Source organism: Macrotis lagotis, chromosome X, assembly GCF_037893015.1.
Source record: "Macrotis lagotis isolate mMagLag1 chromosome X, bilby.v1.9.chrom.fasta, whole genome shotgun sequence".
Lineage (NCBI taxonomy): Eukaryota > Metazoa > Chordata > Mammalia > Peramelemorphia > Peramelidae > Macrotis > Macrotis lagotis.
Window position 1 is genome coordinate 681,500,401 of NC_133666.1, and position 72,089 is coordinate 681,572,489.

The 72,089-nt window shown below is 40.4% G+C and overlaps 2 protein-coding genes across 3 annotated transcripts in view; both read left to right on the top strand.

Annotated features, from left to right (window-relative positions):
- The first annotated feature begins 11,274 nt into the window (after nt 1–11,274).
- Nucleotides 11,275–53,110, top strand: TMEM233 (transmembrane protein 233). Its single transcript, XM_074200892.1, has 3 exons — nt 11,275–11,460; nt 38,704–38,843; nt 51,611–53,110. The coding sequence occupies exons 1-3, from the start codon at nt 11,275–11,277 to the stop codon at nt 51,615–51,617; spliced, it is 333 nt and encodes a 110-aa protein (XP_074056993.1). The 3' UTR covers nt 51,618–53,110.
- An 18,625-nt stretch (nt 53,111–71,735) lies between these two features.
- The window catches only part of PRKAB1 (protein kinase AMP-activated non-catalytic subunit beta 1), a 9,151-nt gene continuing 8,797 nt past the window's right edge, over nt 71,736–72,089 (top strand). Inside the window, exon 1 of one of the 2 annotated variants that reach the window (XM_074205970.1) lies at nt 71,736–71,819. The gene's annotated coding sequence lies outside the window, so the exon portion shown is untranslated. Of the gene's footprint in view, nt 71,820–71,885; nt 71,903–72,089 lie in introns of those variants that run through there. The other variant, XM_074205971.1, reaches the window with a different exon arrangement.

Consider the following 72,089-nt stretch of genomic DNA (forward strand, 5'->3'; position numbering starts at 1 on the left):
CTGGCCCTGGAGTCAGGAGTACCTGAGTTCAAATACGACCTCAGACTTAATCATTACCTAGCTGTGTGGCCTTGGGCAAGTCACTTAACCCCATTTCCTTGCACAAACCTAAAAAAAAAAAAGCAGGATCTAAGGTCCTGTCCATCAAGGGTGAAAGTTGCCATTAGTCACTGCCCCACCTCACAACCATTTTTTGTCCCAACTGAAAATAATCCTAAGGACAATTCTGATTTCCTCCTTTGTAAAAATGAGATAGTTGAACAAAAGTTTTCTAACATCCCTTCCACCAATGGCATTTCATGAGCCCCTCCAGTTGCCCAGATCATATCTGACCACTAGACCCAGATGGCTCAAGAGGAAAAAATGGGGTGGTGATTTAACACAGCACCCCCACATTCAAATCCAATTCATGTGCTTGTCATGGCATCACTTGCTAATGTCATGGTCTTCTTTGAAAATGAAGGACAGGGACAGCTAGGTGGCACAGTGGATAAAGCACCGGCCCTGGAGTCAGGAGTACCTGGGTTCAAATCCAGGCTCAGACACTTAATAATTACCTAGCTGTGGGGCCTTGGGCAAGTCACTTAACCCCATTTGCCTTGGAAAAAAACTAAATTAAAAAAAAAGAAAAAGAAAAGAAAATGAAGGACAAACATTATGATCCCAACCAAAACAAGTTATCTTAGCTTTAGGTTCCTGGCTTCCTGGCAAATAGAAGTGGCTTAGAAAATGTTTATGGACTTGATCACAATTACCTCCAAAAAAAAAGGAAAAAAGAAAATGTTTATGGATTGATTAACATTAAATATGTTTTTTATCTTACTTTATGTCTTTTAGAAACCTGAAAATGATAAATACATCAATGGGGTGTTGTAAGCTCCAATTTTAAATGGGACCTTAACCTACAGAGTCTCTTGATCTCAGGGTAGATTTTTGAGTGTTATGGAGGAGGGGATCAACTCATGATACCATAAAAAAAAGTGCCAGATGTAGAGGTAGGAAATTGCTGATTCTTGAATCCTGGTTCAAATCTTCTCTCATTTGTTAGAAACTAGACCAGTCACTTCATCTCTCATGGGTTTCACCATGTGGAAATGTGAAGGGTTAGACTAGAGAATATCTAGGATCCCTTCCAATGCCAATCTACAATTCTACTCCCTCTACTGCAATTATTTCTTCTTCTGGGGACCTGGGGGAGGGAGGAAGTAGAATGGCAAGATTAGAAAAGAATAATGCAGAGAGACCATTGGATTGGATTTGGAGTTTTTTGCATTTGAGTAAATTTTTAATAAAATGTTATTATCTTTCATTTTTACACCATCTTCATTTCTTTATGGATTTCTCCTAATAGAGAGCTGTCCCTAATAATAAAGAATCTAAAAGAAGGAGAAAATGACATTTAATTAAAATTAACCAACATATCAGAAAAGATCTGGCAGTATAGATGGTGTTCCATATCCAAAATCCTCCACCTCTAAAGATTGGAAGTGAAGGTGTGGGGGGGTAACTTTTATTATCTCCCTGGCCTGAAACTGGTTAAAGAGATTTCTGAAGAAACATCATCACTAACTCTGTCCCTCCCTCTCCACTCCTAACTTCTTTTCTTGTGAGCAGATCAAAGTCACTGGACACTGGAAAGGTAAATCGTCTTCTAATAATATTAGCCAAAAAGCTACTCTTCTCTGCAGCAACCCCCTGAGACCACAGTAGTTCCTTTGTGACTGCAAGAGTCTGATGCCAGAAACTAATGGTGAAATTGGCAGCAAATGAACTGGGCTTTTTCTTGCCATTTCCTAAAAGTCTGGAATCCTTTCACTAATATTTGTTAAGATCAGCAGAATTGCTCCCCTAATTCTGACCTTCTTCCCCTTTACCCCCTCTACTAAGATTTTCTTTCTTCTATTTCAAAATCCTAGAACTCAACTGCATAGGCAAGATTTTAAACCACAGATGTGCAACAAAGGCAAATTTTGCTCAACTATGGATTCCATAGAGGTGACAGTGAATCCTAATAGTTAGAGCAGAGGTATTAAAGCATGAAAAGATGGATAGAGCATTGCCTCTGGAGTCAGAACCTAGATTCAAATGCTGTATTTGATGCCAAATTGTTACCTAAAACAAAACCCTCAACCTCTCTGGATTTCAGTTTCCTTATTTGTAAAATGAAGAAATTGGATTAAATGGCTTTGGAGGCCATTTTTAGCCCTAAATTGTATGATTCTGGATCCTCTACCCAGAATTCTACAGATTCATGTAGAAGTGATCTGATTGCCCTCCAATCTCCAATGTAGTTTTTATTACTAATAAAAGCTATTAATGATCATAACCTTATGCTTCTCCAAGAGAATGTCAGTTCCTTGAAGACAGGATCTAATATCTTGGAGTCATGGTTCCAGAGCCTAAAAGAGCCTTAGGGGTCGGTTCTCCTAAATCCTCCTTTTCCAAATGAAGAAATAAAGCCAAGACTGAATACAGATTTGAATTCAGATCTTTTCACTCCAAGTTCAAAACTGTTTCATGGTCAGTCAGGAAGAACTGGGGTCAAATCTTGCCTCAATTTGAATTGTATCATTCAAAATCTGAGACTCTCAGTCACCTTCCAAGGACAGATCTACTAGGAGTCATGTAGTGTGCTCAGGATTTCGTTCTCCATTTCTAGAGAGAGTTCCCTGATCATTCCAGAAAACAGTCTTACATATTTGCTTATGGACTCACTATTACACCACCACTCCCCATGGAGGGCTGAAGATGTTTGGAGTCCTTTCAGTTTGGAGGGAATTGCATTTGGAAATGATTTCACTTTGGGCCACCTCATTACCTTACTTACATATATTCGTCTCCTGGCTCTTCAACCAACATTCCACTCAAGACTGGAACTCATTTTATGCCAGCTGACATTCTTTGTGGCCCTTTACAATATTCATCTGCATCCTCCCTGAGCCTCAGTTTCCTTATCTGTAAAATGAAGAATTTAGAGTAGATAGTTTTTGAGGTGCCTTCCAACATCTAAAAGCTTATTGGATCCTAGAGGCATCCTAAAATGACTCAAACCGGCAGAGCACATATGCTAGCAGTCCCATTTTAAAGATGAGGAAACTGAAATACAGAAAAAAATGGACTTAAGAACCAATATTTTTCAGTGAAATAAAGTGAGATCTTTCACAGAGGACAATGTAGACAGGTCAAACTAGGGTCTGAATCCAGCTCTGCTGACACTCTCTCTCCATTAACACCCTGCTTTCCAATTTGATTTTGTTTGTGAAAACACTTCCCAAACAACTGAGCTAAGAGTTGGATCTCCATTATTCCCTCAGAGATCAGTAGTGAGTTAGAGTGGAAAGACCATCCTGGTTCAAATCATTTTTCAGCCATCTAGTTACCTTTAGAACCTTGGACAACTCACTTCTCTGGATCTCAGCTTCCTCAATTGTGAAATAAGGGAGATTACTCTAGATGACCCCTAAGTCTCCTGAATCTCTGATTCTCCAACCCTAAGACCTCGACTATTTCAGAGAGCTTAACCTCTATGTAATATTTAAAGGTTTACAAAGCACTTTACTATGTCATTTGAGTCTCACAAAAACCTTGAGTGGTGGTTGATAATATTGCCCCCATTTTTAGATAAAGAAACTGAGGCAGACAGAGGTTGAGTCACAGAGGTTGTGGTTAAGTCTCTTAAGCCCTGCCTCTATGGGTTTCTTCACCTATAAAATGAGGATAATAATACTACCTACTTTGTAGGGCTAAGGGTAAACTTGAACTCCAGTCTTGCTAACTCCATATCCAGTCTTGCTAACTCTACACTACACCATCTGTCCTTGTTCAATAGTTTCAGTCATGTTGTGATTCCATTTGGAGTTGTCTTGGCAAAGATAATAGAGTGGTTTGTCATTTCCTTCTCCATCTCATTTTATAAATGAGGAAACTAAGGTAAACAGGATTAAGTGACTTGCCCAGGATCAGACTGTTAGTAAATACCTAAGACTGGATTTGAACTCAGGTCTTCCTGACTCCATCTATCCATTATGTTGCCACCTAGCCACCTCCAAGACCATTAGTCTTCTAGGTTGAAAAGTTCTGAGGAGTCATGTCTTCCAAAAGCCATTTTTTTGGCTGCCACTGGAAGAGTGGGAAGACACTTTCTCCCAAGTCTATGATTGTCTCCCATTTACTCTGCATAGAGCACGGATGTACATGTATATTATCTTCCAAACTGGAATGTGAGCTCCTTGAGGGCAGAGAAGGTGCTTTTCTTTCTTTGTATCCCATGTTTAGTACGGTGCCTGATATATAGCAATTGCTTAATAAATGCAGAGATAGCTGATGAAGCAGTGGATACGATGTCATCTCTGGAGTCAGGAAAACATGAGTTCAAATCCAACCTTAGACAACTTAGTCACTGTGCGGTTAAATCACTTACCCCCTGCCTCCCTCAGTTCCTTCACCTGTAAAATGGGAATGATAATAATACTTCTTACTTTCAGGATTGTGGTGAGGCTCAAATATTTGTAACTATTGTGAGACTGTAGAATTGTGTCTAACTCATAAGCAGAATATAGATGTTTATTCTCTTCTCTTCCCTTTCCTTTGACTGCCTGCCTTCTTTGTCTAGAAGATAGAAGGCTTTTAAAATTTTCAAGTCTTTGTAACCTGGCTCCTTTCCACCTTTCCAGTATTCTTGAACCTTCTCCACCCCCATCAAACATTCTCTCTCTCTCTCTCTCTCTCTCTCTCTCTCTCTCTCTCTCTCTCTCTCCCTCTCTCTGTCTCTTTGTCTCTCTCTTTTTCTCTGTCTCTGTCTGTCTGTCTCTGTCTCTCTGTCTTTGCCTCTCTCTCTCTCATCCAGTGATACCAATCTCTTCACTGTTCTTATACAAGATACTCAATCTCCCAACACTGAATTTTCATTAGACATCTCCCATCCTGGCTTCACCAGTTTTTTCCCTGCTCTGAACTAGTCTCATTTTCTGCAAAAAGCCATTCTTGATCTCCCTGGAAGCTACTGCCTTCCCTCTGAGATTATCTTGCATATACCCCTTTGTCTTCATCTAATCATTTGTCTGTCGTCTCCCCTCCTCCATTAGACTGTGAGTTCTCTGAGAGTAAGAATTGGTTTTTCCTTTCTTCACATGTCTAGCTTCTGACAGTAGGCTCATAAATGTTTTTTGACTTGATTTGACTTGTTTTCTAGTTTGCTTTCAAAGTTCAACTCAGGCTCACCCCAGAATGATGAACTGACCCCTCCAGAGAATATCAACAAAGGCCTGGAAATTGGATCTGAAAAAGCCCAGCCTAGGAATCTAATACATCCCTCTGGGAGCATGGCAATATACATTAGGTTTTCTGGTGGTGGACTTTTTCTTTTCAATTTAATTGCAAATGTTTCAAGTGATGGGAGTTTTACGGAAGCCTTTTAGTCCAGGCCAGAAGCTATTAATCCATTCACCCTGTTAAAATATGGAAACAGGATGTGAGTTTGACATATTCCAGAGATGAGTCCCCTCTCCTTTCCCCACCCCCATACCTCTACTAAATAAGACAGTCTCCCACCCAACTAGTGTAACTTGGAGTCTTCTTTCTCTGGTCCTGAAAAAAGAGATCCAACTTGGAATGAGATACAGATAACTCATAGGAGGGAGAGAGGTTCTTATGGTCAGAATCCCACTCCATCATTCAGTGAACTGTACTGAGTCACTACTCCGGTTCCTTACTCATTCTTCTTCTTGTAACTGTTTGTCCTTCATTTTTCAAAGAGGATCAATAACATGTGATATCTTGGCTTACAAATGATTTGAATTTAAGAGAAACAGGACTGCATAAAATCACCAGCCTCTCTATCTCATCTGGAGTCATCGGGGTCCAGTGGCATAATGTAGATCAGGACAAGTAGAGATGGCCTCAGATACAACGAGAGACCTTGAGCTTTTTAAGCTAAGGTCTCTCCCAGGTCTTTGTTTGTCTGAGGCAATATAAATTAGAATCAGAGAATCACATCATTTGAGGGTGGGAAAGCCCATCTAAGCCCAACCCACATGAGAAAAGAATCTTCACTACAAAATACCTGAGAAGCGGTTAGTAAATATTTTTGGTCAAGGGTTCATGGACCTCATCTCTGACCCCCAAGAGTTCAGGGAATGGATTTTGGGGATATGAATTTATAGGTGGAAATTAATTATATCTTTCTTTTTTAGTATCTCAATTGATATTTTACCATTTCCTTCAATGAGAAATGTAGTCAGCAAAAATGATTTGAAAAGGCCTTCATCGTGGCCTTCATCAGACTCCAGAGGGGTCCATGACACATAAAAGATTAAGGATCCCTACTCTAAGGTTAAATGCAAAACTCCTGGTTGTCATGGAAAACCCTTTGCAGCCTGGCTTCTCCAACTTACTTTTCTAGTCTATGATACAATTGCTTTATGGGTGGTCTTCCACTGTTTTTCACTCATCTCCATCTCCATGACTTCCATACCTGTTTGGTAGCATTTAAAAACATTAAAAAAAAAAAAACTAGATTGACAGTTTTTTCTCCCTTATCTCCCTGATTCTTTTGAAGGAAACCAATTTCAAAACATGCTTTCTTCCTTCTGAAGTCTCAGCAGTGTCACCTTTGGATTACCAGGATAAGAATCATTCACATTGAGATTGTTCTTGAGGATTTAGAGTGCTTTCCACATTTTGTCTTTAATAGATAGGAGTGCAAGGAGTCTTAAGTCCATGTTTAAAATAAAGAAACTTTAGTTTAGAGAGAAGTAGCTTGTTCCAGGTCACACAATGAATTAGTGTGAGGGATGGGATTTGAATTTAGTTCTTTCCTTATTCCAAATTTAGAGCTCTTTCTACCCTATCTCTACAGCTTCCAACAGTATTATGGTATTCTTTCCTATTTCTTATTAATCATAGCTAATATCGAACTAGGACTTGAAGGTTTGTGAGTCATTTTACTCACATGATCTCATTCAATCCCCAAGATGTCTCTTTGAGGTGAGCACTTTGAAACCGATGGATTGGTGAGTTCATCATTGTGATCACTCCCTTCAATTGTCTAGAAAGGTGCTTTTTGTCATTCTAGGATTCTGCTGTTCTTAAATGTATCCTTTCCCTCTTCTCTGAACCAGTGAGATACAAGACTTTGATCAATGAATCAATCAATCAGGAGTTATCACTAAGTACCTACTATGTTCCCAGATCTATGTTAGGTCCGGAACATACAATCCCTACCTTCAAAGAGCTTACATTCTTTAGGGGTAAACAACATCCCCACATCTCTCTTGATTCCATATCTAATTCTCCTTCTATCATACATCATAGTCTATCTCTGCCTCCATTCACTATCCCAGGTGTTTACAACTATAATTAAATGCTACCAAACATAGACCTAGAGTTAGAGGAGACCTCAGAAACAATCTAGTCCAATCTGCTCATTTTATAAAGAAATGGAGGCCCAGAGGGGTAAGGTAACTTTATAGGATCGTAGGTCTTTAATCTAGAGTTGAAAGGGATCCTCAGGTCATAGGACCATTGATCTTAAGCTTAGAACTTCTAGGATCTAAAAACCTTCATTTTATAAATGAAGAAACCCAGATAGATTAAGGGACATACTCAAAGCCACACAGGTAGCAAACATCAGAAACAGGATCTGAACTCACTGCATTACATGGCCTGCAGGTATTTCATTTCCATGTTCATGAACTCTGAAATTTCTTTAATCTAATCATCATCATTTTCCCTTTGTTTTATAATGCCCAACCCTGTCTATCCCTGACTATTGATGATGATATTGTCCTTCATTCTCAAAGAAGACCATGCCATCATCGGAGGTGATGTCATCACAAGCAAATGAATTGGATTTGAGTGAGGGGTGCTGTGCTAAGTCATCAGTCTCCTCCAGAGACATTTGGATCGGTCAGATATCAGGATAACTGGAGAAGGTCTTGGATATGAGACAACCATTAAGTGACTTGCCCAAGGTCACATAGCTAGTAAGTGTCAAATGTCTGAGGTTGGATTTGAACTCCTGTCTCCTGATTCCAAGACCAGTGCTCTATCCACTGCAATACCTAGCTGCCCTGGTTATTACCCTTGCACTGGCTACTTTCTTCCCTTCCCTTTCCCTTGTTGAATTATTTCCACTCTACTGGAATCCCTTGTCCTTTGATCTAATTGCAAATGATGCCAAACCTCAAACTTGTGTTACTCCTACCATCCACCTTCTTTGCTCCTATTCAGTATTGTTGAACAAGGCTGGAGAAAGTCATGAAACCATATTGAATCTACTACAAATTGAATGTTACATGATCTCAACTGAGCCCTCACTGCTGTAGGGCAATCCTTTTATGCCTCCCTGATTAATTCAATAGTCAACTCACTAGAGAATCTTTTCTCATCTTTGTTATCTTTCCTCACACCTTCCACGGTGCCCCTTCCCCCACTCAGTTGAAGATCTTACCTCAGACTCCCTTTCTCATCTCTTCCACATTTCAAATCATCTAAACAATGCCATCAACTCCTTCTTCATCCATGTCTCATGCTAAAGAGTATCATTCCTTCCAATGCCTAGCAAAAAGACTGTTACATAGTAAGCATTAAATAAATGTTTATTGATTAGGTGATCCTGTCTTCTCTAGCAAATTACTTCCTCTTTCATTCCATCACTTTCACTAATCTTTCATTTCTTGTCATCTATTGACCCCCTCTTGCTGCTTACAAAAAGCATCCAGATAAGGAGCTACTAGGTAATGCAATGAATAGAGCACCAACCCTGGATCAAGAAGACCTGAGTTCAAATCCAGTCTCAGATACTTGATACTTTCTAGCTATATGACCTTGAGCAAGTCACTTAACCCCATTGCCTTAGAAAAACATCCAGGTTGGTACTTCCCTTTTAAAAAAATCATCATTATCCATCCATTTCCTAAAACTATCATTAAATACCTCTCCTTCTTTTCTTAGTTAAATTCCTTGAGAAAACCATCTACATTCAGTCTCTCCACTTGTTCTCTCCTTCTGCCCTCCTCTAAACTCTCTGCAGTCTGCTTTCTGACCTTATCATTCTACTGAAGCGACCTTCTCCAAAGCTACCAGTGATCTCTTAATAACCACATCTAAAGATCTTTTCTCAGTCTTGCTTCTGATCACTCTGTTGCCTTTGACTAGGTTGATCACCATCTTCTGGATACTCTCTCAGCTTTAGGCTTTCATGACTCTGCTCTATCCTGCTTCTCCTCCACAGTGTCCTTGACTGTATCTTCATGCAGATCACATCCACACACCACAGTTACTCTCCAAGGCACTGTCCTGTCAGTTCTAACTTCACAATATCTACCATAGACCTTTCCTTGCCGCTCACCTGACCATCATCCTAATACAAGTTCTAATCACCTTTATGTGTAGCCTATTAGGTGCCTCAAGCTACCTCCTCTGCAATCCATCCCCTCTGCTCTTAAAGCATGAATCTGACCATGTGATCTTTTGAAAGCCTGGACCTGGCCGTATCATCCCCTCTCCCACTCACAGGCTCTGCTCACAAACCCCAACATCAAACATAAGGTCCTCTGAGCTTCATAGTACTTCAACAACATTGCCCTCTCCGCCTTTTAAATCTTCTCTCCTACAAAACTCTACAACCTTCTCCACAAAAGTCTGCCATCCAGTGACACTGGTGACATTCTGCATGCACAGTGCTCCATCTCCCAACCCCACAAGTTTGCACCAACTGTCTCCCATGCCTGGAATTCTCTCCTTCCTCATCTCCCCATCCTGACTTCCTAGCCTTCTTCAAGGCTCTGATTCAGTTCAATTGCCTCTTTCTTCAGGAATCCCACTCCTCCCTGCCCCCCAAATCCCACCCAGGATATCTCCTCTGAAATTTAAAATGCACATATTTTATAGGTACAAAGTTCTGTATAGTGCCTTTCTCATTCAAATGTTAGCTCCTTGAAAAGAGGGACTTTTCAATTTTATTTTGTATTTTTTGTGTCTTTCTTAGCATCTAATATGCATTCAACAAATGTGCGTTGATTGACGATGTCACAGTTAGGTTTGGGTTAGATGTGCAGTCCACAGGGCTCCTCTGGTACCTTGATAGAGGGCTGGAGTCAGTTGAGTTGATCAACCTCTGAACATAAAGAGACCCCAGGCCACATCTGCTAAGCCTTTCTGTAACCTGGGGAATATTAATTGATCTCTCTCTCTCTCTCTCTCTCTCTCTCTCTCTCTCTCTGAAGCCTTTGTCTCTGGGTTTATCACTCTCTCCTCCAGCTCCCTTTCTTAGTGTTCTTCTTTTGCCCTTTCCTTGTCCTTCTTTTTCTCCCTCTCTTCCTCTCCCCCCACCACCTCCCAAACTTTGATCAAGTATTTCTATTTCTGTCTGTCTGTCTGTCTGTCTCTCTCTCTCTCTCTCTCTCCTCTGTCTCTCCTCTCTGTCTCGTTCTCTCCCTTTGTCTCTGTCTCTCTCTCTCCCTCCCTCTCTCCTCTCAGTGACTGTTTCTTTGTCTTTCCTTTTCTCCCTCTCTTCCCTTCCCCACCACACCTCCCAAACTTTGATCATGGATTTCTATTTGTCTCTCTCCTCTACCTCTCAACTCTCTGTCTCTGTCTCTCTGTCTCTCTCTCTCTCTCTCTCTCTCTCTCTCTCTCTCTCTCTCTCTCTCTCTCCTCTCTCTCCCCTGTCTCTCTCTGTCTCTCCCTCCTCCCAGTGACTCTGTTCTCTCTCTCTCCTTACCTCTCCTCTCCCCCCTCTCTTCCTCTCCCCCTCCCAAACTCTAGCCAAGCACCGCTCTTGCTCTTGGCACGTCTGCTTCCCCTGTGCCTCCTCTCGCCCCCTCCCTCCCTCCCTGTCTCCGGGTCATTTTCTCTCCTCTGTCTCAGTTTCTTTCTCCCGTCGTCTCTGCTCCCTGTCTCTCTCTGTCCCAGAGCGTCTTTGAGCTCCTGCCTCTGCAGCCCTCCCGCCAGCTCCCTGGGTTTCCCTCTGTCTCGGGGGCAGGGAGCTGCCCCCTCCCCGCTCCCCTCCCGCCCCGCCCCCTCCCCCCTTCCCCAGGGCCGCTGCGCCCTTGACTCTGGCTCCCGGAGGAGCCGGGCCCAGCCGGGACAGGAGAGGAGCGGCAGCGGCGGCAGCGGGAGCCTCGGCAGCGGCGGGCGGAGGAGGGATGCGAGGTGAGGTCACGTCTCCCCTGAGCCCAGCGCCGGCGGTTCAAAGCTTCTCCCCGAGCCCCCGGCCAGAGTCGGCCGCCGCCGCGGACCTCCCGTGCTGCCCCCGCCTCCCAGGCCTCCCCCATGTCTCAGCACCGCCCCAAGTCGGACTCCAAGCGCTCCTTGGACGGCAGTTCCGAGGCCCACATCGAGGATGATGTCCCGGAGGAGGAGATCCAGATGCCCCCCAACTACCTGATGCTCACCATCCTCTCCTGCTTTTGCCCCGCGTACCCCATCAACATAGTGGCCTTCGTCTTCTCCATCATGGTGAGTCCGGGCACGTCTGGGGCCAGCGCCCCCCGCCCCGAAGGGCGGATCTGCCCCGGGCCGCCGCCACGGCAGCCCTTCCAACCCACGGACGGACGGACTGACGGACGGCAGTGCTCCGCGGCTCATTATTGACCAGAGCAGCTGGCCACGAGGCGACGGGTGGCAGCGGGGTGAGGCGCTGCCAAGCCTTGTCCCGGGACAACCCTACTACCTTGGCCGGAGCCTCCGGCTTCTCTCCGCCTCCCCGGGTCTGCCCTGCAAAGCCACGATCCCCGATCGCCCTCGCCGGCAGGCCGGTCCCTAGCCCCGGCAGGTAGGGCTCCTCAGCCGGGCAGCTCGCCCCAACCCCTGGTTGGCCCTGCAGGGCCAGCTGTCCCAAACCTGGTTAAATAATGTCCGTAGCCGATTCCCAGAGCGCTTTACTCCCTGTAAGGGAGAGTATTAGAAGGAGTAGGGGGGTTTGGTTTGGTTTTTTTTTACATTGCAGATAAGTCAGCCGAAACTCAGAGAAACTAAATAATTTGCCAAAGGAATATCATGGTGAATTGGAACCCAAGATTTTTGATTCCAAGAACCATGCGTTTCCTATCCTCTGCATCTCAACAGCTAAAAGGTTTTTTTTTTATTGTATATCTACTTTTGGCAGAGGGAAGTTGCTGGGTCTCCCTCTAACACACCTGCCACCCCAAATCTGAAGTGTCTGCCTATTCCCCATCAGTAACAGTGGCAAACTGAAGGCTCTTGCTAATGGACTCCTGGGAGGGGGAAATTAAGCCAGATTTGCCAGACTCCTCTTTGAGCCCCCTGTTTAATTGCAACCTTTTCCCAGGACTCTGTCTGAAGGTTTGGGAAGTCAGCCAGTCCCTGCCCTTGCCAGAGCTACCCAAAATCTTTGTGCATATTACAGCTTAAAAAGAAAGCTAAGATGCTACTTTTGGTCTCTCTGAGTGGGAGACTTCTGGAGAGGCACAGATAACACCAAACCAGGAGATCAGAGATGAGAACCACAGTGATAAACCTGGCAGGGTCCTCTTCCTGACTCTGAGGTGTACAATTACAATATCAGAGTATTTCTCAGAATCTCAGAGTTGGAGAAGACCTTAGGGGCCATATAGTACAGCCCATGCCTAGGCAAAAAGCCCCCCTACAACATGCCTTGCAAACAGTCATCCATCCTTGGAAAATCCAAAAGTTGCCCCCTATTGAATCCTTTTGTAGCATTTTTTTTTGGTGAGGCAAAGGAGTTAAGTGACTTGCCTAAGATCTCACAGCTAGTATAAAGTATCTGACAGCAGATTTGAAAGCAAGTCTCCTTGACTTCAGGGCCAGTGCTCTATTCACTGTGCCACCTAGCTACCCCTACCTTTTAAAATCTATACCACCAAACATAGGTGCTACTTTCTTCAAACCATCTTCCATACAGCTACTGAATTCCTAAATACGCATCTCAACATAAATCAATCATAGAATTTAAGTTAGAAGGAACCTTAGAAGCAATCAAGTTCATCTCTGTCATTGTCAGATAAGGGAACTGAGGCTCAAAAAAGTTAAGTGACTTGCCCAGAGTCTCGAAGTAAATATCTGAGGCAGGATTTGAAATCAAATCCTTCCTAACTCCAAACACAGCGTTCTAACCATTTTGTCACCTGTTTTATCCTGTCTCTAAGATTAAAAAATATGATAGGTCTGACTCAAATAGCCTTTCACAATAAGGTTCACATATACCTTTCCAGTCTTTGTGACTGCTGCTGTTACTTCCCTTTATGTGTCCTAGCAAAAATGATATGGTAATTATTCCCCTTATAAAACTCCCATTTCCCACCAATTCTTTCCCTCAGAACTGGATTGCACTCCTTCCCCATCTCTATCTCCTGGGGTTCCTAGCTTTCAGTTCCTTCTGTTTCTAAAAAAAAAAAACAATTCAAGTAATAGACCCTATACATCCCTTTTCCTGATTGTCACCCCCCCATTGTCAGTACCCTTTCTCTCTTGATAATACTTTCTATAAATCTGAGTATTCCGTGTATTATGCTCAGTCATCTCCCTTTAGTAAAACAAACTCTGTGAGAGCAGGCTCATTCCCTGTTGACTTTGTACAGCCAGTTCCCAGCCCAATACAAAATATACCTTAATTTTATATATATATATATATATATATATATATATATATATATATATATATATATATACACCTCAAGTGCTTAATAGATGTGTATTGAATTAGATCTTTTGCTTCTGCTTAAAACTGGAGCTTGCCTGTGGAGGGAGCATACAACTGAAGCATATTGACAGGCCAGAAGAGTGTAGAGGGGGAAAAAAAAGGAGAGAACATCATAAATATGAAGTGGTTGTGAAATCTCCCGACACTTTTCTCTTGTTTTTCTCTTATTTTATTATAATATGGGATAACTAAGTGTGTATCCAGTCTCAGACACTTACTATGTGACTCCAGGCAAGTAATCTAACTTCTGTTTGCTTCAGGTTCCTCATCTATAAAAAGGAGCTAGAGAAGGGAAATGGCAAACTACTCTAGTATCTTTGTCAAAAACACTTTGTGACCCTGGGCGAGTCATTAGACCCTGTTTGCCTCAGTTTCCTCATCTGTATAAATGATCTAGAGAAGGAAATGCCAAACCACTCTAGTATCTTTGTCAAGAAAACTCCAAAATGAGGTCAGGAAGACTTGGCCAGGACTGAACAAAAACAAGCATTATAAACACCTGGGCTGATCGATCCGAATTCATTGGGAATTTGTAATGAGTTGAGCTCAACTTGCTCTCTAGTTAGTTTCACAGGGTTTGAAATCATTAAACAGAGTACAAAAGGATATTCTAAACCATATTTCCCGAAGAAAGTTTAAAATATTGAAAACAACAAACTATGCATTATTTTCAATAATATGTGAAAGATCATGGAAAATTGGATAGGTGCCACAATACTGGAGAAGGGTAGATGTCCTGATTTCCATAAAAGGAAAGAGAATGGGTTGCAAACTAGTGAGCTTGACTTTTGTTCCTGAGGAAATTCCGGAATGAATACCTCAAGACATGGTTGGCACACATGCAGAGAGGGAATTACAAGGTCAACATGGTTTCATCAAGAATAGGTCATGCCAGACTAACCTCATTTCTTTTTTTGACAGATTACTAAACTAATATATGAAGAGAGTACTGTTGACTATAGTTTATCTAGATTTTTGGCAAAGCCTTGATAAGTTATCTCGTTCTATTTTAACATGCTTGATTCTGGCCACACTACCTTAGAGCCAAGTCCATCACATTTTACCCCTTCAGGGTTATCTGGTAAGGGAAAGGATTCCCTGTCATCTACTCAAGCCCCCATTAGCTATGTTCCTGGCATTCTTGGAGGATCATTAACTATCACCTCAGTTCCATTTAACCCCTACTCATTAGATTTTTTTTAGAAAGGGATGTTTATCTTAAAGATATAGTAAGAACAAATATTAAAATATTTTCCCCAAAAATTCTTTGGGGCATAGTCCCCCCCAGTACTGCAGAATACTGGGTTGGAAAGGAAGAAGGGGTGATGACTAGTATCACAGTTTCATTCAATTTCTACATAGCATTAGTTCCACTCATTTAAATACAAAGACAACAGGGTTGGCTTCTGATGGGTTGGCATCTCCATACCATGCTCCTTAGGGCAACACAGTGGGCTTTCTGCAATGTCCTGCCTGGACTCCAGTTCCCCAGACTCCATTCCTTTTGCCTAGAAAGGAAAAGGATTTAAAAGTCCAAAGACAAAGGTCTGCTTCTCTGAGCCATGTAGCCCAAAGGTTAAGGAAGGAGGTTACCACTGCATGGTGTGAATGAAGGAGTCCTTCACCTTCAAACTTCAAATAGAAATGCCACAAAAGCTTCTCCAGGTGCTTAGTCAATTTGTTTCAAAAATGCCCAAAGTTCCCACAAGGCAGACAGTAGGAAAAAGTTTCCCACATGGTGGGTTAACACAAAATGTTACTCATCTTTCAGTCTCCAGTGTCTCAGAAACAAATAGCCAGTGTCTTTCATGTGAATGAGGCTATCTTAGCAAACTGGTGGTTTCTACATATGGGCTCTTCCCCCATTCTTGTGAAGAGGATGAAATATAAATGCAGAGAGTTGAAAAACTGGTTGGATGGCTAGACCAATAGGCAGTTGTTAATGATTCCATGTCAAAATGTAAAGAAGTCTCCAGTAGAGTACCTTAGGGATCTATGCTTGACCCCATGTCGTTTAATTTTTTTTAACGTGATGAATTAGTCCAAAATGCTATGTTCATAAAATTGTCAGGTAATCCCAAACTATGTATAGCTAACAATACATGGGGAGTAATAATAAGCATACAAAAGAATTTTACCAGGCTAGAGCATTGGATTGGATGCAATAACATGAAATTCAACGGGAAGACATGTAAATTCTTGTAGTTGAGTACAAAGAAGCACCTTCACAAGTATAAGTGAGGCATATTTATTTTGTTTTGGGGAGGCAATTGGGGGTTAAGTAATATACCCAGGGTCACACAACTAGTGAATGTCTGAGGCTGGACTAGAATCCAGGTTCTCCTGTTTCCAGGGCTGGTATTCTTTCCACTGCACCACTTAGATGCCTCAGGTAGGGCATATTTAGAGAACAACTGTTCAGATGAAGATCCAGGGATTTCAGTGGACGACAATCTCAATATGAGACAGCAGTGTGATGTGGCAGTCATAAGAATTAATGCGATCTTGAGCTACATTGAGAGAAAACTATGAAGGTGATGATCTCTCTGTACTCTACCCTGGTCAGATTGCATATGGAGAATTGTGACCAGTTCCTGAACTAGTTGAAGGAAGAAGGTGGAAGGAAGAAGTTGATAAAGTAATTGTTTCTTAACAAACAAGATGGCAAAGGGGTTTGAGTGTACATCATATGAGGGTCACTTGAAGGAACCGGAACATGTTTAGTCTAGAGAAGGGAAGGGCTGAAGGGGATAGAATAACTCTTCAAGTCTTTGAAAACTTGTTGTATAGAGGAAGGATTATCCTTGTTCTGCTTGTTCCCACGGGGAAGATGTAGTAGCAATGAGTAGCTATTGCAAAGAGATAAATTTAGGATCGCTGTCAAGAAAAACAGTCTAAGAATTTGAACCATCCAAGCCTCTTTGGAAGTAAGGTACATCATCTGTAAAACAAAGTGTGGTTGGGAAAAATTATCTTTAATGTCCCTTTTATTTTTGCCTAAAAGGCAATTGGTGGTGCAGGGGATAAAACCCTGAATGTAGACATATGAAAACCTGAGTTCAAATCCAGCCTCAAACACTTATGAACTGTGTGACCTTGGGCAATCACTTCACCTCAAAAAAACTGTTTTCCCATCTGTAAAATGAGGATAACAATAGCACCCACCTCAAAAAAACTGTGGGGATCAAATGAGATATTTGTTGTGGTTGTTCAATCGTGTCTGACTTTGTGACTTCATTTGGGGTTTTCTTGGCAAAGATACTGGGGTGGCCATTTCCTTCTCCAGATCATTTGACGGATGAGGAAACTGAAGCAAACAGGGAGAAGTGGCTTGACCAGGGTCACACAGCTAGGGAGTGTCTTGAGGCTGGATCTGAACTCGGGGAAGGGGAGTTTACCTGACTCAGGGCCCAGTGCTTAATGCACTATAGCACCCCCCACCCTGAGATACCTGTAGAAAGAGCTGAATATTGGTATGCAGTGGGTGTTAAATAAATATTTATTTTCTCTCTACCTCCCTGTTATGACTCTAGCAGAGGACAAATCGCAACAGACTGGAAAATTTCATGACCAGTGGAATGAAACATTTCGTCTGCTGTCCTAGGTCCTACCCAGCTAGATTCTGTTGTGACTATGGACAGAACAGGATGCTTTTCAGAGCCATAAAGTTAGAAGATTTGGGTTGGAATGCCTCTGCCATCTCTTCTACCTTGAGCAAATTAACTTCCTTCTCTGGGTCTTATTTGCCTCATTTGTATAATGAAGAAATTGGACTCAATGATTTTTAAAGCTCCCTTCTAACTTCAAATCAATAGATCAATCCACAAGTATTAATCAAGCATCCACTATGAATTGAGGACTATGCTAGTCACAGAGGCTTTTGAAAAGATCCAAGGACTTACATTTTCTTGAGGGAAACCACATGTACACAGAAAAGTAAATACAAAATACATGCAAAATAAATGAAAGACTATTTTGGAGTAGGGGTGGGGGAGGTGTCTAGGTCATTTCCAGAAAAACTGAACATAGGAAGTGGCCCCTGACTGAGTTGTGGAGCCAGGTACACAGTGATGGTGAAGAAGGACTGCATTCTTGGCATGAGCCACAGTCAATGTCAAGTCTCAGAGGCTGGAGATAACATGGAGCATTATCAGGGACAGCAAAATGACCTATAATATGAGCAATGATAATAATAATGCTTATAGTACCTGTATCGAAGGACAGTTTGAAAGAGAGCACTTTGTAAGTGTGGTGGTGCCATAGAAATTTTGTTGAAAAAAGGAACAATCACTTCTTCCTCCAGAAATTGATTTTTAATTTCCCAAGTATTTTTTCCTCATGAGATGGAGTTGGTACTCTCCAAGTGACTCTGAAGTGCTGAGTTTCAGATGGAGGTCATCAATATTTGGTTTCAGCCTTCAGGACCAGGCATAAACCCAGAAGGCTCTGACTAAGGCTGGGATACATAAACATATTGGAAACTCAATAGACTCTAAGTATCTTGTTCAGTTTTGTCAGCCACAGTGTGGTCACTATCTCATTTCCTCTTTCCTATGTGTCTTTCTGCCTGCTTCTCTCTGTTTTTATCTCTCTGCCTCTGTCTATCTCCATTTCTGTTTCTGATTCTCTGTGTTTGTTTCTGACTCCCTAATTCCATCTCTGTTTGTGAATCTATCTCTACAAATCTCTTAGTTTTGGTCTTTTCATTTCTCTGCCTCTGTCTCTTAGTATCCCGTTTTGCCTCTGTCTCTCTTAGTCTCTTTCTCTATCTCTGTTTCTCTGTCTTTCTCTACTTCTGTTTTCCCCCTCCCCATCTCTTAATCTGTATCTCAAACTTCCATTCAATCTTCCTCTCATCTTCCTTCCTACAAGGCTTCTCCTTCGCCATGGCATTGATATAGTAAAGAGACTACATTGTACTTGGGGAAAGAAAGACCTGGTGTGAAATCCAACTCTGATATTTATTAGTGATGTGATCTTTGACAATTCCATTTCCTCACCTACAAAATGAGAATAATGACTGTAGCACCCACTTCACAAGGCTGTCATCCAATGAGATAATGTTTGAAAAACACTTTGCAAACTTTAGATGGCCATCTAGATAGCAGCTCTTAGCATTATTCCAAGAAAGACAAGCTCCCAACCCACAAGACCCTTTTAACATCTTTCCTTCCCTCCTATGCCTCAACTCGAAATAACAGTTCTCATTTATATAGCACTTTAAACTTTTTTTAAGTGTTCTCTTTGAAATAATCCTAAAGGGCAGATCAGATTACTTATCCTTGTGGACAAGATGAAGAGACCAGTCACTCTACCTCTCACAACCTCAGTTTCCTCCTCTGAAAAACAAGGATGATAATGAACCTCATATTACCTACTTGTCAGGGTCATTATAAGGAATAGTTATTTTCACTGTTAAATGCAACAAAAACTTCAAGCTATTCTATTAGTATTATTATTATCATATCTTCATACCTATAGAAATAATCCTTAGCTAAGTCATTATATGATTATTCTTTTTATATTTATATTAACTACTAAAATATAGCTAAAATAACTGTTTTAGTTTAATAAAATAGTGATCATTATTATTAATATTTTATGAAGCTAGTTGCATTGGGAACTGATTATTGTACTGAATTGGGTTAAGTTGGATTGGGTTACATTGGCTGGGTTGGAGTAGATTGAGATTAAATTGGATTGGTTTGAGTTGGGTTTGGGTTGGGTTAGGTTGGTATACTTAAGGGTCTGGTGTTTATTCTTCCTTCTCAAAGAGAACCATGACATCAGGAAGATGATGCCATGATTTGCAAGTGAATTAGATTTAAGTGAGAAAGGGCTGTCACTGACCTCATTCTCTTCTCCAGTGCCATTTGAGCCTTGTGGCAAGATATAGCTCAGGATGACTGCAGATGGTCCCCACCCTAAAAGGAAGTCAGTCAAAAAACACAGAAATTTGTTCTTGGCCCTTTACTATTGAACATTTTTTATCAGTTTCTTGTATTAAAGAATAGGGTATGTGATTATCAAATATGTAGCTACACCATCATTTAAAGAGCCAGTCGAATCAATGAATTTCAGTAAGAATCAAAAATTAGCACAATCAATTGTAATAATGGCAAAATAAATATAAAGAAAATTAATAGGGGTAAATGTAAGACCTACATTTGTTTTAAAAAATAAATTTCACAAGGACAAGTTGGAGCCAGTTGCAGATAGACCATAATTTTTATGAAACAGATCTTGGGATTTTTTTAGTAATGGAAGGAGGACTGGTTCTGGTCAGAGTTCTTGACATCCATGGGTCTCAGTTTTCTCATCTGTCAAATGAAGGAGTTAGGTAAGATGACCATTAAGGTGTTTTTCAAGACCTATAAATCTAGGAAGTCTGGAAGCCTAAATGGAAGACAGAGCCCAAAGTTCCAATGTCTATGACCATGCTATTTCCTCCAAGATAAAGGTAAACAGGGTGAAGTAACTTGCCCAGTGTCACAAAGTCAATACATGTCTAAGATCAGATTTGAATTCAGAAAGATGAGTCTTCCCCACTCTAGACCCAGCACCCTAAATATTCATGGTGCCACTTAGCTACAAATATTATTGCAATACCTTTTGCCACCTCATGGAATCTGAGTTCTATGCTTTCTATTCTAGTTTTACAAGAGTCTATTTCTTGGGCAAGGTTTATCACTTCCCCCCAAACTCTTTATTCCCCCTTATAACGCATTTCTCAAGATCTTTTATTTCATTGTTTATCTCTTGCTTCAATTCTTCTACTTGGCATTTATATAGTACTTGTGGAAAATCTAATTTCTCCCTTGATTATCTCCTTACAGTTGGGGAGCTTTATATTTGCAATCATTTTTTAACCAGTTGGTATGTTCTTTGATTTATTCATCCCTCTAGATTTAGTTCTTGAGTTGGGGCTTTGTCACCCTTTGGGTGGAGTAGTTGGCCCTGTTCATTCTTTTCCTGGCTTCCAGGAGTACTTGCTCTTAGACCCCATAGATCTTTGAAATTCATTGTGAAGAATCTTCTTGTCCTTTCTGAAATCTCAGAGCAGAGTTTAGGGACCTCAGAGCTTGTGACTTGGTCAGATCACTGCAGCTCCATGCTGGTCACTACTATTGATGGTTCTAGGGTTCCTGCCCTGGAGCATTTGAGAGGGAACTTTCAGTTGCCTCTAGATGCAGAGCCCTGCAGGCTTCCCATGTCTCTGACCTCTTGGGTTTTGCTGGGAAGCTGCCTACTTCCCCATTGCCTTCAGAATTCCAACTGATCTCTGCCAATCTGACATCAAAGAAGTCACCTACTGTAGTTTCTCATTGGACATTTTCATTTTTATTCTTTATGCACAAACTGCAGAGTTTTGCTAGAATAAGTATGTGGGATCTATGCCATCTGCCTCATGTTCAAGCAAGGAGGTTCTTAACCAATATTTATTCAGGAAGATTTTTCTCTGAAGGCAGCATGGTATATTCATAGAGGACTTGGAGTCACAAAGACCTAGCTTCAAATCTTGATTCAGATTCTGTTTGAGTGACTTCTTAGTCCCCTGGGACCTCAGTTTCCTCTTCTGTAAAATAAGGGGGTTACATTCAATGGCCTCTAAGAACCCTTTCATTTCCAAATATATGATTGTATAATTTCTCTGGTTTCCAGAGTGGCTAAGCAACCTACCCAACATCATCGTGTGGATCTTCAACCCAGCTTCAGATCTCCTAAGTCAAGGTCAAATGCTCCTCCCATGGTAGCCTGCTTCCATCAAAGAACTACTCTTCTCCAGCTTTGTTATGATCATAGAAGCAAGTCCACGCCAAACTTCCCTGGAAGTTTGCAGCATATTGTGATGAATGAGTGACTCCCCAGAGTATGGCTGTCCATTGGAAAGAGTGTTCAAGTTGGTTTGCCTATCATCCTGTGGGTCTTTACTTTCTATCTGACCACAGACTGCTTCATCCAAACCCAGGTTCTTTCTACCCATTCAGAGTCAGTGGTTAGCATCACAACTTTCTGTGGCCTTCCACACTCAACAAAGCACAGAAATGGATCCCACTGAGGGTTTTAAAATAACTCAAGTCAATTCAATTCAATAAACCTTTATTAAAGGCCTTGCTTCAGGAGGTGCTAGGTTTGTCTTTGACCCAAGGAGCAAGATTAGGGATTGTCAGAGACAGATCTAGGCTGGATGGTGGCAAACATTTCTTATTGTTTTTGTTTTTCTTGTTATTTATACTTCATTCTTAAAGAAGAGCATGATGTCTTGTCATGGGAAGCCCAGGAATTGAATTTGGGGGGGTGCTGTTCTAAGTCCCCAGCCTCACTTACTCCTCCAGAGCCATCTGGGTCCAGTGACCAGATATGAATCAAGATGACTGGAGATAAGTGACTTACCCAAGTTCACACAGCTGCTAATCAGTGGCAAGTGTCCGAGACTGGATTCAAACTACCATCCTCCTGACTACAAGGTCAGTGCTCTATCCACTTTGCCATCTAGCTATCCCTTAGGAAACATTTATTTACCAATTGACAGCATTTATTAAATGCCTATTATGGTACTAACTTCTGAGGATGCAAATTTAGAAATAAAATCATCCCTGCCCTTAAAAAAGCTGAAGCTCTGAGGAAGGAGGCAAAGAAAGAAAGAAATATAAAATACTGATTACCAGGCTCTGTCCTAGATGATGGGGATGAAAAGACAAAAATTAAATTGCTTCAGTCCTCAAGGAGCTTGCTTCTATCAGGGGAAACAACCTGTACATAAATAAATTAAAAAACCAGTCAGTCTGTTCTCAAAAATTGTGTCAGATTCTAACAAGTGAGACAACATGCAAATTGTGAACACACACATGATAAAGAGAGGATAAACTGGAGAGAGATACAGGGGAAGGCTACTGGCATTAATATGGATCAGGAAAAATTTATTATAGAAGAGAACATTTTTATCAGGGACTTGTAGAAACCAGGAGGCAGTGATGAGGAAGAAGAGAATTCCAAATGTGAGGGAAGAACCAGAGAAAATGCCCTGAGCAAAGAAGATGGATTGTCTTAAGTGAGTGCATGTATATTGATATACAAATTAAATACAAGGTCGTTAAGGAGGGAGGATACTAATACTTGAGGGTCTTATGGTGTAATGCTTGAGTTGGGTCTTGAAGGAAGAGAGGGATTATTTGAGGCAAAGGAGAGGAGAGAATGCATTGCAGTCATGAAGGACAGCTGTTAGAAACGCTTGGACGTAGGAGATGGAGGGTCACCTCTGAGAATGAAGTCAGTTTGGTGGGACTACAGAATGTGGAAAGGGGAATAATCTATGAAACTGGAAGGATTTATTGGGCCCTGCTTGAAGAAGACTTTAAAATTCAGATCGAGGAGCTTATAATTTATCAGAGAAATAATTAGTCCACTCTAATTTTTGAGCACAAGAGTAAAGTGGTGAATCATCATCATCCCTTTTGTTTCTCTACCAAATCCAATGCAGAGAATCTTCCAATAGACCCTATTTAATGCCCCTCTCTACTTTTCTCATCCTCAAAAACTACTTCTTAATTTTCCTGGGAGTGGCTAGATGGCAAAATGGATAAAACATTGAGCTTGGAATAAGGAAACCGAGGCAAATAGAATTAAATGACTTTCCTAGTGTCTGAGGCCAAATTTGAACTCACTTCACCTAGATGCTGCTGCTGCCGTTTGCCCTTTGGTTTCAAAGAAGACCATGCCATCAGGGAGGTGATGTCATGACAAGCACATGAGTTGGATTTGAGTGAGGGAGGGCTGTGCTAAGTCACCAGCCTTCCTTAAGTGTCTCCTTCTTCCTTCTGGACTCCATAGCTTCCTTCAAAGCTTATTTAAGCTCCACCTTCTACATGATGAGGCCTTTCTTGATTACTGCTTCTTCCCCAGTTTCTAGGGTCTCCCCCAAGCTGAAATTTTGTATGTTCTTGTCTCTGTGCACATGTTGTCTCTTCCAGTAGTTTGGACACTCCTTATCTACACATCTTCGGCACCTAGGATTTTTCTCTTTTTTATTATATCTATGTGTTCATGAAGGAAGGATGGCCTTTACCAAATGAGATCAGCATCCATGCTGCAACGTAGCATCACAGTCACTGCAAGCACTGAGCCATGGGAGGACCTGGCCAGGATCACACACTCATGTGACAGAGCTGAGCTTTGTATCCATTAGAACATATCGTCTCTCTGGCTGTCACAAATTAGGCACCAAACTACTGCTCAGATTTTCCTAGGATCCTTTTTATATTGGTTCTCTGTCTTGTCATACCTTAGCTGGCGTTATACTTCCCCTTATATATTACGAAATTTCTGCATCGGAAAGGACTTCAGAACCATCTAGTATAACCTAGAACTAAGCAAAGATCCTTTATAGAACTTTACTGACAAATAGTCATCCAGGGGCAGCTAAGTGACGCAGGAGATAGAGTACTAACCCTGGAATCAGGAGGACATGAGTTCAAATTCCACCTCAGACACTTAATAAGTAACTAGCTGTGAGAACTTGGGCAAATCACTTAACCCCATTGCCTTGCAAAAAAAAATAAAAGACAAATAAAATAGTCATCCGATCCCTGCTCACAGACCGGCATGGAAAGAAAATGCACTACTTCTCAATACAGTCTATCTCTTTTTGGACAATTCTCATTGTCTTTCTCTGGATCTTAGTTTCTTCCTCTGTGAGGGGGAGGATATATTCAACCATCTTTAAGGAGTCTTCCAGTTCAAAGTCAGTAAACATTTATTTAACAGTAGCAGTTGATAAAAGAGAAGCAAAAATCAGTCTCTGTTCTCAAGTTGCTCACAGTCTTACTGGGAGAGTAGGAGCAGCACTCAAGCAATTATGTACAAACTAGATGGGAAAATGGAGATAGTTAACAGAGTAATGAGAACCAGAAAATTATTGCAAAAGATGAGACTTTTAAGAAACTAGGGAAGCAAGGAGGCAGAGATGGGGGAAAAGTCCCACAACCATAAAAAAGTATCTTTAGTACTCTAAAGGAAGGCAGGCAGTCATCAGAGGGGAGGCAGTAAAACAGTGAAGTGGAAAAATTTCTGGCTTTCAAGCAAGATGTGTGTGTGTGTGTCTGGTATACAGTAGGTATTTCATAAATGCTTCCTGATCGAGTGATTGTAAATAATATACACTAGGGCTGGATTAGATGGTCTCTTAGATCCCTTTTGGTCTAGATCTGCTTTCCTATGATCCATAAAACTAACTTACCACTTTACTCAATGTCTGGCAAATAGCTAGTGCTTAATAAATGTTTATGGATTGATCAGCTACGTGACTGTGAGTCAATTGACCCAGAGCTTCCTCTCTCTCCGTCTCAGTTTACTCATGTGAAAATTGTGGAAGATAATACTTGTTATTTACTGTTTCAAAGGGTCATTTATAGAATCAGGAAATCTTAGTGTTGAAAAGAAATGCCACAAATCGTCATCATCTCCATGATCTCCAAGACAACAGTTCATAAAGTCTCCCCTTGAAGATTTCCAGAGATGCAGCATCTATTCATTCCCAAGTAAATTTATTTTCCAGGAACTATAATGTTAGGGAAGTTTTTCAACATAGCCTCCAAAAATAGAATTCTCTATTAAAAAGATTTTCCTCCAAATTCACATCAACCTATTTAGGATTCCTCCTTGGATCCTATCATTCTAGAATTTCCAACAGTCAACCAACGATCTCTCTTCCCAACTCTCTACTCCTATGTAGCCCTAATCTCTCCATTCTGTCCCTCAGGATAGCATGAAAGACTATTTAGACATACCCTATCTGTGACCTTTCCCTTATCTGTTGGTCTAGCAACTTCTCAGAAGCAACTCGATGGCACAATAGGTGGCACCATAGTGCACTCATCTTCCTGAGTTCCAATCCAACCTCAAGACACTTACTAGCTGTGTCACCTTGGACAAGTCACTTCACCCTGCTTGCCTCAGTTTCCTCATCTGTAAAATGAACTAAGGAAAATGCAAGTATTCAAGTGCCTTTGCCAAGAAAACTCCAACTGGGATCACGAAGAGTCAGACATCACTGAACAATAGCTATCCTCACCAGATCACGTGCTGCTCTTTTATAATTTGTCTCCTATCGAACCTTGTTGTCCCTCTTCCATGCTTTAATGGTTGTGTTCTTGCCTCTTATTTCATCAATATAAGGAACTTCAGGTCGACAAGACCCCCTCCCCAAGGAAGATCAATTCTTCTGAAATATAGAACTATAGAGAGTTATCTCTAGAATAACGTGACTTACCCAGGGCCTTCCAGCCTACATGGATAAAAGGCAAGTCTTCCTAATTCTTTCCACTTTATTATATACAATCTAAGATGACTGATGTGCTCCAAGGCACCACATAAGTTTCTGCAGATAGCTCCCCTCCCTTTTGTTCACCCTGAATTGAATTGTTTATATTTATTCTAGTGTCCTTTTCAAAAGTTCCTTGTAACATTAAAATGCCTTTATATTTATTCTATATTGATATATATTTACTTAATTGTGTAATACTAGACATGCCATTAAATGGCACCTGTCTCATAGGTTCAAATGACATAACATTTATAAAACACTTAGCACAATACTGGTAAACAGTAACTACTTAATAATTTTTGGTTCCCTTCCCTTCCCCTCATCTCATTTCTATTAGCATGTGAGTAAAGATTGCTTCATTTATTCTTTTTATATCCCTAGCACACAAAAGGCACTTAATAAATGCTTGGTGAGTGAATGAATGACTTTTGCCACTTAGTTTTAGGCTATGAGTTCCTATTCTACTTTTTTCTAAAATCTTAGAAACTGTTTTCCCCAAATCTCTGACTGGGTCATACATCCTTCTCCTCTATCATGAGATGCAGCAGTAGAAGAAGGTTTGGATAGAGGGGCTGCACAAGCCTCAATAGCTTCTCATCTTGTGTGATTAAGTGTTAGATTTGGAGACAAAAGATCTGGGTTCAAATCCTACCTTGAGCAAATAATTAGCCTGCCTGAGCTTTAGTTGTCTCCTCTCACCCCACTCCCTGTAAAATGAAAGAGAAGTGGTGAATCTCGGACTTTGAAAATGTGGATTTAAGTATCTCCAAACACTTACTAGGTGAATGATTCTAGGCAAGTCTCCAAAGGTCTCAATGAGTGATATTCAGAGGGGTCCATGACCAAGGAAGTATGAATAGTATCAGAGTCATGATTTGCACTGTATGAGTCTAATGGAGGCAGCATAGACACCTGCATATTGTAGGCACTCAAACCAGTTTGTGAGGGATGGAGCAATTCGAGGTGAGGTACATACAGTTCGGCCTCTCCTCACTACATGACCCTGTTCCCAATGCCCCAAGTTTCTCTCTAGGTCTATAAACTACAAAGCAAACACCAATCTGCCCTTTCTATATCAAAAAATATATCAATCTCAACAAATATAACAATATATTTCAATACTAATAAAACAGCAGCTCAGATCCTTCCCCCCCAAATCATCTACTATTCTGAAACACAAGTTGGTCCATATTATTCCATAACTTTACAGTTTACAGAGACTTTTCCTCCCAGGAAGGACTGTAGGGCAATACAGATAATGAGAAGAAAATATTTGTCTTTGAGTTTCCATTCCAACTCTTTTCAGCTGGGTGATCAGTGCAGCAAAGTCATCCCAAGCTCAGTTTATCTTGGAAAATACTATTAGAGGTGATGTGTTTTAATGGAATGAGAACACAGAGACAGGAGAGACCTGAATTTCGGTCATGTGTCTGATCCTAACTGTGAGAATCTGGACAAGTCACAATCTCCTTGGACTTTGGTTTCCTCATCTGTAAAAGGTGAAAGCCTTCTACCTTCAGATCTAGGAAGATGTGATTCTAATTCAGACAAGCTATAAGGTCCCTTACCCCTCTTGATACTATGATCTTCTAAGGCCTTTCCAGTTTTGATTCTTATAATCCTGTAAGCTTTTCTATGTTCAAATAAATCTCCAGATAAGGCTTCACCCATCATGCTTGGTTGGGGCTTTCCCCTAAGTCTCTTATCAGAATCAGTGCAGTTAGAACTTTCCTAACTAAAATCTTTTTTTCTTAAAACATGTCCCACCCACCCTTTTCAATTATATAACACATTGGATAATAGCACCATCAATTAAGCCCAATAAATACTTTTTTAAAAAATTGAATTGAGATCTCTGCTAATGGATACACTGGCCTCAGTCATCCAACGAGATTCAAATCTACTCTAGTCTTTATTTCTAAAGAGCCCTGTTCTTTAGCTAAATTGTGGAGCCAAGAGTTGGGGCCAGTTTCCATGGCAACATGACAGCAGGTGGGGAGATACAAAGTGCCATGGTCAGAGAGTGAGTCCCTGGAGTTTGTCATAGACCCACTGTGAGGCATGAGCTTCCCCATGGGCAAAACAGAGGCAACCCCCATTGGACCGAGAAAGAGAAGGAATTACAAAAAAAGATTTTTTAAGGGTTTCACATCAAAACAGGATGCTTTCACTTAACCTAAACCACTCATCTCCTCCCTGCCTCCATCAGCACAGAAGAGGATTTTTAATCCTTCAGCTGAATAGAAAATGTTCCTTAAACCCTTTTCTGTTTTCCTTCTTATAGGCCAAAACTTATAAAAGAAGCACTCTCAGCTAAACTACCAAATGTTTTTATGCTATTGCTTAATTGGCAGATTTCCTGGTTTTAATGCTCAAAACAAGGATACTAGGCAAAGAAGTTACTTCTTTACTCAGAAGGAAAATTGATAGTTTTTCCCCTATGAAGAAATAACCCCAGAAATTTTCATTTTTAATTTTATGATTATTTTGTTTTTATATTGCCTCATCTCTAAATATGGCCCACCCACTTCCCCAATCCATCAAGCTAGTCCTTGTAGCAATAAGAAAAGAAAATCAGTTCAGCAAAACTGGCCAGCACATTAACTTCCTAATGGTGTATGCAGTGTCATACACTCACAATTGCCCACCTCCTCCAACAAGAGAAAGAGGTACATTTTCCCATGTCTTTTCAAGTCAAACTTGGTCACTATTTCTGAATGCACTGTGTTCAATTTCCAGATTTTCTTGTTGTCATTTTTTTCTATTTACATTTTTGTCATCCTGGATATTATATTCCTAATTTTGTTAAATTTATAACTATCTGTTTACATCTTCTCATGTTTTTCTGAATTCTTCATATTTGTCATTTCTTACACTACAGTAATAGACATCTTACATTCAGGCAACACCATTTATTTAGGCATTACTCATTTGATAGACATCTACTCTGTTTCCCATTCTTTGACAGTGCAGCACACACACATACACACACACACACAAAAACAACCATTGCTATAAATACTTTGGAGTATATGAGACATTTCCTTCTGTCTTTGACCACCTTGGGTATATACCTAGCAATGGGATCCCACATCTATTTTTGATGATTTTAATATTTAAATACAAGCCATCCCTCAGATCTTCGACATTCAGTCTCCTGTTTCTGAATCTTTGGCCCAGCAGGCTTCCAAGTCTAGAATGCTCTCCTTCCCCCAGTCCCTTGCCTCTTTACATCTTGCAGCTACCATCAAAGCATGGCTTAGGTATGACCTCCTTCACAACCTCTCCCCCACTCCACTGGGGGTTAATACTTTGTCTCCTCTTGAAATTTCTTTGTATAATGTTGAGCACACCCTTTGCATTAATTTATTTGAGAACAATCTGTATTCCCAGGTCAATGTGAACCACTTTCAGGTTTCTCTCTTGTCTTTGCATCCCCAATACATTACAAACAGTGGATGTTTAATAAATTTGTTGAATAGAATTGTTAAAAAGCTGAAACATTGAGGCCAATACTATTTTGAATCTAGTAAGGTTAAATGCAATAGGAAAAAATGTGAAATCTTTCATTTGGGCTCGAGAAATCAATTTCACAAGTATAAGATGGTGGAGGTCTGGTTAAACAAAGGATGGTTTGGAAAAAAATGAGAGAGTTTAGATGGACTATAAGCTCAACATGGTTCAACAGTGTCATATGGCAGCTCTTGGGCTACAATGAAAGACAAAGTTCCCAGGTCTAAGGAAATGATAAACCTTTTGTAGTCTGCCCTAGCCAGACTAAAGATGGAGCATTGGGTTCTCTTCTGGACATTACATACTAGAAAAGACATTGATAAAAAAAGAGCATCCAGAAGAGAGGTACCAGCCTTGGGTTCATGTCCTTTGAGTAGCAATTGAAGGAATGGACAGTGGTGAGCCTGGAGAAGAAAAAATCCTCAGAGGACATGACAGTTAACATCAAGTGTTTGTTGTTCAGTCATTTCCATCATGACCCCTTGTGAGCCTTGGTAGAGATACTGGAGTGGTTTGTCATTCTTTTCTCCAGTTAAATTTAAGATGAGGAAACTGAGGCAAATAGGGTAAAGTGACTGAACCAGGGTCACATAGCCAGTAAGTGTATAAGGCCAGGTGTGAACTCAGAAAGATGAATCTTCCTGTCTCCAGATCTGATAATTTATTCACTGTATCAACTAGAAAGATTTTTAAAATCTTTGTGGTGGAAGGAGAATTCGGATTTTTATGTTTGACCTCAAAGTAAAGAACAAGGAGTCATGGCATAAAGTTTTAAATGGGCAAAATTTAAGCTTGATGTCAGGAAAAACTCTCACAATTAGAGATTTAGGAGTGTGCTATTGACTGCCTTGGGAGATAGTGGGCTCCCCTTATAGGATGTTTTTGAGAGAAGACTGAATAACTACATGTAGTAGCTCAAAAAAATGTGAGGGACACAAATTTAAAAACATCTCCTCTCCAAATATTCGTGTAGACCCAACTGGGGTAGAGCCTTCTGAACTCTTACTGGTCTGCTCAGCCACAGTTCGATATACTGTACCTTGACTGCCACATAATGATGTCATTTTGGTTTTCTTTGAGAATGAAGGAGAACAACCAGACCCTACCAGTTATGTGACCTGAGACAAGTTACTTCATCTCTCTGTCCTTGTGTAGGAAATGAGAAAGATGGAGCAACAATCTTCCGGGCTGCTTCCAGCTCTAAATCTAGGATGACTTTCCATTTCTTTCTGAGTCATTTCCCACGGGACCTCATTGTTCAGTTAGAAATGTTGTAAATTTTCCTGAACTTATGAGAAACTCTTGTTCACAGAATCCTAGATTTAGAACCAAAAGGGATCATAGAAGAACCTCCAAATTCCTCTTGTATAGATAGGCAACCCACAGAGGGTAAGGGAGAGTAAGTCACACAGACAAGTTCAAATGTTAAGGAGCTCTTGGTTTCCTTTGGTTTCTTTACTTTGCTCGAAGTGTTTGTGATACCATTACTGGATAAAATCCATTAAGCGGATCAAGTCAGAACGAACTGAGTTCAGATCCTGCTTCAGACATTTACTAGCTATGATACCCTAGACAAGTCTTCTTGACTGCTGGCTGCCTCCCTCAGTTTCCTCATCTGTAAAAATGAGGGTTATGATGTCACCTACCTCTTCACATCACATGGTTATTGTGAAGATCAAATGAGATAAGATATGTAATAAACTTTACCAACCTTAAAACACTATATAACTGATCTCTTAATATTATTAGCAGCTTGGGGCAACTAGGTGGCACAGTGGATAGAGCACTGGCCCTGGAGTCAGGAATACCTGAGTTCAAATCCAACCCCAGACACTTAATAATGACCTAGCTGTGTGGCCTTGGGCAAGCCACTTAACCCTATTTGTCTTGCAAAAACCTAAAAAAAAAAAGATATTATTAGCAGCTGGGAAGTCTATTGAACAGAAATCTGGAAGACCTAAGCTCAAATCTGGCCTCAGGTACCTACTAGTTGTATGTCTTAGACAAATTACTTAATCTCTGTCAGCCTCAGTTTCCTCAACCACAAAAGCATCTGTTATATCTCCTCATCTGTAAAATGGTGATAATAATCATATCCCACATTAACTGTTGTGAAAATCAAATGAGAGGACTCATGTAAAGTGCTGGCAAACCTTAAAACATTGCTAACTGTTATTGTTGTGGTGGTGATGATTACTCTCTTTCCACATGAATAAACAAGAATTGACTAGAATTAGCTTCACTGGTCCAAGAACTCTTGAGGTACTTAAGGTACCCTCTTCCATGGCCTCCTTCCAAATCATTTAAAAGAAAAAAATCATCACACTCATGTCTGGTTCCTAATTTATTTTCCTCCTGCAAGTATTTGGGTATCATGCATCCCTACATGAGGTGGAAGAGGGTATAAATAAATCTGAAATAACTAGGTACCGTAGCAAGAAATGTGTCATCTGTATTTACTGTGGGAGAGAGAACAATTCCAGTCCTCTCTATGAAGTGTGACCTTTGTCTGTTTGTAGGCTGCTGACCGAGCAGAACTGTCCAATTTTCTCCAGTTTTATAATAAATAATACATTTTGGTGAAAGGAACTGTGCCCCAAAGAAGAATGGAGGCAGCTCACTACAGAACTCTGGAGTGCTTCAGAGAGTGGTTTACAGGGGCAGCCATGATTTCACAGAGGGGATTCGGATGCATCCTTTCTTTACAGCTTCATTTTCAGACGGGGCTGACAGCGACTTGCAACTCTAAGCCCTTGGTACAGGCTCATGGCAAATAGCCGGGTTTGCAATAAGGGGCCAGGGTGAGATTACATGACCAAGCAACCAGTTCTACCAGCAAACCACAGAACTGTGGCCTTAGAAGGGCTTTAAACCTCTGTAAACAATGAAGTTATGAAAGCTCATCATAAATTTGGAGCTGGAAGAACGCAAGAGACCATCTTGTTCAACCTCTCACTTTATACATGAGGAAATTGGGAAGAGAAGAGAGAGATTTATCCAAATTCATACCAGGGCAGAAGCAGGATTCACCTGTCATCTAAGCCTTCTCCTGCCTCTGGGCCGGAATATAGGAACACCTAAAATGATCTTCCTAAAGAAGCATCTAGGTCAGACCCACCCTGCTCAAGAATCTTATATGGCTCTCTATTGCCCCTAGAATAAAATAAAGCTTGCTGTTTAAAATCTTTTACAGGCTGATTCCAGCCATTTCCTGGCTTACTTCATATTAGCCTCCTTTGAACAATCTGTGATCCAGTCACTTGTTTTCAGACTTCAGTATCTTTATCTCCCTCCTTCTTGCCTTTGAATAGACATTAAGATGATCACTATTCTTCACTTTCCCCTATCAAAATTCTTTCCTTGTTTTAAGACTAATAAGTTCACACACTCTTTTCCTGAATTATTATTATATGAACTCATCCATTTAGATGTGTCCCAACCCCCAAAAGAATGTAAGTTTCTTGAAGGCAAGGACTGGTTTTTTGATATTTTTGTTTATTATTTTTGTATTACATGCATATTCCCAATGTCTAAAACAATGTCTCATACAAAGTAGGTGTGGAATAAATCTTTTGTGAATAAATGGATAAAATAGAAACAGCACTTCCTAAGCCCACTCCGTAACCATGCTTGCATCTCACCACTCTCCCCAGAAAGAGATCTTTTCTCAAGAGTACTATTGCAGAGAAAGAGTAGAAGACGTGTAATTTTTGCATCCACAAATGGCAAATCTGAATTGCATCCAGGAAATTTTTTTCTACTTTTAATTCAACAAACATTCATTGTGCATTAATGGTGGGGGGAGAGCAGATGTGTTCTTTTTATTCTCATCAACAATGCAGATTCCTTCCACTGAGATAGAATAGCAACTTGCCAGTCATTTATAATTTTCAAGTCATGTCTGGGACATGAAGAAGTTAGTATATGTCAATTTAACCTGTTAAAGGCACGGCTAGGTGGCACAGTGGATAGAGTGCCGGCCCTGGAGTCAGGAGTACCTGAGTTCAAATCCAGCCTCAGACACTTAATTACCTAGCCGTGTGGCCTTGGGCAAGCCACTTAACCTCATTTGCCTTGCAAAATCCTAAAAAAAAAAAAAAATTTAACCTGTTAAAGATTTGAAGCTAGGTTCTCCTTACTCCAAGGCTTCTACCCTTTAGATCACCTTACCTCATTTATTGAGCTCTTAAGTATACAGCCTTCTACTAGGATTCTGGCGATCTCAAGCTGTTTATTACCACACTAATCCATCTTTTCAATAATAATATTCTATGATTCTATGACTAGGGCTCTTGTAACACCACTTCAGAGGATCCAAAGGGCAGTGGAGGGAGACCCCTGGTGGCTATAAATAACCCTTCCCCATATTTCCAATAATATATTCTCCATTAATCGAGTGTATCCATGATATCATTGATTCCACCCATCCATACCTGCCCATCCTGTAAGATTCTCATCTTCCCCCTCTTCTAGCTTCATCATGGGGTAGATCCATGTAACACTTGGAGCCTTCCTCAATTTCTCCTGTCATTATCGATAATCAATAGTCAAATCTGTGTACTTAATTGAAAAGGCAAATGGGATTTACTTTAAAATGGGTATTTCCATTGTAATTTCAAAATCTAAATATAAGGATTTTTTTTTAAAATAAAATATTAGAGAAAAAAGTTGTATCTTGAGAGCATGGTTTAGATGCAACCAATGAAAAGTAGTTTGCTAGCAATAATGTATACAGAGGATTTATTACTTAGCAAATTTCCTATTGTCCTGAAGAATCTTTTCACCTGCATTGCTGAATTAGGAAAGTATACCAGAGTTCAAGAAATAAAGCTTCCTAATAGCCACTTTTAACAACTTTGTTTTAGGCAATGTTAATTTCCAGTTTTAAAATTTTAATTTCAACTTGATTTTTCAGGAAAATAAAATGATGATTTGTTTTTCACTAATACTTTTGAACAAAGAAATTGGAGGAACAGGTCACGATGCCTCCATAAGATTTGTAATCTTTGAAGAAAAGAATTTTAATTGCCATAATTGAAAGAAGTCTGATACATATAAAGGGAAGGTTTAATTGAATTCTATATAGAGTCCTAAAATACTTACTCCTTGAAGGTTTTTGACAATTTGGAATTGATGTTGATATTTAATGAGCAAATTTAAATTTTTTTCATCTAATATAATCTAGCATGAATTATGGTCAACATTTTTAAAAATCTGTTAAACTTCAGTAAAATAAGGATAAAATTTTATCAAAATAATGAAAAACTGACTTTCCACCAAAAAAAAAAAAAGTAATCAATAGTCAAAAAAGTGTTTTCTATAGGCCAGGAACTGCTAAGTATTGGGGCCATAAATAAGAAGAAAAACAGCTGCTAAAGGTATTTACAGTCTGATAGGGGAAGACAATATACCAAAGGAAGCTGAAAAGGAAGGAGTGACCAGGGGGACCAGCACTGGGACATAATGTCTATGGAATAGCAAGCAGAGAAACTGTTGGGAAAAGGAGAAGTGGTTGGAAATTTCTAAACTCTCCATCAAAGGAAGCTTTGAGATGAGTTTTTGCTCCATCCTCTGATCCTTCAAGAAGAGGAGGGAAGCAATTCAGAGTAGTGAGAAGGGGCTGAATATCGAAACTACAACATTCCCATCAAGTAAAGTATAACTTTAAGTTGTTGCTATTGATGACAGTCATGATCATGACATTAGGGAGGTGATGCCATGGCCTGCAAGTGGCTAAACATGAAATATCACTACTATCTTCTCTGCTACATTACATTTCCCAAAACTTTTAGGAGACATGGAGGAGGTCATGTTGTAGAATGGAAAGAGCTGGGCCCTCTTTCACAGGATCTGAGTATAAATCCTACTTTTATTTATTACCTGGATGACTTTGGGCAGATCACAGTCTCTCTGGGCCTTAGTTTGTGCACCTGTAAAATGAGTGGGTTAGACCAGATCAGGAATGAGGAACCTTTTTTTCTGCCAAGGACCATTTGGATAATTATAACATCATTCATAGACCACATTTGGTCAAAGATTAATTAATTCACCTCTAAAAAGCTACTAGATTTACTGAATTTCAAGTCCAATCAGTGGCTTCCTTGGCAATGCCAGACCAAATTAGAACTGGAAAAAAATCTCAGAGGTCATTAAGCCCAATTTCTTGATATATTACAGGCAAAAAAGACAAAAATTAAACAACTTGTCCAATGTTATGTGAGTGTTACATGGGAAGTATGTAAGCAGAGCTAGGTGGTGAGCTTGCGTCATCTGATTCCCTCTGACTCCTAGTCCACTGAGCACATTAATACTGATACTTGGGTTATATTATGCCAAGAGTCATCTTTGGCTTTCATTCCAAACTACTTAGGATAGAGATAGAGAGAAGCAGACACACACACACACACACACACACACACACACACACACACACACACACACACACACAGAGAGAGAGAGAGAGAGAGAGAGAGAGAGAGAGAGAGATTTATGAATAAGAACTATTCCACTAAAGGAAGTGACTAACACTCTAGTTTTTCTGCAGAACTCAAAAGGGTCAAATCCCAATAAGATCCACAATGATTGTATCAAATTCTTCACCGTCATACACCAATTCCGACCAATTGATGTATAGTATGACATCTTTCAGAAAGAGAATTTAAGCCCACCACTGTGGTTCTGCCTATCCTTGTATAGAATTAAATGGACAGCTAATTGACACAGTGGATAGAGTGCTGAACCTGGAGCCAAGAAGACTTATCTTCCTAAATTCAAATCTGGTCTCAAATCACTTAATAACTGTGTGACCCTGGGAAAAAAATCATCGAACCATGTTTGCCTCCATTTCTTCATCTGTAAAATGAGCTGAAGAAGGAAATGACAACCCAGTACTTTTGCCAAGAAAGCACCAAAAGGAGTCATGAAGAGTTGGACATGATTGAAAAACAACTGAGCAGCAGCATAGAATTGAATAGATATTTCTTTAAATTCAAAAAAAAAGTCACACCAAACCGAATTAATCGTATTAATCTCTTGATATAGAGGGAGACCATCAGGTCATACCATAAAGAGGTATTTCATCTCATGGAAACTTTCTCTGATAAAACCAAAATGTCACTTGAACTAAATAAGTTGCAGGGGTCAGTTTGAACCAGTAGGTGAAGAATACCTTGTTTTCTCCATCTAGCCCAGATACAGAAAACCTAAAGTTGTCTAAAAAAGTTAAGTTCTGTGTATGTTAAAACACTAACATCCTGGACCAGTTAGGGGATGCAGTGGATAATGCACCAGCCCTGGAGTCGGAAGAACCTGAGTTCAAATGTGACCTCTGATACTGACTAGCTGTGGGACACTGGGCAGATCACTTAATCCTGATTGCCTCAGAGAGAGAGAGAGAGACAGACAGACAGACACACAGACACACAGACACACAGACAGACTAACATCTTGAAATCAGATTAACAAAAAGGACATATTAAAAGCAATTAACACTTTCATTCATTGTATACCTTTGGTACAGAAAAATAAACAACAGCAAGTCTAGATGATGTCTCCCCTCCCCGCCAAAAAACTGATATTTATTAAGCACTTTACTATCAAATATAAGCAAAAAGGTAGTCTTTAACCTCAAAGAACTTACATTATAATGGGGAAAGATAATATACACAAGAAAAGTAAAAGCAGAAAGAGAGAGAAGGAATGATACACAAGTGGAGAGATGGTGGCATGGTGATAAAGTCTTAAGAATCAAAAAGAGATAAAGAAAAATAGAATTTGTCATTTCAAGAGAGCTATAGAGGGGGCGGCTAGGTGGAGCAGTGGATAGAGCACCAGCCCTGGAGTCAGGAGGACCTGAATTCAAGTCCGGCCTCAGACACTTAATAATTACCTAGCTGTGTGGCCTTGGGAAAGCCACTTAACCCCATTGCCTTGAAAAAAAAAAGATAGCTACAGAAAGACTAACATTCCTTATTCAAAAATACCTTTGAAACCAATAGACTCCCCATCATAAGGTAATAACAAAAGCTGACAATAGGTATATGCTACTGGATTTGTCAAGTGTCACCAAAAATAGTCTATAATGGCTGAGATCTCAGAAGGCATCAAAATTTATATAGGTGACATACACCTTAATTCATTCAAAAATACATTAATAAAGAAGCATCAGACAAATAAATGGCTTAGACAGGCAAGTTCATTTTCAAAATAGGAGAGTTTATTATCTAATTCAGTATTGTCATTGGTACCTGAAATTATAGAATAGTTAGCTATCCTCAGGGCCCTGTCTAGATCGTATTTATCAAGGCAATGAATTATGTGATAGGGTTGTAGACTTCAGATTATAAAAATTTAACATTTAAAAGGTACTAGAAAGACTCAATCACTTGGCTAGAATTCTATATCAAAAGTTCACTGTCCTTTATGAACTGACATATGTCAAAACTATGCTACAAGGGCAAATCCTTAAATAGTCCTGAGAATTCAGCAAATGAATGGTACTGAAGCTAGAACACCGTGGTAGAGAGAATCACTGTCAACAACAGGCAAAACTTTGATCCATAAAATTTCAGAATTGTGGTTTTAAAAGAGGCTACCATATTGAATACCTGTAATCTCCAAGCACTATAAAAAGTTTTCAAAATGTAGAGAATCAGTACAAGAAATCAATACCATGTTGGAAAAAGAACATGGTACATGTCATTCTTATTATCCCATCCGCTGTTGGAAGACACTTCCAATGAGTTTACATTCCCGTTCTTGTATTCACCTACAAAAGCAGACATTTGACCCATTAGACTCTAGAATATTAAATATAAAAGAGTGGAGAGTGACTTATCCTGGATTCAATTCTATCTAACTCCCATCAAACAAAAATGAGAGAGAAAAATGAGATGGTGATTATAGTGACAGAAATAATAACAAATGCCTAATAGAACTTTAAAGTTTACAAAGTATTTTACCCATATTTACAGTATAAACTTCATAATATCCATTGCCCCATTTCAAAGATGAGAAAACTGGGGCTCAGAGCAATGGAGATTATTGGTCATTATTGGCATTCAAGATGTCAATGCCTCTGACTCTTGGAAACTTAATTGTCAACACAATCTCAGCTTTGAGAATCATTGGACCTATTTCCATATCAATGTCCAATTGTCACCAGCTCTCCCTTTCTGTCCTGCAGTCTCTAAACAGCTTTAACCAAGGTGACATAGAAGGGTCAAAGAGATTGGGCCGGAACGCCAAGTGGGTCGCTATTGCATCAATCATCATTGGCCTTCTGATCATCGCCATCTCTTGTGTGGTCCACTTCACAATGGAAAGGTAAGCAGATTTCTTTTCCTGGCCTTTCCAAAGGGACCCAATCTTCCTGGAATGCTGACCCACTCAAGCTATCTAAGGTCTGTCCCCTGATTCTCAATAGCCTGATTTTTCTACAGGCATGCTGCCTACATACAGCAGGTTTCTGAGCATGAAGGTCATAACTTATTCTCAGTATTAATCCCTTATTGTAAACAAATGAACTCTGTTTACCTTTTGCCTAGGCTCATGGAAAGATTTCTCCAACTATCCACATTAGTCTTCCTTGGATAATGACACCTAACACTGAGGTCTTAGAAGAAACAGAATGATAATGGAATAAATACCACAGACCTGAATTACAAGTCCAGATCTGAAAGGGACCCTAGAACTAGGGAAGTGACCTATCATAAGGCTGAAATAGTAAGTTGGGACCAAGTTGTGAAGAGTTTTACATTCAAAGACATGTTCATATTGATCTAGAAGGAATAGGGAGCCATAGGGGTTTACGAATAGGGAAGTGACATGGTCAGATCTGAGGTTCAGGAAAATCGCATTTGCTGGCCATATGGAAAATGAATTAGAAAGGGGAAAGAGAAGAGTAGAGAGACCAGTTAGAAGACCATGGCAACCAAGTGTGTGCTAGAACTAACCTGTACTAGCTATTGAACTGCTGTGCTGTCCTTTTTGTCATATCCAACTCTTTGTGACCCCATTTGAAATTTTCCTGGCAGATATATTGGAGTGGTTTGCCTTTTCTTTCTCCATTTAATTTTATAGATGAGAAAACTGAGGCAAACAGGGTGAAGAGACTTGTTTAGGACCACAAAGCTAATGTCTGAGGTCAAATTTGAACTCAGGTCTTCCTGACTCCAAGACCAGCACTCTACCCACTGTCACCTAGCTGCCAGCTATCAAGAGCCAATGTGTGTGTTTACCTTGGAAACTAATAAATATAACAATTCAGGGCAGCTAGGTGGCCCAGTGGATAGAGCACTGACCCTGGAGTCAGGAGGACCTAAGTTCAAATCCAGCCTCAGACACTTAATAATGACCTAGCTGTGTGGCCTTGGGCGAGTCACTTAACCCCATTGCCTTGCAAAAACTTAAAAAATATATAACAATTCAAGGTTTGATTTATTTTGTTGATTATTTATACTCTAGATCTAAGACAGTGACGGAGAAATTGTTAATGCTGCTGATTAAACTTAAAAGTGTGTCATGCATAGCTTTTTTTTTGGAAAGCCAGTTGTTAAATATTAAATATTACTGATTGCAATAGTCCAGGTGAGAAGTGATGAAGACCTGAAATAGAGTAACAGCTGTATGAATAGAGGGAAATGATGAGATAATGATGGAAAAAGAATCTGCAAGATTTCACAACTTATTGGATATGGGAAGTCAGGGAAAGTGAAGTATAAGGGATCATGCTGATGGTGCAAACCTGAGACAAGGCTGGCAGTACCCTCAACTGGGAGTGAGAGTTTGGAGAAAGAATGTACCGGGGAGGAGAAAAGGGGAGACGGTAATGAGTTTTGTTTTGGATCTAGTGAATTTGAGATATCCATGAGATAATCTAGATCTAAATTTTCAATAAACTATTGGTGACATCAGACTGAAGCTTAGATGAGAGGTTAGAGCTTGGTATGTAGATGTGGGAGTCATCCACAAAGAAATTTTAATTTAACCTATCTAGTAAGACCATAAAGTGACAAAATATATATAGAGAGAGAGGGAAGAGAGACTAAGACAGAACTTTGGGATAGTTAGGAAGCATGATGAGTCAGCAAAGGAGTCTGAGAAGAAGCAGTCAGAAAGATAAATAAAAGAACCCAAGAGAGTAGTCTCTCTATCTCTGTTTCTCTGTGTCACTGGATCTCTTAACTCTTTCTCTGATGAGTGTCAATGGCTACAGAATGAAAGCTATTTATTGAGATGAAGTCATTCGATTTAGCAGTTAAGAGATCATTAGTAACTGGAGAAAATGGTTTCAGCTGAGTAATGAAATTGGAAGACCAATTTCAAAGGACTGGAGAGTAAGAGAAAAGAAAGTGGAAGTAATATGTGCAGGCAGCTTTTTATAGTAGTTTAGCTAAGAAAGTGAGGAAAGATATGGTAGGATACCTTGAGAAGAAGCTAGGATCTTGTGAGAGGTTTTGTTTTGTTTATTTTTTCAAAGATAGCAGAAATGTGGGTGCATTTATAGTCAGCAGGGCAAGAACGAGTTGCTGGGGAGAGATCAAAGACTACAAAGTGAGGGGTGATTGTGGGATCTCTTGGAGAGGAAAGGACAGGATGGGGTCAAAGACACATGCAAAAGGGTTGGTCTTAATGATTATAAAGATTACCTCCTCATCAGGCACATAAATAAAAGAAGGGATGATGTCAAGGAGGGGTTGAGTTACAACAAAGAAAAGAAGAAAGAGCTCATAGTCAATGTCCTATATTTTTTTTATATTTATTCATTTTTTAAGTTCCAAATCTCTCACCCCCTCCAAACCTTTCCCCATTCACCAAGAAGATAAACAACATGATATCAATTATGCACATGAAATCATGCAAAACATACTTTCATGTTAGTCATATCACAACAGAAAAAAGCAAAAGCAGACAGGAAAGAAAATTATATTTCAATTCGCACTCAGAGTTCATCAGTCCTCTCTGCAGGTAGGTAGAGAGTATTTCAGTTGATCATCATTACAACATTGTTGTTCCTATGCACAATAAATTCCCAGTTCTACTTCAGATCATAGAATGTGTTTCTTTTTGTTTGTTTGTTTTTGCAAGGCAATGGGGTTAAGTGGCTTGCCCAAGGCCACACAGCTAGGTGATTATTAAGTGTCTGAGGCCGGATTTGAACTCAGGTCCTCCTGACTCCAGGGCCGGTGCTCTATCCACTGTGTCACCTAGCTGCCCCCTAGCTGTCATGTGTTTCTGAAATCACCACTATCATTTATATAGAACAATATTTAATATATTTAATATAGAACAATAATTCTCAATCACAATCCTTGTTCAGCCATTCCCCAGGTGATGAACGGCCTATCAATTTCCAGTTCTTTGCCCCAATAAAAAGAGCTGCTATAAAGGTTTTTGTATATAGAGATCATTTTCCTTTTTCTTTGATGTCTCTAGGGTATAAATCTAGATTAAAGAGTATGTATAATTTTAAAGCCCTTTGGACATAGTTCCAGATAGTTCTCCAGAATGGTTAAACTAGTTCACTATTCAACCAGCAATTCATAAATATACTTATTATATCAGGTTTCCTTGATGATTTCACTAAATTAGATTTATTTTTGCTTTTGCTTTGTTTGAGATGATTGTTACCTTTCCCTTTTTTACTTCAGCTGAAGCATAAAAGATTCTGCTCTTGTCTTATTTTAATTCTGTATGTGTTTCTGTTCCAAGTATATCTCATACACAACATATTGTTGGATTCTGGTTTCTAATTCATTCTGCTTTCTGCTTCTGTTTTATGGGCTAGCTCATCCTAATCACATTCACAGTTACAATTACTAACAATTACTGCTTCTATCCTATTTCCTTCAGTTTATCCTTTATTCTCTCTGTTTAGGTTGTCCTTCCTCAAAAGTCAAAAGTTTGTTTTGCTTCTGACTTCTACCTCCCTTAATCTGCCTTCCCTTTATCTCTCTCCTCCCATATCTCTTATCTCCTTGACTTGCTATTTCCATTTTGGGTAAGATAGATTTCTATACCCAGCTAAGATTGATATATATTATATGTGAGTGTGCTTCTTTCCTTGAACCAATTTTAATGAAAATGAGGTTCATGTATTGTCCACCACCACCCCTATTTTCCCTTCACAACAGGCCTTTTTCAGGTGAGAAAATTTTCTCCATTTTACCTCTTTTTTTCCCTTTCCCCAGTACATCTCTCATTCTTACTTCTATATTTTTTGAGATCATGCCAACATCATTAACTCACATATGCCTTCTATGTAAACTCCTTCTAACTGCCCTAATAATGAGAAAGTTCTAAGGAGTTGCATATATATCTTCCCAAAGGGAATTGTTTAATTTTACTTATGATTACTCTTTCATGTTTACCTTCTTATGTTTCTCTTGAGTCTTCTGTTTTAATGTCAAATTTTCTATTCAATTCTGGTCTTTTTATCAGTTGCTTGGAAGTCCTCCATTTTAACAAATGTCCATCTGAGAAGGATGTTATTCAGTTTTGTTGGATATATTTTTCTTGGTTGTAATCCTGGATCCTTTGCCTTGTGGAATATCATATTCCAAACCTTTCCCTCCTTTAACATGAAAGCCACTAAATCCTGTGTGATCCCAAATATTGTTCCATGATCCTGATTCTTTCTAGCTGCTTAATAGATTCTCCTTGACCTGGTAGATCTAGAATTTAATCCTAGTGTTCCTAGGAATTTTCTTTTAGGAAAAAAAAATCAGTGAATTCTTTCCATTTCTATTTTACTCTCTGGATCTGAGCAGTTTACACAGTAAATTTTTTGGCATATAATGTCTAGGCCCTTTTTTTGATCATGACATTCAAGAAGTCCAATAATAGGGGCGGCTAGGTGGCATAATGGATAAAGTACCGGCCCTGGAGTCAGGAGCATCTGGGTTCAAATCCAGTCTCAGACACTTGATAATTACCTAGCTGTGTGGCCTTGGGCAAGCCACTTAATCCCATTTGCCTTGCAGAAACCTTAAAAAAAAAAGAAGTCCAATAATTTTCAAATTATTTCTTGTCATTTTATTTTTCCAAATCAGTTGTTCTTCCAAGACATTTTACAGTGTCTTCTATTTTTTCATCCTTTTGATTTTACTGTTTCCTGAAATCTCATGGAGTCAAATGATCCGTCATTTGACCAATTCTAAGTGAGTTTTTGAACCTCCTTTTCCATTTGGCCTATTCTGCCTTTCCTCAGTTTCAATCTAACTGGTTGAGGTTAGGGTTATTTCCTTCAGTGAATTTTTGTGTTCTTTTACCATTATATCAATTCTGTTTTTAAGATGTTATTTTCTTCAGTATTTTTGCATCCAAGATATTTTCATAATCTTTTTTGCAACGTGTCATTTCTTTTCCCAGGTTTTTCTCTACTACTCAGTTCTTTCTTTAACTCTCCCATGAATTCTATCTAGCCTTGGCTCCAATTAGCATTTTCCTTTGAGATTTTCCTTGTAGTTGTTTTCATATTGTTATCTTCTTCCAAGTTTATAATCTTGATCTTCCCTAGCACTGTATGATCAAGTTGTATTTTTGCTTCCCAATCTATTTCGTTTTGTTAAAGTTAGGGTCTGTTCATCTGGGGTGGGGAGATACCACGTAAAAAAATCAAGCTTTTTCATCCTGCTGTTTTCAGAGTTCATTCGGGGGTCTGAAAGGTTTTGATACTTCCAAGGTGTTATCATGTGAGAGTCATGGTCACTGATCTCCTGATCTGCTCTCTGGTCTTACCCAGGAAGAGCCCTTGCTCCGCTGCAGTCACGAGTACCAGTGCTTCTCATGATCCTGGAACCGTGACCAGGGCCCCTTGGAACCAATCACAAGAGCTCCTCCCCACTCTAGAACCAGCAACCCAGAACAGCTTCTGAAAAACAGAATTGTCAATAAGTGCCAGTCACACCTACAAATGTATCCCCTATAATCTCTTTCTGATCGGTTGTGTCACCCCCTTACCATCTCTGGCCTGAGAGCTCCCCAAAACTATTGCTATCAAAGCCACTTCCAACTCCATAGCTGGTGCTTCTGCCACACTATGGGCCTGTACCCTCACAGACCTCTCCAGAGAACCTCCAAAGTTGTCTTGTTCTGGAAAAATGTCTCTCTCTCTCTCTCTGACATTTTTTTGGCTCTGCTGCTCCAAAATTTGATTTAAAATGTTATTTTTAAGTGGGATGGGAAGGATGAGAGAATATTGCTGGTTCCTAACCTGTACACTGCCATCTTAGCTCCTCCTTCTGAGTGACCTTTATTTTCTGAATAGCATATGAGTGATATCCTCCACTAAGAGAATGAGGGGAAGGATGATGTAGGAGACTTGAGGAGAGGTGATTTGGGAGCTGCATCTGTTGAGAGTAGGACAGAATAAGTTTGAAAGGAGTAAAAGGATTGCCCTTCTTCAGTTTCAATCTAACTGATTGAGGTTAGATAATATAAATTGCAGTGGATCTCCTTCAGCTCAGTTTCCTAAGTTTTGTTCTGTAGTCTGACATAAGGTCAGAATCGACAAATAGGAACAGTTCACAACATGTGAGGATTGATTGAAGGAACAAAGGATATCTCATGAAGAGAAAAGGTGATTCTAGGTGGTGGAGAAATATTTGAACAGCTGTTATGGAAAAGGGATGAACCTTGCTTGGCCACTGGATGGAAGGTCAGTAGGGCAATAAACAGTGATCATCACCTAACTACCTGCTAAGCTTTATGCTAAGTCCTTGGGATGCAAAGGATGGCAAAAGACAAAGATAAATTTGAGACTCCCTAATAATCAGAGCTATTTTCTGGAAAGGCCTGCTTTGGGAGTCAGTGGATTCCCACTCCCTGGTGTTCTCCAAGAAAAGGCCAGAGGAACACTTGCTGAGGGTATTACAGAAGGATTTTTTTTTTCATATTTGATCAATCAGTAAGAATTTATTAAGCACGTCTTATGTCTCTGGCACTGTGGCAAGTTATGGAAATAAAAAAAAAGTGAAAAGCAGCCCCTGCCCTCTAGGACCTTATATTCCAAAGGGTAAGACAACATACCGAAATGCAAATTAGATACTTGATGACTTGGGGGAAGAGGAGATGCTAGCAGCAGATGAGAAAGAGGATCAGAAAGGACCTTATATGAAATATGACCCTTGAACAGAACTTTGAAGGAAACCAGGGGGTTTTAAGTGGCAAAGGGGAGAAGGGAGAACATTCTAGACTAGAGGGACACTTAACTAAAAACACATTCTCAAACAGATAGGGTATCATTTTTCAAAAACAACAAAGACTAAATGGCCTCAGAGTCTCTTTGAACTCTAAGATTCTTAGATTTGCTCATAGTCACCCACGTAACGATTTGCATCAGATTCTCTTATTTCGATGAATGCTCCCCATCCCCACCCCAGTGTATCACACAGCCCTTGCCTCGCTATATACTTTTGAACAAGGAAAATAAAAAGGAGTTAGATTAAGACAGTGGCAGAAAGATTGGAGATGTGTGATATTACAAAAGAAAAAGAATTTGAATTTGATCATGGACCAGATGTGTGAAATTTAGAGACATTTAATGAGTCAAAAACCACACTGAGGTTTTGTGTTGAAACCAGAATCCTGTTAACATTAGCCACTGGCTTTGAATAGTTGATCTAAGAGTCAGTCTGAAAGCATTTTGGAGAATGGAGACAGCGGAGAGGGAGAAGGGAAAGGTTTAAACTTTTTTTCTATAGAAATTATAATCCAACTATTGCTCTTGTTGCCTTTTATCATTCTTATTCCTGATTAGAGTGATAAAAGTCTGACTTCTCTTAATAAGTGCACCACAGAACCCCCTCAACTGCCCATTAATAAGATTCCCCCCTCCAAACTTTCCAAGAAGGTAAGAAGAGAATTTAGGAAGCCATTAGTCAGTACAGTTTCCCGTAAATGGCATCATATCTCCTACCTCTTTGACTTGCCTAAGTCCATCCCTTGTGTCTACAGTGTTTTGCCTTCTCACCTCCTCCTCTTGGAAACTACCTCCCCTTCCTGGCTTGATTCAAATACAACCTTTTATTTAAGGCTTTTCTCAATGCTCCCAGTTCCAAAATTCACTTAGTATTTATGTCTTTGTATGTAAGACACTTTTCCCTTTCTCCATTAGAATGGAATTCCTGGGAGCAAAGACTTTTTTTCATTCTTTTCTTTACATCTCTGATGCTTAGCATGGTGCCTGGAACATTTTAGGAATAATAAAAATTTATTGAATTGAACATTACTATTTCTATTTCTATGATCCTTTAACCCCTCTAAGCTTCAGTGAACCTACCTTGAAAACTGGCAAAAAAAAAAATTGTTTTTCTAGTCATGTCCAACTCTTCATGTCCCCATTTGGGGTTTTCTTGGCAAAGATACTGAGAGCAGTTTGCCATTTCCTTCTTCAGCTCATTTGACAGATGAGGAAACTAAGTCACACAGGGTTAAGAGACTTGTGGAGGGTCACCCAGCTAGTGAGCATCCAGGACCAGATCTGAAGACTTCCTGATTTCAGACCCAGTCCTCTACCCAGTACACCTAAGGTGTCTAGCTGTCCCTAAGGTGCAATAATACCTGCTACTTTTACATAAAGAGGCCCGTTTGTGGGGCTCCAATAAGACAATGCCTTTGAAGAACTAGGCAAAATGTAAAGGGTTCTGGGAGATAGAGATGAATGGAACTTAGAGCTAGGAAAGACCGATGCTATCCTCTATCCCACCGTTTCTAAATTCAGGATCTGTTGACCTCGGTTTACAGATAAAAGAAACCACCGAGAGGAAGGAGGGTTTAGTAGGGAGAGTAGTGCATGAGAGGACTTAATTCTTTTTTCAACTCTTATGAGAGTCTCAGGTGGTAAGACAGAGGGGGTGGGCAGATAGGGAAGGCAGCAAGGGGGAGGGGGAGAGCTTGAGAATTTAAAATCAATTCCAGATTTCCATTAAGCCCTGAATCATCCCCTTGGTCTGTTAAGAGACATTATTTAACAATATCGGGCTATGGGAGGATGTGAATGGGAAAGTGAAGGTGCTAAGAGCTGCTCTGAAAACAGATGAGGGAAGGCACATAGGCCAAGGGGGGCAGAGTGGGCCCACAAAGCCCCTCCAGCTGAGCTGGGGGAAAGGGAGAGAAGGTTGCAATGGAAGGAGGGGAAGGAGAGAAAGCAAGACTAGGGACTATTGCTGGAGATGTGGTCAGCTTTCATTTACATCAGCAATGTATCATGGTCACTCTGTAAGGGCTTCCTGGGTGCCAAGGGCAAAGTGAAATTACTGACCCAGAACTGGACCCATGAAGAGGCTGTTTTGTAACAAGCTGAATTCCATCCAAGGCACTAGAAAACCCTGATGCAAAATCATTTTGCAAGAATTTATTAAGTGCCTACTATGTGCCAGACATTGAAAATACTAAGACAAAAAGCAAACAGTTCCTGCCCTTAGAGATTTTACATTCTATCAGAGGAGACAATGTACAGATAAGAGTATGTATGAGTATATTTTGTAAACAAATACAAGGCTTCTAGGTGATTAGAGTGCTCAGGCTGAGAATCAGGAAGACCTGAGTTCAAATCCAGTCTCAGACACTTACTAGCTTTATGACCCTGGACAAATCATTTTACCTCTGTTTGCCTCAGTTTCCTCAACTATAAAATGAGTATCCTAATAGTTCCAATGTCTCAAGGTTGTTGTGAAGATCAAATGAGATGATATCTGTAAAATGAAGGTAACACCACACCTGGCATATAAGTGCTAGGTAAATGTCAGTTATTGTTATTATTACAAGATCATTTTAGGGACTAGCACCGGCAGCTAGGGGATCGGGAAAGACCTCTTAAGAGAGGAGGGAGAACATTCCAGAAATGATGGACAATTCACACAAAGGTACAGAGATAGGTGGAGTGTTGTGAAGAAGTCTGGAAGTGAGATCATCCATCCATCCATGCATTTATTCATACAAACATATATTCATCCATTCATGCATCCATCTATCCATGCATTTATTCATACAAACATACATACACCCATTCATGCACCTATCCATCCACCTATACATCCATACACACACATATACATATTTTCAGTAACTGTCTCAAATACTCAAACACTCCCATAACTCTACAATCTCAAATCAAGAATCCCCTCCAAAAAGGCAGGTTGCAATACATCCATGACTATTTGTCCTGAGACACAAAGAAGTTTATTAGGTATTGCTGTGATTAGCAAAAACTAATGGAAAGAAAGGTTAGCAGCAGCAGCAGCAACAGCAGCAGCCAACATGAAGGGACAGAAGAGTTTATTTAGGGATGACACTCCCCAAAAGTGGGCTAGCTTCCCAAAGGAAAACAAGCCCATCCTGGTCACAATTACAAACCCTCCTAAGAGTTTACCTCAGAGAGTCTACCCAATGTGCTAGAGGCCTCTGTTGCTTTCTCCTGATATCATGAAAATACCACTGGAGTTTTCTGTCAACATTTACTCTGCCTAGGTACCAATATTGACATTTATTTAACCTCATAGGGGTGGCAAAATGTTTTACAGATGTAATGGCAGACAGGTCAAATGCTTAGTCAGACACCAGTTAAATACCTATGATCTCATTTGTTCACCAATTGTCATTGCTTCATATGTTTTAGCCAAACTGAGCCAATGATTTTCAATCATTGTCCTTGATCCCCATCCAGAAAATGGGTACCCATTCCTACTCACTCAAACTATCATGTATGTAGTATGCATGACTTTTTTGAAGTAGTCCCAGTAAAAACTTTGCTATATTAGGCTTGGTTTTTTGGCCTCCTTAGCCCCTGAACTCCCTACCCACTCCTAATTATCTCCAGTTATGTTAAGGTTAAATTCCATGAATTCTCGATAAGCTATTTACAAGAAAAATTGGGGGTGACCAACGAGGAAAACACTAGCATAAAAATGGGGGAAAGTCTAGAAAATACTACAGAAGGTAGGACTTGAACGAAGATAAGAAAGCCACAAGACAGGAATAAAGAGACAGAACTCCAAAGGGAGGACAGTAAGTGAAAATATCCAGAGGCAAATGATATGAAGTGGTCGGTGTCACTGTAGTGAGAAGGAATGAAAAATGGAAGGTTGAAAAGGCAAGAAGGGACCAGGTCACAGAGACTTTTATTTCTATAAATGATTTTTTGAGAGGGCCTAAGGGAAGGATTCTTGGGGAAATACAGGTAATATAGAAACAAAGGTAGCAAGTAACATTTATTTTTTAAAATAATATCTATACCATCCAAAATGTTTGGAAAGATTATGAGTGGAGGGAGAGATATCTGTCTTTTTTCTTCTGATAAACTCTAATAGTATAACAGGAATCTGAAGGACAGGGTATTTATTCTGGAATATCTAGCAGTAGCTATCACTATGGTGTGGGGCATGGCACAGGACAGGAAGATATTGGATCAGTTTCTGCCTTGTATACTCAAAGGATCCTAGATCTAGAATAAACTTCAGAAATGATCTAATTCAATTCCATCATTTCTGGAATTGGGGTCCAGGGAGGTAAGGTAACTTATCCAAGGTCTCACAGCTGGGAAATGTCAGAAATGGGAACTCCTAAGTTCTCCAAGTATTTTCTACCATACTACGTTTACTAATTGTGTAATCCTTGGGCAGTCACTTAACCTCTCTGCCTCAGTCTCCTCATCTGCAAAATGTCAATAATAATACATTGACCCCTCAGGGTTGGGAAGATCAAATATTACAGCATGTAAAGTGCTTTGCAAATAAATATTAAGATGCTATATAAATGAAGCTGTTGTTTTTATTACATAATATGTGTCCTATGAGATTCTTTTGATTTTTCCTCCTAGAATGTTTCCTGTCTCCTATCTCTTCCTGTCCAAATCCAGTCCAGAGCTCCCCTCCTCCAGGAAACCTTTTAATGATTTCTCCCATTCCCACTCTTGGCTATAATACCCAGCATCATGGTATCTCAGAGTCCCTGGTCCCATAGCTATGTGATGCTGGGTGAATCCAGGTAATTCCCTAAGACTATATGACTCTAGATGTACTGTTAGAGGGATGAAATAAAGAGTAGTTTCCAAAACAAACAAACCAACCAAAGCCCAGAATCTAGCATATTACCCGGACATATTAGTTATTTAATGAGTATCTGGGGAATTGAGTCAAATTGAATCAAATCACTCCACCCCAGAAAGTTACTGAAAGAGCAATGATAACACTGTTAAGACAGGGATTTCAAGGTAAAGTAAGAAAATCCTTGGGAATGGTTGAAGCTGTCCAACAGTGTTGAGGGTTACCTCAGCTCTCAAACCCAAGCCCAGATGTAAAGAAGATTCTCGTTCTGTGACAGGTAGGAATAATTGGCCTCTGAGGTCCTTCCAACTTTGAGATTCTCTGCTTTGGAGACCCCCAGAACAGTTGCATTCCAATTTGGGACAAAGTTTCTTTGAGACAATTCAATTCAATTAGCATTTAGGAAACAATATGACCCTGCAGTCAAATTCTTTCAATAACACATACTCCTGCACATCAGATAGGTAGTGCAAAGGAGTGAGATATGGGTACAGAGTTAGGAAGAAATGGGTTCAAATGTGACTTCAAATCCTTGCTACCAGTGAAACCCTCACATTAAGATGGAGTAGCATGGACGTGGTCTGGAAAGACCTTTCAGAATATAAGATTTTAGTTGAGACTTGACGAAAAGTCATGGAAGGCAAGAGGAAGAGATGAGAAATAAAGCTCCAAATGCAGGGCCAGCAAGTGAAACTATTCAGAGATGAAGAGTTCTGTGTGACCTTACACTAGTCATTTAACTTCTCATTGCCCTTCTGCAGACTTATAAATGGTCAAGAAGGTGGGTAAAGTGTATGCCATCCCTGGAAGCTCCCTGAGCCAATGAAATTGCATGTTGGGTTCAAAAAATGCAAAGGTTAGTTTGTGTTTCTACCTACCAAAGGAGTATAAGTGCCCCCATCAGTACCCTGGGCCAAAGTCCTGGTCACCATGACTGAATTAAAGCTCCACTAATGAAAACTCTCTCTCTCTCTCTCTCTCTCTCTCTCTCTCTCTCTCTCTCTCTCTCTCTCTCTCTCTCTCTCTCTCTCTCTCTCTCTCTCTCAGATCTTGATAATGTGAAATCCTGCAACTACAATGAAGGATTAACAGCATCTGAGAGTGGCAGACCAGGCGTTTCTGAAGAGTGGCCCTTCATTTCAGACTGCCAGATCTTATCCTTATCCTCTCAGGCTTTCCAGAGGCAGGTCCTTGGTGAATGAGCTAAAAAAAAATCTAATGTTTAAGACATATGAGGGTCATGACCAGATCAGCCAAAGTATCTATTTGTTTAAAAAAAATTCCATTTGCCATCAGCCATGCCCACCCTTGGTCCCCTTTCTCCTTTTCTTCCTTCCCATCCTCTTCTTCCTACGCCATCTTTTCCTCATCTCAGGTACAGTGGGTGCTGATGACCCTCTGGAAATCCTTCGTTGCTTTCCATTCATGTGGAGAATTGTCTGGCTATTGGGGTTTTATTTCCTCTGATCCCCAAGACCCAGAATTAATGCTGTTTACAATGAATAGCAAGTTTTTAGGCTATTTTAGCATCCTCTAACCCTAAAAACCCAGTTGAATTTGTGGCTTTTTTACATGTTCAAGCTTATGCAAAATTACTGTAGTCCCTTCCTCCCTCAGTCTTGAGTTCCTTCATTGATGCCTGTCCAACTCTTAACCACTGATGGGGAACTTTCAGGCCTTGATTTTGACTTTCCCTTTGGCAAATAGGCATCTCCTTTCATTGACTACTTCAACTATTAGACATCTTGGCAAACAGCTACCCACCTCCTCCAATATGCCCTTGAGTATATTTGGGCACCCCTCCCATCTATAGACTTCATACCTTTGCTTCTCTTTTGAATGAATGGCTGCTAATGGAAAGTGCTTTTTTCATCTCTTCTATACTAAGCCTTCAGCAAGATCCTTGACTTCCTTATATGCTGTCAAAATTTGATATCTATTCACAGCTACACTTCTTTTCTAGCCCCTATGAGTCTGAGTGTACCTGCCTGCCAGGACTTGCTGAGCCCAATGGTCAAATGAAAAGAACTGAGAGAAGGGAGTGAGGGCAGTGCAGCCTAAAGTTGAGAGTTGGGTCACCAGCCTTAGATTTGACAACAGAGACCTGAGGCAGATCTGGGCCTCAGTTTTTAGAATCTGGAAAATGGAGGTGATAATGGCTGTCCAATGTACCTCGTAAGGTTATTGTTGGATGGAAAGAGATTTGAAATGGAACTGGAAAATTCAAAGCTTCATATAGAGGTTGATTAATCATTATGAGCAAATCTCAGGTTTGGGTTAAAATCTTGGATCCTCCTGAAATTAATGGACTTCAAATCTCAACATTCATTTCACTAAAAAAAGAAACAACAAGCCAGCACTTGTCTCAGGTGAGAATTTGGAACAGAGATCCTCTCTTAGCACACTGAGGTGAAGTATCGCCCCATGTCCTCCTTTGAGTCCTAGCTGCCCTGTTTCTGATGCTCTGGTGGGCTTTGCTCTGTAGCTTTCTGTTGCTTTGTTTTCTTTGTTGGCTCTCTTCCTGATTGCAATGACCATGTTGCTGGGATGCACAATAAAAGTGATTTTAACTAAACTTATTTGTGGTGTTGTGTGTAAATCATTGGAGGGAGGGATAGCACAAAGAGGGGAGAGTGTCTCACCTTCCTGGCAATGCTCACCAGCATAAGTGAACCGATCCTATGGATGAGTTCCATGGTACCTTTTCCAAGGGGCATAGAGAACTTCATTTTTGTCATATGATATTAGACTTTGGGCCAAGAAACTTAGTTTTCAGTTCTAACTCTGAAGCTAATTTAGCTGTGTGTCCTTGGGAAAGTCAATTCATCTAAAAGAGCCTCCTTTCATTTACTGGTCTGTAGCATGAACACATTGGATTGGATGAATTTAAGGTCCCTTTACAATTCTATTATTCACAGTCCTTACCAGCTCTGGCATTCTCTGTTTCAAGGTCTCTCCCAACCCTGACATTGTATGTTTTAAGGCCCCTTGAAGCACTGCAACTCCCATGTTCTGAAGTCCCTCTAGGACTAGGTGCTGATATTTTATGACTCTTGGTCCCTCTATGCTTAGACATGCTCTGTTCTAAGGCCATCCAAGTCAGTGTCCTAAGGTCCCAGCAGTAATAATGCGTTTAAAAGTTCACTCCAGCTTATCTCTTAGATCCCTTTTTTCCTAAAGTCAATCCCAACTCTTCCCTTCTGTCCTGAGATGCCTTCTCAATCTGACCCTTTCTAAGGTCACTTTAAGCTCTGACATTCTATGTTCTAGAATCCCTTTCCGCTCTGATAATCTAGGTTCCAGAGATCCTTCTAGTTTTGGCACTCGAAGTTCTAAAGCCCTTCCAAGTTCTGACATTTTCTGTTCTAAGCCGCACTCCACCTCGCCCCCTCCTCAATTTTGACATATACTTCTAAGGCCCTCCCCACTCTGACATTCTCTGTTTTAGCCCCCTCCTCCCAGCCCTGACATCCTCTCATCTAACTTCCTCCTTCTGCTCTGACATCCCTGCTCTAAGGGCAACCCCAGTTCTGTCACCCTTTGACATAATTGTTTCTCTGCTCCTTTTCCATGTAAAGGGAGATAAAGGCCCCTAGAGACCCCTCCCACTTCTACCTGCCTGCTGCCTAGTATCTCTTCCCAGCCCAGTATATAAAGGACAGCCCCAGCTTCCTGCCCATCTGTCACTTGATTTTCCTGTTCCAAGCACATCTCCTGGCCTGGAAACACGGGAGTCTCTGATTCTCAGCATGGGTTACAGGCAGAAACAGATGCAGACATAAAATTGCTGGCCTCAGCTCCTGGATCAGCTGCAGGCAGCAGCTAAACAGCAGTGTCTGTAGCTTGATATGAAGGTAACCCTAGACAGGGACTTCTAAATATAAGACTCTAAATATAAGAAATTGCTCTAAATTTTGGCATCAGAAGGACATGAGTTCAAGTTCCAACTTAGCTATTTGCTACCTGGGTGAACTTATCCAAAGTCATTCTTCTTCCTGGACCTCAGTTCCCACCCTGTAAAACAAAGGCATTGGAGTAGATGACCCTAAGATCCCTTCTAGTCTAACATCCTCCAGGTGCAGGTCACTTCGGATTACTGTTTGGAGAAATTCTAACAAACAGAAAAGAAGGCCAAATATGGACCAAAGAATCAGCAAAAACTCATTGGAGACTGTAGCATCTGGGCTGAGTCCATTGCTTAGCACAGTAATGGTTCAGAGGAGACTCTCAATAGATGTTGGCTGACTGCCTGAGTCTTGAGAGAAGATAGAAGTGGGGAGAATGTCATCCAGATATGGGACAGTCTGTTCGAAGACATCGAGACAGGATGCAGTGTATCAAGTTCAGGGAACAGCTAATAGTGTAGTTTGGCTGGAATACTGGGTTAGTAAAGGAGAGTGAAGGGAAAGTAGACTGGAGAGACAGGTCAGAGCCTAAGTAGGAAGCGTCTTAGATACTAGGTTGAAGAAGCAATAGGGAGCCATGGAACATTCTTGAGCAGGGAAGGAATTGACTTTCAGTCTAGTGTCTGGGCTCTTAGAGTTTATATTTCTCCATCTCCTCCTTGTGATTGGTCACTAAGGTGCACTCATCATCCACATCTCAAAAGAGAACTTTTTATCCACAGTGGCTCTTACTGAATCCCTTTGTTTCTGAAGTCAGACTCTGGGCCAACTCTCATTTTTAATGTTAAAGGCAATGAGATACATAAGTGGAGGCTAGAGTTAGAATGAAGGTTAAGAGGATAAGATACTCGATTCCATTGGGAAGACGTGGGTTCAAATTCCACCTCTGATATCTATTAGCTATGAAAGCAAATATAAAACATTTAACCAGTGATCAATGGTCATATGAAAACTCCAAATCAATAATAATTAGAGAAATGTCTCCCACTCATCAGATTAGAAAATATGAAGAAAATATAAAACATCTCATCTCTCTAAACCTCAGTTTCCCCACCTATAAAATGGGGGTAGAAATTCCTATCTCAGGTACCAATAAGAGGTTCAAATGGGATCATCTGGGTAACTCATGTTACAAACTAATGCGTTATGTAAATGCTACCCTCTCTCTAAGACTATCAATTACAAAGCAGATGCCAAGCTATTTTGGTAGCCCCACTGATAGTTCCTACACCGACAAAATCACGCGTCCAGTCCAAAGAGGGATAATAATAGATGTCAGTTATGATTATTTAGTGCAGAAAGGCTTGTAGGCTTGTAGATTTAGAACTGAAGGGGATCTCAAGGGCCAGGGGCAGGGGAAAGAATCATCTTAGGGGCAGCTAGCTGGCATACTGCATGTTGTTTTGGGCCTGAGTCAGAGACTGAGTTCAAAGCCAACTCAGACACTTACTAATTACATGACCCAGGACAAGTGATTTAACTTTTATTTGCCTCAGTTTCCTTCATTGTAAAATGGAGGTAAAAACAACACTTACTTTTCAGGATTGCTATGAGGATCAAATGAGATAATATTTTTAAAGTACATTTGAAAAAGATGATTTATAAATGATTTCCTTCATCTGATTCAACTACTTCATATTACAAATGAGGAAAATGAAAATGAGGCCCAGAGATGGTCATAGGGTCATAGGCTTATAGTTAAACAGAACTGTAGAAGCCATCAAGTAGAAATCCCTTCATTTTACAGAAAAGGAACAAATCCAAGACTCAGAGAGTGATGATCATTTAGTGAGTGTTTGGGGCCAGATCCTCCTGACTCCAAGTTCAGCCCTCTAGTCACCCGACCATCTAGCTACTGAATCCAAACAGGTTTGAGCCTTACCTGACCTATAAAGGAATAAACTGAGCCTTGAAGTATAGAGAGATTTTCTTAAAATGAGAGTTGGCCCTAAGTGGAACAGGAAATGAACTTTCTGTCATGAGAGATATTTAAGTCATGGCTGGATGACCACTGGTCAGGTATGATATAGAGAGAATGTTTATTAGAAAAGCAGTAGCACAGGACCCTGGCCCACAGGTGGTATTTAATAACTGCTTGTTGGAATGCCTATAACAATCATGGGTATTTACATATCACTTCAGAGTTGTCAAAGTGTTTTACATATGTGACCTCATTTGATCCTTAAATTCAACACAGGTAATAATAATATTCCCATATTGGGGTACAGTGGATGGATTGTGAGGTCTGGAATCAGGAAAACATATCAGGGAAGAAGGAAGGGAGGCAGGGAGGAAGGGAGGAAGGGAGGAAGGAAGGAAGGAAGGAAGGAAGGAAGGAAGGAAGGAAGGAAGGAAGGAAGGAAGGAAGGAAGGAAGGAAGGAAGGAAGGAAGGAAGGAAGGGAGAGAGGGAAGCATAGTCTTCTCCCTGAGATTTCTCATCTTTAGGGGATTGAATGCAATCTCCTCGGTTTTTAACCCACTCACAAACATGTTCTATTTTGCAGGGTGCCAAGAACAATTCATTTACTTCCTTCATTTACCTCTTATTCTGAATCAAAAAAGTCATTTATGTGCCAAGGTAGAAAGAAATTGGGGACTTTCTAAACATAAGGAAAGGGTAATTTTAGAGAAGGGAACAAGCATTCATTGAGCATTGCTTATACACTAGTCCTTATGCTTGTTAAGCCTTTTAAAAATAATATTTCATTTGATCTATAACCCTGGAGAAAGTCTAGGACAAAGGACCATGCTCGATCCAGACACAGGGGTGAAATAAAATTGCTTTGCTTGAGGCATCCTGCCTGCATTTTGTTAACTGGATAAAGGAGTTCATAACCTTTACCTATCACTAAAAATTTGCCATGCCATCTTTATCAAGGAGAAGCTTTCTCCTCATGACACTAGCAGTCTGGATGACAGGTCACCTGAAAAGATAAAGATCAGAAATGGGTAATATGCACCAATGGCAAGTAGCAACCACAATACTAGTGAAGTGATTGCCCAGTTGGAAGACTGGAGGTTAGTAGACCAGCAAGATAAAAAAAAAAAAAATGCAACAAAAGGTCCAGCAGTTGGAGGACATCACTAGAAGACATGGGTGAACCTCCAGGGGTGTTTCAGCCATACATGTTTCCCCTCTCTGGGCTTCCCTCACATGGTATCCCTATGTATGTCCAATCTTTTTACTTGAGGATGGGCACATCTGAGAGAGTGTTCTCGTTTATATAGAGACTTTTGTACTGTCAGTTTTCTTACTTTGCTATTTCATTTAATGATTTTGCTTTGAATGACTTAATAAACTGGTGTTCCCTAGTTAATAAAAGTAAAAACATATCGGCGGAGGCTTATGAACCCGGTTTTAATTGGCTGCATTCCTTCAAAAATACCTTGGCAGCTTTTCTAGTAGACCTATAGCTTGGGGGGGTTGGGGGAGGAAGGGAGGAGGGACTTCTCCAAGTGGGACACTTCTTTAATCACATGGATTTATAGTATGTAAGTACATAGTAAAATAAAATGGCATTCTTTTCCATGGAAAGAGAACACTAGCAACAAAAGGATTTCAAATTTTTGAATTAGACTCAGGTTACCCGCATATCTAATCTTTTTTTTTTTTTAGGTTTTTGCAAGGCAAATGGGGTTAAGTGGCTTGCCCAAGGCCACACAGCTAGGGAATTATTAAGTGTCTGAGGCCAGATTTGAACCCAGGTACTCCTGACTCCAGGGCCGGTGCTTGATCCACTTGGCCACCTAGCTGCCTCTCTATCTAGTCTTAATTAACTCACAGGCCTAACACTAATTAGTATGATCTGACCTTTCAGAAACTGTTGGACATCCCTCCTAGCACACTGCTTTTGATTAGAGTTTTGTCTGAGCAGTGATCTTTGGAGGGAACCTCAAGGTTCCTCTTGTATTTCTGCAATCTATTTTATATGTATAATCTTTGAAGCCTAAAATAAAATAACCCACTTCCCATGGTTTAAAGATTATTAACTAATCAGTCAGATTATAGAATGCAGAAGCAGTGGCTCAGAGTAATAACTTCAAAGATTTAGAGCTAGGAGGAAATATGGAAACTGGGAGGGTCCTTAGAACAGAGTATTTCTTGGTCAATGTTCAACTGACTTTTTTTTAGGTTTTTTGGGTTTTTTTTTAACAAGTCAATGGGGTTAAGTGACTTGCCCAAGGCCACACAGCTAGGTAATTATGAAGTGTCTGGGGTAGGATTTGAACTCAGGTACTCCTGACTCCAGGGCTGGTGCTCTATCCACTGTACCACCTAGATGCCCCCAGGCCTTCAAACTTAAAAGTTAACTTGGCCCGCCTGAATATATATATTGGAATATAATTCAAAAATACTTTACTGTTGAGAATTTTTTTTAAATCACTTCTCACATCCCAAGGACTTTCAGTAATTGATATTAGCCCACTCTTTCTAATTTACTACTTCAGCATGAAGCTCTCCATCATTATAGGAGGGAGGATGTGATCCATATCTCCAGTCGGATATCCTGTAGACTTCTCAAACTCAATTCATCAAAAACAGGACTTATCTCCACCCACTACTAAATCTCTCTTCTTTCTAACTTCCTTTCATTTTTATGACCCCATTTGGGGTTTTCTTGGCATCTATATAGAAATGTTTTGCTATTTCCTTTTCCAAGTCACTTTACAAATAAGGAAACTGAGACAAACAGTGTTATGTGACTTGCCTAGATCTAAGTTTAGATCTGAACTCAGGTCCTCCTGACTCTGGGGCCAGCACTCTGACCACTGTACCACCTAGCAGCCCAACAGGGAGTCTATTGTGATTTGCCCAGTTGCTACTGACTCCTTCCCAGAAGTTACTTTATAACTGACTTGTAGACTTTATAACTAACTTGTAGAATTTAATTTTCAGAGTATAAGTTGCCTCTTTGGTATTTTTGTATCCCTAGTACAGAGGTTTAAGAAATGCTGAACAAATGAATAAATAGTTTTCAAAAGAAAATGTTCAGATAATCAACAACTTACACCCCAAATTCCCTGAATTACTAATGCTGAAAGGCAGGTAGTAACAACCCTGAGGCTCACCACACACATGGACAAAAAGAAGAGGGAAATAAAATAGCTCAAACCAATGGGACTGTGAGAAGATTGTCACACTAATGTACTCCAGGTGGAGCTGTGAATAGTTCAACTAACCTGGAAGACAATTTGGAATTGTGTGAGGGGAGTTACTAAATTGTTCATCATATCATTTGACTCATTAGTCCCACCTCTGGTCATATCCCTCCAAGGTGGGGTTCAAAGAGAAAAATCCTCCTGAATGCAAAAGTATTCACTCTAGCATTTTTTTAAGGTTTTTTGCAAGGCCACACAGCTAGGTAATTATTAAGTGTCTGAGGTCGCATTTGAACTCAGGTACTCCTGACTCCAGGGCCAGTGCTCTCTCCACTGTGGCACCTAGCCTCCCCTCACTCTAGCATTTTTTAAGGGTAAAGTCTTTTTCAATTTTATTTTATTATGTTTTCTAATTAACAAGCATTAATTTTCTTTCTTTCTCTTCTCCCATTCCACTGAACATTTTAAAAAAGGAAAACTCTCCTAGCAAATATTTATACTCAAAACAAAACAAATTTCCATTTTGGTTCATATCCAAAAAATGTAGGTATCAATCTGAATTTTTAAGCCATCTGCCTGGTAGGAGGTGAGTAGCATGCTTCATTCATAGTCCTCTAGAACTGCAGTTGAGCTAAACTTGCAAGTTCTAAAGCCTCTCAAAGTTGTTTGTCCTTGTGTTATTTTCATTGTGTAACTTGTTTCCCTGGTTCTACTCACTCCAAACTCTCCATTTCATTATTTCTTATGGTACAATAATAAGTTATTATTTTCACATGCCACAATTTGCTTAGTTGCTCCCAAGGAGGCACTCCCTTTTATGCAACTACAAAAAGAATTATAAATATACTTTAAATTTATTTTTGCTCATATGGGTCCTTTTTCCTCTTTCATCTCTTTGGTATATAGGCCCAGGAGTGATATCACTGTTTATTAAGTCTTGGAGTATAGTTCCAAACTGCTTTCTAGAAAGGCTAAACCAATTCACAGTTTCACCAATTGTCAGTATATGCCTCTTTTCCCATAATCCTTACAGGGTAGAGCCTCAAAGATGCTTGAATTTGCATTTCTCTAATTAGTGATTTGCAGTGGTTTTTTTGGCATGATTGTTGATGGCTTAGAGGGGTTTTTTTTTTTCCTTTTAAAATTGCCAGTTCAAGAGGAGAAGGGCCTGTAGATGCAGGTCTCCTTCACTTTCCTGTTGACCTCAGGCCTGTCCAAACAGACCAAGCTGTGCTGATGGTACTTCGACTCGGGACAGCCTCATCTTGGGAGGGGGCAATACTTTTCTTGACACTTGTTTTCCAGTTTGTTCTGCCACAAGGCCTAAGGAAGGAGTTTTTCTTAAAATGATTAAAGTGACGTCGCAAATAAAATAAAATAAAATAAAATAAAATAAAATAAAATAAAATAAAAATTGCCAGTTCAGGGGCAGCTAGGTGGCACAGTGGAGAGAACACTGGCCCTGGAGTCAGGAGTACCTGAGTTCAAATCCAGTCTCAGACACTTAATAATTAGCTAGTTGTGGCCTTGGGCAAGTCGCTTAACCCCATTGCCTTGCAAAAAAAAAAAAAAAAACCCTAAAAGATTGCCAGTTCATATTCTTTAACTATTCTTCTGTAGATGAATGGTTCTTTGTCTTATGAATTAGGCCAGTTCCTTGCATATCTTGGAGATGAGATCTTGATCAGAGAAACTTAATAGAAAAAAAATTCCTTCTAATTTTAATTGTATTTTTTTATTTAAAACTTTCCTTGATTTTATAAAGTCAATTTTTTTTTTATTTTATTGTCTCTAATCCTTTGTATCACTTATTTGGCCATGATTTTTTTTATCCATAGATTGTTTCCTGGCTCCACTATTTTGCTTATTATGTCTAACTCATATATCCATTAGGGGGTTTCTCTTGGGATATTTATTAGATGTTAGATTATATTTAATTTCTGCTAGATTGCATTTCAATTTTCCCAGAAACTTTTATCAAATAGTGAGCACTGAAATATTTTCTGTGATAGCAAAACAATAGAGACAAATTTAATGTAATCCATAGGGCATTAATTAAACAAGTTATGGTCTATAAATGTAATGGACTATTGGGGCAGTTAGGTGGTGCAGCAATTGACCCTGGAGTCAGGAGGATCTGAGTTCAAATCCAGCTTCCGACACTTAATAATTCCCTAGCTGTGTGGCCTTGGGCAAGTCACTTAACCCCATTGCCTTGCAAAAAAAAAAAAAAAAAACACCTAAATGTAATGGAATATAATTACATCATGAGAAACAATAAATATGAGGAATTCAGAGAAACATGGAAAAGACTCATATGAATTTTTGCAGATTGTATTGGATAATAGAATCTCAGGATCCAAAAAAAGACCTGAACAATCTATTGGCTGAATCTAATAAAATAAGATGTTAGTGGATAGAGCACTAGCCTTGGAGTCAGGAGACTAGTTCAAATCTGACCTCAGACACTTAATAACTCAGTAAGTCACTTAACCCCTATTGCCTCCTTTAAAAAAAATGAAATCTAATAAAGATAAATGCAAATTCCTACAGCTTCAGTTCAAAAAAAGTAACTTCCAAAGGGTAAAATAAGAAGGAAATATTAGACAATTTTCTGCAAAAGAACTAGGGGTTCTTTTGGACCACAAGCTAAATATGACTCAGCAGTGGGACCAAAGAAGTTATTGCTGAAATGACTATGTTAAAAGAGGGCCAGAATTCCCAGTAAAAAGGAGATGAGAGTCTCATTATATTCTGCACTGATGAAAACAAATCTGAAGCATTGTTTCATTCTGGGTGCCATACTTTAGGAAGATAATTGACAAGGTATGACTAGGGGTATACATATATAGTTTTAAATTTAATTCACATTTTTAGTATTTTCACCATTGCTTTCAGAAATCTATACAAGAATTGTTAAATACTGGACCATAACTGACTCCCAATACTCATAGCACTCTCTAGTACCACCTGAACCAGATTAAAATGTCATTGAGAAATATTTAATAAAATAAATAAAAGTATAATAAAGTATAGATAACACAACATCTTAAGATAAAGTCAGTATGATAAATTAGTGAGTGTATTTGAGTTTATCAGCACTGCTCTAGAAAATCAACACAACAATATAGAAAACCTTGATTTTTAGCATTTGCTAATTTCTGTGGTGTAAACTTTCACAAAACATTTAACAGTTGGCTCTAGCAAGTAGACTTCAGCATGTCTCTAAATCTAACACATCTCAGAGAAGAACAAATTGAAGGAACTTGGGGTGATAAGCTTTGAAATGAGATGGCCCAGGCTGAGGAAAGGAGAGGGAAGTGGAGAAGGAAAGAGAACATGAAAAGATTGTAAATGTTTGAAGGGAAGAAGTCTTAGATTTGCTATTTGGCCTCAGCGGACTGAACCAGCAGCAATACATAAAAAATGACAAACAGGCAAATTCAAGTTCAGTGTCAGAAAAAGATTCCCAACAATGAAAGTTAAGCCAGAATGGAGTAGGTACTTCTGTCTAAGCCCTGACAGGGCTCTTGAAGGTTCCTCCATCACAGGAAATATTCAAAAGGAGAATGGATAGTCACTTTTCAGGATGTCATAAAGGAAATTTCATTGCTGGTATTGGTTGGAGTAGGTGGCAGCCAATCTCCCTTTCAACTCTAAAATCTCTATAATATTGTTGTAATGAGGACAAACAGGTGAGTTTTCTCAGCCCCATCTGAGAAACCGTGGACCATTTGTGAAGGCCCACAAGTGGTGTAGCTCAGTGCTAAAGAATTTGGTGCTTAGAAATGATGAAACAAAACTAAGTGGTTCTAAGAGGAGTGGATATGGGTGGACATCAGTCTAGAACGTAAGACAGCTACTGGGTAACTAGGAGGATAAAATAGGGACATTCAGAGAGGGGAGGCCTTAGGAGAAAAGATAGAGTTTTGTTGGGGACATGTCAAGTTTGAAATTGTCATATATTGTATATTTATTATAATATATTTATTTAATTTATATTTATTTTATATTATATATTTTATATATAATATATAATAAAATTATATCTAATATATTATTATATTATGTAATATATTAATTTATATCATATTTATATGTTATATGTATATATTTATATATTATATTTACATTAATTGAATTTATATATATTAATTATATGTTACATCTATGGGACATCCAGTTTGCTGTATGTAGTAGATAAGATGATGGTGTGGGATTGTAGCTCAGAAGGAAGACTGGAAGACTCACATAGACCTGAGTCATCTGTAGAGAGATGATAACTAAACCCATGAGAGCCAATGGGGTCCCTGAGAGAAGGAATATACATGTAGACAAAAGATAAAACAGCCCAGGACAGAGCCTTGGGGAACACCCTCAGTGAGGAGGCATGGTATGGATGAAAAGGATGATTTACAGTTAGGAGAGATCATTTCTTGGGGGCTTGATCTGAAAAGATTTCCTCAGGGTGGTGACATTGAAGGTGAGATCATGAAGAATAAGAAAGATTAGATGGATGAGGACATTTTAGGTCACAAAAGCAGCAGAAGCAAAAACTTTTCTTTAGTTTTTTTCCTTGTTGAACTGTTACCATAGTAGGCAACTACAAGCTAGTTCTTATCTAAAGAACTTTATATTTGATCCTGGAGGCAAAAGGGAGCCACTGTCATTTAATGAAGCAGGGAGAGGGGAATGAGACATAGTCACATTTACAAATTAGGAAACTTTCATGAGCAGCTGAGTAGAGGATAGATTAGAGGAGAGACTTTAGGGCAAGCAAATCAATGAGGAGGCTATTGATAGTCTAAGTAAGAAGTGATAAGTCTTAACTAGAATGGTGGCTGTGTAAATATTGAGAAAGATGTATATGATAGATATAGAGAAAGAAATGACAAGATTTCACAAATGATTGATTCTGTGGGCTGAGGAGAAAAGAGCAACACCAAGACTGTGGACCTGGAGGAGTGGAAAAATGGAAGAAAATATAATTCCCTAACAGGAAGAGGAGAGAGTTGAATAGGAGCTAGGTTGAGGCAGGGAGAGAAGATTCTGTTTTGGACATGTTGAGTTTGAGTTGTCTTTAGGAAATATCCATTGGGCAGGTGATAATGCAAACTCTCTCCTGGAGCTCAACCAAGAGAGTTACAGGATAAATTGGAGAGACACTCAGAGAGAAGGTACTAGCATTAAGAGGAATTAAGAAAGTCCTCTTGCAGAAGGTAGAATATTAGCTGAGACATCAAGGAAGCCAATAAGCAAAGATGAAGAGGGAAAGAATTCCAGGGTGGATCAGTGAAATTCCAGGGTGGGTCAGTGAAAGTGCATAGAGTTGGAAAATGGGGTGTTGAATTCAAACAGCAAGGAGGTCAATGCTGCAAGACCATTAAGTACAAGGATCATAATAAGATGGAAGAAGAATGGAAAGATTAGAAGGATCCAGGTAATGAATGGTTTGGAAAAGTCAGACAGAGAGTATTATATTTGATCCCAGCAGTAATAGGAAATCATGATATTTATAGATCTAAGAATCACCTATTATATCTGAACCCATGAAAGCTGACTAAATCACCAAGTAAAAGAGTATCAAAAATCTAGGACCCAGAATAGAGCCTGTGGAAATACCTACAGTTAGTGGCAGCTACATGGGTGAAGAAAAGAGTCTGAAAAGGAGCAGTCAGATAGGAGGAGACCCAAGAGAGACAAGAATCACAAAACCTCAAGAGAGGAGAAAGCATTTAGGATAGCCATTCTACAGTGTCAGAGAAGTCAAGGAGACATCCTCAAGAATGGAGAAAAGGCCATTAGATTTTGGAAGAGGTTGTTCAGAGTTTTAGTTGAATAATGAGGGTGGAAGTCAGATTACAGAGAGTTTAGAAATGAATGAGGAAAGAATGATAGTTGTACACTTACATGTGTATTTCTTCATCCAGGCTGTATATTTGTACATATATATATATACATATATATGAAGAATACAAATATATTATATCTACATATATATTATATACATGGTTGGTTCTTGTCCTACATTGTCAAAGAAGGTCAAAATGATATGGTTATATTTAAGAAAAATGACAGTGTGTCCGACTGTGGCCGATCAGACCAATAGGAGCTCAGAATGCTCTACCCCAGTTTGGACACAAATGGGCCATGTGAACACCGAGGACGAGCACTCTAGACTTATGGATGTCATGTTTCCTTTGAGCTGCTTCCATTCTGCCTTCATCACAGAGGGCAGCCCCCTCACTGATGAGGGCACACCATGCTGGGCGGTCCTGAGTCAGGGTCTCTCATGCTGCACAATCAATTCTAAAGCTCTTCAATGAGACTTTCAGGGTGTCTTAGTATCGCCTTTTCTGCCCCACCCCCACCCCATGAACACTTGCCCTGTGTGAGTTCTCTATAAAACAGTCTTCTTGGCAAGTGTATAACTGGCATCCTAATGACATGTCCAACCCATCATAGTTGCGCTCTCTGTAGAAATGAATGCTAGACTGTTTAGCTGGAGACAGGACCTCAGTGTCTGCTATCTTCTCCTGCCAAGTGATCTTCAGAATCTTTCTAAAACAATTTAAATGGAAGCGATTCAGTCTCCTGCCATGGTGTGGGTATACTGTCCAAGCTTCACAGGCACATAGCAATGAGGTCAACACAACAGCTCTGTAGACTTTCAGTTTGGTAGTCAGTCTAATACCTCTTCTCTCCCACACTTTCTTTCACAGCCTCTCAAATACTGAGCTAGCTCTGGCAATGCAAGTGTCAGCCTCATTGTCAATGTGAACCTCCTTGGAAAGGATACTGCCAAGGTCAGTGAACTTGTCCATAGTCCTCAAAACTTCTCCATTGGCTATAATCAATGGTTCCAAAGATGGATGGTGGGATGCTGATCAATAGAGCACCTGGGTTTTCATGGTGTTCATTGTTAGGACAAAATGAGCACAAGCAGCAGAGAATCCATACTTTGTTGTATCTCAGCTTCAGGGGTTGCACTGAGAATCATGTGCAAACAGAAGATCCTGCACCAACATCCCTCCACTTTGGTCTTGCCTTGAAGTCTTTTCAAGTTGGAGAATTCACCATCAGTAAAGTAGTTGACTTTGAGGCCATGTTCATCCTCAGTGAAGGCATTATTAACAAGGTTGAAAACATCATGACAAAAAGAATAGGAGCAGAGGCAGCTAGGTGGCATAGTGGATAAAGCACTGGCCCTGGAGTCAGGAGTACCTGGGTTCAAATCCGGTCTCAGACACTTAATAATTACCTAACTGTGTGGCCTCGGGCAAGCCACTTAACCCCGTTTGCCTTGAAAAAAAACTTTAAAAAAAAGAATAGGAGCAGGGTGCAGTAGATAGAGCACCAGCCCTGGAATCAGGAAGACCTGAGTTCAAATCCTGCCTCAGACACTTAATAATTACCCAGCTTTGTGACCTTGGATAAGTCATTTAACCCAACTGCCTTGCAAAAAAAGAATCCAACCAAATAAACAAACAAATAGATAGATAGATAAATAGATAAATAAATAATAAATGAATAAATGAATAGATAGATAAATGAATGAATGAATAAAAGCATGGGAACAAGGACACATCTTTTTTCATTCCATTGGTGACTGGGAAATCGCAAGTGTGTTGTCCACTCTCCAGAACCCAGGCAAGCATGCCATTGTGAGACTAATGTGCAATATTGATGTTTTGTCCTTCATTTTCAACACAACATCAGGGAGGTGATGCCATGACAAGCACGTGGTAACTTGTGTAAGTGAGGGGGCACTATGCTAAGTAAACAGGCTTGCTTTCTCCTCCAGAGCAATCTGGGTCCAGGGCCCAGATATGAATCAGTACAACTGGAGGTGGCTCTGGATGCATGGCAATCAGGGTTAAGTGACTTGTCCAAGATCATACAATTAGTGTCAAGTCAATCCTCAGACAAGATTCAAACTCCTGTCCTACTGACTCCAAAGCCAGTGTTCTATCTACCGCACCAGAACGTCTCCAGGTAACCAAATTTTGACAATTTTCCATAAACTCTCATGACTGGCAATATCAAAGGCCTTAGTCTGATCTACAAATGTATACAGACCTCTGTTCTGCTCCTGGCATTTCTCCTGGAGTTGTTGGGTAGCAAACACCATATCAATTGTTCCTCTATCCTCAGGGAGGTGACCATCTTCCAGGTGAAGGATCAGCCTACTGAGAAGGACTCTGGCAAGAATCTTACCAGCAATAACTAAAAGAGAACTACTCCTGTGATTGGCACAGGACATTCTATTCCCTTCACCTTTATAGAGATGGATGATGTGGTGTTAGCTGCTGGAGCACCTGAGTTTTCATGGTGTTCATTGTTAGACCAAAATGAGCACAAGCAGCAGAGAATCCATACTTTATTGCATCTCAGCTTCAGGGGCTGCATTGAGAATCATCTGCAAACAGAAGATCCTGCACCAACATTCCTCCACTTTGGTCTTCCCTTGTAGTCTTTTCAAGGTGGAGAATTTACCATCAGTAAAGTAGTTGACCTTGAGGCCATTCTTGAATTCTTGGGGGATAACTTCTTCGTCACACAACCTGGAAAATTTCAGTCAACTTTTAGATGAGTAATGATGCCCCCTTCCCCCCCCACACACACACATATCTTGTAGATCTCAGCTGGAATTGAATCAGCACCAGGTGCTTTGCCCCTAGAAAGGAGCCTGGTGGCATTCAAAACCTCTTCTTCAGTTGGAACTTCAGCTAGGGACCAACCATTTACTTCAACTTGAGGTAAATGGTCAATGGCTTCATTGATTGATGACAATCTATGTGTTCAAGGAAGACCAGTACTTTGATGTGAGAGCTGCTGAGCCCTCTTCAGGGCTGCTTTCCACCTTTGATGTCCACCTGAGCCACCTAACTCTCATGGCTCCAAGAAGCTGTAGCATGCCCAGAGGCCATATCCTGGTAAACTGTTTTGGCAGGTGGGCTAAAGTAAGTTGAGGGTAACCAAGGGAGTCTCAAGGTCATCGGTGAGTAGTGAGGGGTGTCTACCCTAAGCATGTAAAGTCTTCCACTGGTGGAATGGGCAGATGAGAACACTTGGTTCCAAAGGAGGCTGAAGCTGGCACTGTAGACCACTTAGAGCTTGCTTAGACATCGAAGATGCCAAGGTCATCCACTGCATCTGGAGTCATAACCAGTTGTCTTCAGTCTGTCTTGTCTCTGGATCATATGTATGCCCACCCAGGACAACTACAAGGTGCCATAGTGCACAGAGTGCCAGTCTGGAACTAGTAAATGAGGAAAGATTGAAGCTTGGCAGAAAGGGGGAGAATGATGTGATTGTGATAAAATATAGATGGGTTGCCTTTGGTGAGAAGCAGGAGGAAGAGGAGGAGGATAGAGGATGTAGAGGATGAAGAAGAAGGATGGAAGAACAGGAAGAGGAGGAGAAAGTAATGGATGGTCACCAGTGCTATACCATGTTTAGCAGCCACAAAATGAATGGATCCCTCAAAGAAGAAAGAGGATTGGTCAGACAGATTAAAAGGACCAGGAGAGGGCAGCATTGCCAAAGCCAGAGAAAGTGAATCTCCAGAAGGACCTAAAAGGATGAAAAGCCACAAGAGAGTGAAGGATAAGAATCAAGGGAAAAACATCAATTTAGCAATCAAGAGATCACTGGAGACCTTTGAAAGAACCATTTCCATGGGGTTGGCAGAAAGCCCTCTGACCAAAGGAAGGAAATGAATATGAGGAATCTACGCAGGACAATAAACCATACCTTTCTAATCTTACTTTTACTTCTATAATTTCAATTTACATTACCTTTAATTCTCAATGAATATCTCCTCTCCTACTCAGCAAGTCATGTCTTGAAGCAAAGGTTCAAATAAAACAAACAAAAAGCTGTTCATTAAAACTAACCAACCCATGAACCTTTAATCTATTCTTTCTCAGAACTAAACATTAGAAGAGGCTTGAGAAGACAACTGAGTCAAGGGAAGGATGGGAACGCTTTTGGTTGGGGTTGAGTTGTTTTAAGGATGGGATGGTGTCTTCATAGGTACCTGAAGATAAATAGACATTAAAAACTTGGTGATGGATGAATGACCAAACACCAAGATAACAGATTCTCAGTCTTTTTGTGTGTTAAACTGGCCCTGCCCCATCTAGAGCAGGCCCTCATCACCTCATTTCTGGTGGACCATTGCAATAGCTGCAGGAAGGTCTTCCTGCCTACCTCCTGTCTATCCCCACTCTGGTATATCCATCACTCAACTACTAAAGTGATTTTCCTCAGCTACTGTGGAATGCTTAGAGCTTAGTTAAACATCAAAGATGCCAAGGTCATCCATTCTATCTAAAGCCATCACCAGTTGTCTTGACTCTGTCTTGCCACCAGATTATGATGACTTGGGAAGAGACAGTGAAGCCGACAACTTCATGGAACTCTGCCTCACTAAATCCAATTTATGCAGGAAACAAGAGACATCTTCTGATACCACTTTATGATTCCTATCCATTCTATGAGCAAGGTGGAATTGAAGCAGCTCAAAAGACATGTGGGATACCTAAGTTTAAAGTTAAACACCCAAGCTGTTTACCTGGACTATTTGTGTCCGACCTGTAGCAAAGCATTCCAGGTTTGTATTGATCTGATTGGCCACAGTCAGACACACTGGAATTTGTCTCTAACATAGTGATATCATTTTGGTCTTCTTCAACCAAAGTGATTTTAATAAAGTGCAAATCTGATTATGTTTCTCCTCCTCCCCCCCCAAAAAAAATCTATAGTGGTGCAATAAACTGTAGGTGCTCCCTACATAACCTCCAAAAATCAAACAGAAAATCTTTTCTAAAGGATTCAAAGTCCTTCATAATTTAGCCCCTTCCTACTTTTCTGTTATCTTATCTATTATATTCCCTACTGCACTGCACCCCATCCCTGTGTACTCTGCAATCTGGAGATCCTAGTCTCCTCCTTGTTCTTCCAACCACAAGATATTTCAGCTCCAAGACCCCAAGTGTTATCTCTTCCCTATCTCCTCCAGACTTCCTGGGCTTCTTTTAAGTCCCAACTAAAATTCCAACTTCTACAGGAAATCTTTCCTATCCCCTCTTTAACTCTATGGACCTTTTTCTGTTGCTGTTTGGTGGTGGTGGTGGTGGTGATGGTGCTGTGTGTGTGTGTGTGTGTGTGTGTGTGTGTGTGTGTGTGTGTACAGACAGACAGACACACAAAGAAATAGAGACAGGGAAAAATTGGGCAAGACAGTAAGACAGAGGGAGACAAAGAGACACAGAGATAGAGAGAAAAAAAAGAACTGATGGTGATAGAATATACCATGTTGAACTGGGCTAGGAGTCAGGAAGTCCTGAATTCAAATTTAGCCTCAGAAACTTAATAATTATCTAGCTGGGTGACCTTGGGCAAGCCACTTAACCCCATTGTCTTAAATTTTTAAAAAGTTAAAAATTAAAAAAAAACCTGAGCACTGGTTTTCTTCTGGAAAAAGACACAAAGTAGCCACAGGTAGGGGTGTAGCTTCCTCTGCAAAATGTGTTCTGTGAAGTACAAGCATTTCTACAGAGCTCTCAAGTTTGCTTGCTCTTCTCAGCAACCCCTGGCGAAAGGCATGTTCACAGATAGGTAAACTGAGGCCTGGAGAAGTTGGATAGATTGCCCAAAGTCCCACGACTGCTGGGGAAGATCTGAGGGGGGATTCGAACTCACGCTGAGTCGGATTTCCAATCCAGAATTCTGTGAGCAGCGCCACCTAGCGGCGCTTCAAAGGTCTGCAGCACGGGAGCTACTGGGGAAGGGCCAGCGAAAGCGTACCTCTGCGCAGGCTCAGAGGCTCGCTCTGGGACAGGCCGCCTCTGCTGCGGACTGCGCAGGCTTGATAGGAAACTCCACCCTTGGCCACGCCCCTTTCCCGCCCCTATGCAAATTTTATCCCCCCCGCCTCTGGACCTGCAGACTGCGCAGGCTCGATGGGGAGCCCCACCCTTCGCCACGCCCCTTCCCCGCCCCCATGCCGACGTCCCCTCCTCCTCAAAGCGGAAGCAGAAGGGGTGTCTTCCTCCCCAGGGGTCCCCCCAGCCGCAACCGCCGGAAACGGAAGTGGCGGCTGGCCCGCTTGGGGAGGGCCCCCCCGCGCTTCCGGCGATTCGGTGACCCGCGGGGAGAGCGGAAGCGGAAGTTGCTCCTCGGGAGGAAGACGTCGCCTCGTAATCCGGCGGGCGCTTTACGGTTCGAGTGGCGGCGGCGGCAGGTAAAGAGTCCGGCAAGGCCTGGGCCCGGGGCCCGCCGCCTGCCTCCCCCGCCTCGCGGGCGGCCCTGTTAGAGGACACGCCGGTGTGTTCGCGCGTGAATGTGGGAGTGCGTGTGCCCCCCGGGCTCCCCGGCCCCCGTTCATCAGAGCCCCCCGTCGTGGGGACGCGGCGGCGTCGGGGTGACCCTCCCGGGCTGCCCCCCCACACCGTGGCCTGTCAGGGTCCCATCAGTGCCGGGGTCCTCCGGGGACGCCTCCCCCCGGAGTCTG

What these genes read in the sequence shown, in the direction of transcription:
- TMEM233 (XM_074200892.1), top strand. Translation starts at nt 11,275, where the DNA reads ATGTCTCAGCACCGCCCCAAGTCGGACTCCAAGCGCTCCTTGGACGGC. An exon ending in CCTTCGTCTTCTCCATCATG is followed by an intron (nt 11,461 to 38,703) that starts GTGAGTCCGGGC and finishes TCTGTCCTGCAG; the next exon opens with TCTCTAAACAGCTTTAACCA.